Source organism: Mus musculus, chromosome 4 (genome assembly GCF_000001635.26).
Source record: "Mus musculus strain C57BL/6J chromosome 4, GRCm38.p6 C57BL/6J".
In the NCBI taxonomy this organism is placed as follows: Eukaryota; Metazoa; Chordata; class Mammalia; order Rodentia; family Muridae; genus Mus; species Mus musculus.
Genome location: NC_000070.6, coordinates 138,371,752 through 138,443,007, shown reverse-complemented (window position 1 = coordinate 138,443,007; position 71,256 = coordinate 138,371,752). Strand labels below are relative to the sequence as shown.

General features: G+C 48.6%; 2 protein-coding genes and 1 pseudogene across 3 annotated transcripts; 1 reads left to right on the top strand and 2 right to left on the bottom strand.

Annotated features, from left to right (window-relative positions):
* Positions 1–742: 742 nt before the first annotated feature.
* Mul1 (mitochondrial ubiquitin ligase activator of NFKB 1) lies at positions 743–8,348 on the bottom strand. 2 transcript variants are annotated; one of them, XM_006539134.4, is made up of 5 exons: positions 8,129–8,348; positions 6,609–6,828; positions 5,293–5,380; positions 4,646–4,766; positions 763–4,057 (listed from the first exon to the last, which is right to left on the bottom strand). In XM_006539134.4, the coding sequence occupies exons 2-5, from the start codon at positions 6,711–6,713 to the stop codon at positions 3,328–3,330; spliced, it is 1,044 nt and encodes a 347-aa protein (XP_006539197.1). In that variant the 5' UTR covers positions 6,714–6,828; positions 8,129–8,348; the 3' UTR covers positions 763–3,327. The 2 variants fall into 2 exon arrangements, with proteins under 2 accessions (NP_080965.2, XP_006539197.1); NM_026689.3 differs by lacking the exon at positions 6,609–6,828 and having other exon boundaries at positions 743–4,057; positions 8,129–8,336.
* Positions 16,966–17,280, bottom strand: Rpl38-ps1 (ribosomal protein L38, pseudogene 1; annotated as a pseudogene).
* On the top strand, positions 46,550–48,916 carry Fam43b (family with sequence similarity 43, member B). The gene has a single exon (NM_001081672.2). It carries the CDS (start codon positions 47,001–47,003, stop codon positions 47,991–47,993), a length of 993 nt encoding a protein of 330 aa, NP_001075141.1. The 5' UTR covers positions 46,550–47,000; the 3' UTR covers positions 47,994–48,916.
* Positions 48,917–71,256: the final 22,340 nt, after the last annotated feature.

The following is a 71,256-nucleotide window of genomic DNA, read 5'->3' as shown; positions in this document are numbered from 1 at the left end:
GGTCACTGTGGGGGTGGGGGGTAGGGAGTGGTAAGCTGGTTATTCAAATGCCCACACCTCTCTCCCGCTCCCTGGACATGTGACACGCTCTGCTGTTACCACACAGGATAAAGATTCTCAGGGAGTGCCATGCTTCTGGACTCCCCAATCTCTACAATTACTAGAAATCCACCTCTGTTCTTCATGGATTACCCAGCCTCAAATTTCTTGCTGTAAGAACAGAAAACAGACTACGAAAAATGTCCTTCTGTGGTGGCCAATGAACCAAAGAACTGCATCTCCTGTCCCTGCCAGTCCTTGACAAACAGTGGCTTGCAATGAAACACGCTCCCTTTCAGGACAGAGCTGCGAGTTGCTCATTCTACATCTGCAGGCACAAAATGTATAATGTTTGATGGATGGACAAACGCCCTTCTGTTGACACTGAACTCCATGGGCTGCCCTCCTGCCCTGCAGGGTTCCCCAGCACCAGGGACATGGATGGCCCAGGCGGCCTTTCTGTGACTTTGGATCAAGCTGCTCTTTCCTGGTTTTGTTGGCGGTTTAGGTGTCCCACTAGACTTCTGAATGAATCGGGATTCTAAAGCCCACCGTCCAGCCCGTCCACCACCGGGATGTGCCGGGAGGGGCTGACTGGTGGGAGGAGTGCTGACTGCCTGGTAAAAATGCTTATGATAATAGAGAGGGCTCTTTCACTCCATGGGTTCTGCGCCTGCGAGTGTATCCAGCCACAACCAAAAGTACTCATGAAAGAAACCCAACTGAGCAGGTACACATTTATTTTCCTACTCCCCAAACAGCAGTCACCTTCGCACGCAGGCACCCGGGACCTACCCTGCATTAGAATAATCTAGAGATGACTTTGTGTGTACAGGAAGACACGTGAGCAACTCTGCAGACTCTAGGTTACTGTTCGTAAGTGCTGAGGCATCTATAGATCAGTCTCCATGAAGGTCCTGGAACCCAGGACCATGGACACAAGGCAGGACTGCGTGTAGTCAACTTCTTTTACTGGTTTCCCAGGTCTCAAGTGCTCCCAGCAAAGGCTTTATAGTTAGGCTGAGTTCAAGTACTAGAAATAAACTAGGGGAACCAATACCAACTTGGGGGGGGGCGGGGCTGAAGTCTTAGTGTATATGGTGCCTGCACAGGTATTGAAGCCTTAATGTGTATGGTGCCTGCACAGGTGTCAAAGTCTTAGTGTGTACAGCACCTGCACTGCACAGGTATTCCAAGCCGACAGCAGTTGTTCAGAACGACTCCCACCCAGCCCTGTCAGCTGGGGACTGAAGGGGCTGAGAATGACGGGTACTCACGACACCCAGCCCCACTGACAGCTCCCTTCCTAGCTCTGATCCCCCTAAGCACCTCCAACCCATTCCCGGCCCCACGTATTGGTTTAGGTTGTTGGGGCCTCCATGAAGCCTCAGTCTTCCTGGAAGTGAGACTTGTAAAGCAGAAGGAAGCAGCTGCTAGGCTCAAGCAGGGACCTACCCTACCACAGGGACACGGCCACTTCTGATGCCTGGGAGACTCTTCTGCTCCTGTCTCCCATGGTGGGAGGCACCTGCAGAGTGCACTGGGTGGGACAAATAAGCCCGTTCTCCTATCCCCTTTGATGAGATTTGTTCCTGATCCTGGCAGAGGTGGGCTCCCAAATCACTACCTAAGCCCCACCGGGCCCCTGCAGCTGCCTTACAGAAAGGCCGGGGGGGGGGGGGGGCTTCTGACTGTGCTGAGTGACTCCCTTGGCAAATGCAGAGCTTTTCTTTTCCAGGTTTTTAGTTTTGTGTGCATTCATGTTTTACCTGCACATGTCTGCACAGCATGCAGTCTGGTAGGGCGTGGCAAGCCCAGGAACTAGAGCTCGCTCGATGGCTGGGAGCCCAGGCTGAGGGCTGGTCCTTTCCACCGAGCCACCACTCCAGCCCCAGCTGTTCTGAGATAGGGTTTCACTATGTAGCCTGGGCTAGCCCCAAACTCACAAGACTGGCTTGCCACCAGGCCCAGCTTATGATAGAAACAGGGACAATATCGGGCACAGAGCACCGAATATTAATATCCTCTTGACCCACGCCATCTCAGCTTCTCCAGTGTTCCAAACAAGACACATTTTGTCAGACAACTACATCAGCAAGGCCAGGTGGCACCCGAGGACAGCTATCCAGGGAAGTCCTCAGGGCGCACTACATCCCACTGTGGGCCTGGTGAGGATGGGGCTTCGACAACCATGAACCGGACTCAAGAGGAAAGCAGAGGTCTCCAAGATCCATCTTCATCCTGTGGTGGGGGAGCTTTAACTCCTACCCAGGGACGCCTCAGCCACTTCACTTTAGTGAAGCAAGCACCATGCACACACGTGCTGCGGTCTGTCTAATCTGTGCGGCTCACCCGGACACGGCACGCACTTGTGTCAGGCAGCGCCGGGAAGAAGCCCTTCTCCTCACACAGGAGGCCAAGGAAGAAAAGTGCTGTTTGGATGACCTGACAGACTCTAATTTCTCTTGTACTCACAAGTCGGGGATGGGTGAGGGAGAGGGGGCTGCTGGGGACAGTGAGGTGGGTGCCCACCAGCTACCTTTCTTTGGCAAAAGCAAGCAAAGAAGCTACAAGGCTAGAGGCCAGGACGGCAGCCACCTTCACTCTCTGTGGAAAGCCAGAGCAGCCTGGGAAGCCAGACAGAAAGAGGCCCCATCCTCAGCTCTGGTGCCCTCCCTGTGTCAAAGGAAAACACCCAGGCTGCCTGCCAACCTAGAAAAGCCTCCTGTCCTCCTGCTGACCTGTGCCCCACTCGTGCAGATGGCTGACCTCACTTCCTGTCGTCTTCACACATGTGCAAACATTACTAAGTAAGTAAGGGAAATAGAGGGAGAGGGAGGGAGAGAGGGAGGGAGAGGGAGGGAGGGGGGAGAGGGAGGGAGAGGGAGAGGGAGAGAGGGAGAGAGAGAGAAGTCTGCCCACCTGAGCAGAAGCAAAAGGAGGAGTCTGGGCATTTCCCAAGAGGCCATACTGTAAGGCCCTCAGAGCTCAGCCTTCTTCCCAAGCCCCCTCCCATCCCCACCCCTACCCCCAGGGAGCAAGAGTCGGAGAGGACTGGCCTTGGAGCCTGGACAATGAGCTGGTCTTATTCAGTCATACACATGGATCTAGCTCCCAAGAAGGGGCCCTCACCACGGCCCACACCAGGTCCAGGTTCAAAAGCCACATCCAGCTGTTGGAGCTGTGAGGCTCGCCAGTGCCCCTCCATCATATGTGAAGGTACAGCCACCCCACCAAAGGCCTCAGACAGACCCTGACAAAGGTCACTTGCAGTGTGACCACAGACCCCTAGCTGTTATACAAGGGTATCACCCTGGTGATCTCCCGCCGACAGATCGGGCACCTCTTGGGCTCTGGCAAGGCAAGGTAACACTGGCGGCAGGAACACACATGCCCGCACTCGAGGAAGACACAGGACTTGAAGTTGCTCAGACACACAACACAGGCGCTCTTCAGACTCTCCCTGTCCTCAGGCGAGGCTTGACTCAGCAGCTGGGCCTCGTGTTCAAGGAACTCTTCCTGGAGCTGCTGCTGGCGCAGGCGCTCCTGCCGATGAAGGTACTGCTTCCTCAGGATGAAGAAGAGGGTGGCACAGGTAGCAAAGCCGAACACCAGGACCAGAATCTTCCAGAGCCGGACACTAGACTCCTGCCTGTGCAGCAGGCTGTCAAAGTCCTGGCTGCTCAGGTAGTACTGCATGCCCTGCTTGGGGGGCTGCAGGCGGACAGCGTTGTTGTCCAGGACCAGTTCACCGATCCCCGTGAGGGTGGCTCCCACCTTCAGCATCTCCTCTGTCTCCTGGATGCCTTTGGGCCTCTCGCCACTGATGTAGTGGCCGATGGCATCGGTGAAGGACTGCACAGAGGGGTGGAACTTCTCGTACACGGTCTCTAGGCCCAGATCCACTGAATCCAGGGGCTTCAGCACTCGCACGGACACAGCCACGCCGTCCTCGTGGGGCACGAGGTCAAAGGGCACAGTGTTAGTCCTCTGGTGAATGATCTTGGAATAGTCATTCCTAAAAAATGCAAGGATTGAAGATGAACAAGAGAGGAGCAGGCACTGACTCCCAAAATGGGGTCACCTACATGCGGGCACACATACAGAATCCACAGTGAGTTCTAAGGAACTGAGGCCACATCGAGGAAGGGCCGCTTTAAATTACGCTCAAGTCTCAGTGGACACTGGGGAGCAACAGAGGTCACCTTTAGTGTCTACGCCCTTGAGTCACTGTCACAGAAGTGCCCAAGACAAAACCTGCTAGGAACAGACAGGAAAATGGCTCACTTCATGTGATGGCACACAAATATTTCAGCAAAATCCACGTGACTAAGTTCTATAACTTAACTGTGCTAAGAATCAACATATTCCAGGTCCCTTCTAAAAACCAGGTTCTATAATCAGGAAGTGGGCCTAGGAGCCTGTGCTGTAATGGCTGCCTCCTGGGCTCTAACGGAAGTGCACAGTGCACACAGCAGTACTAGGACATGGAGAGGCAGCTCTGAACTCGATCTGCAAGAAGCCAGACTCAGCAAGCCCAGACCTAGGCCCAAAACAGACCTTCTATACCACTACTTCACTGGTGTAGAAGCCAGAGGACACGCACCAAAGGTGGGTAGTTCGGTTCCACACCATCTTATGCTCCTGAAGCGACAGCCGCTGGATCACCCCCTTGCAGTTTTCCACGAACTGGCTGTTGAGTGTTTCTTTAACAGACCGCACAGCTCCTGCAGAGAAAGCAATTATGGCACCTCTGAAGGACGCTCTGGCCGCTCTTTAAGGTCTCCCATGTGTTGAGCTTCACTAATTAGTCAACACAACAACATCCGTGTCACTGCAAATCACGCTTAGAGAGCACACTGCAAAGGGCCTGACGTAAGTCCTTCACATGAGCCACATCACTGGGCCCTAAACTACCTTATACCACACTGAGTCTCTCTAAAACAATCCCAAGTCCACAGTGCTTTGGTCACCTTGCCCCAACACCATCAAAAGGCTCTTAGGAGGGCGGGCAGGTTAAGTGCCCGAACCCTGGAAAACCTACCTACAAGAAGGTGGAAAGAGAGCCAACCCCCCCAAGTTGTCCTTTGACCTCCACCAGTGTGGAGTGGCACCTTCACCCTGCCCTCCCCCACACAAGATAAAATAAACAAGTATGTTAAAAAGGGAGAGTGTTTCTGTCAGCCAGGATGGTCCTTATGGGCTCCTGGAATGAGGCAGCTGCTGCCACACACACTAAACAAGCAAACACACCTTCGATGACAGCATAAGGCACACACTTCCCCGGTGCTTCTGAAAGAATGCCCTTTAAATCTTCACCCAGATGAATCTTCTTAGCTCCCTAGATGCAAAATAAATAGATAGATATTCAGTTGGCCTCTGAATACTGACACACTCTATAGACTTAAGGTGTCGTGGGCTGAGGGATGAGGAGGCCGACAGGAGGGCAATCAGGAGGCTCTGCTTCTGAAGTCTGGCCCGGAAACTTGAACATGGTTAGGCCAGGGGCACTGGGCTCCCCTTCCCCAAGGCTGGAGGTGTCACCATCTGCTTTCCAGTTCAACACAAAACTCCTGTCACATAAGTACTTTTACATGCGTATCTAAAAGGTGCTAGCTGCTTGGCACACTGTAGAAGGAACCTCAGCAGAGACCGGGCTAGCTCAAGCAGCAGCATATCCCTGACGATTCTGAACAACTTCACTCATCTGAGTCTGCTTCCAAACTGTAAAGGGAGGGAGAAGACGATCTCATGGAATTTTCTGAGTGGGATAAATGAACTCTGAGGTATGGGAAAACACAGTCCAGAGCGGACACATGGAAGTTGTGATGGTTTGTCTATGCTTGGGCCAGGGAGTGGCACTATTAGAAGTGGCCTTGTTGGAGTAGGTGTGTCACTAAGGGTGTGGGTTTAATTTAATGCCCTAGTCCTAGCTGCCTGGAAGCCAGCATTCTTCTAGCAGCCTTCAGATGAAGATGGAGAACTCTCAGCTCCTCCTGCACCATGCCTGCCTGGATGCAGCCATGTTCCTGCCTTGATGATAATGGGTTGAACCTCTGAACCTGTAAGCCAGCCCCAGTTAAATGCTGTCTTTTATAAGAGTTGCCTTGGTCATGGTGTCTGTTCCCAGCAGTAAAACCCTACGACAGAAGCCATGCAATAATCAAACATTCGTGTCACCAGGAAAAACACGGGAGTAAGTACAAACTCAGCTCTGTAAGCTGTGACCTGACCAACAGGTGCAAGCGGACACTAGGGCTCCCACAGCTTTTTCCAGGAAGGGTTATTTCATCCTTTTAGGGACTAAGTCTCAAGTACCACAGGCTGGCCTAGGACGTATCGTTCATCTGCAGGTGTCCTTCACTTGTTTTGTTGTTGTTTGTTCTGGGTTTTTTGTTTGTCTTTTTGTGCTTGGTTTTCTGGGTTGTTTGTTTGTTTGGTTGGTTGGTTGGTGTCCCTTGAACTCAGAGACCCACCTGCCTCTGCCTCGTTACACTGGGAACTTCTGATCCAATCCTTTTCACTGCAGAACTCCACGGTTTTGTTTCTGAGCCCTTACTGAAACCAACCTGGTGATAAGACTTGGGCTCCAAAGTCCATCTTCCATACAACTGCCAGAACAAGTCTTTGGCTGATGGACTGTGAAATTCCAGCCAGCATAACACCACCACCATGCGCTGGGCAGCTACTGCTCGTCACACGCTGAGGTAAGAACCGAGAGATGAAGATGATCCCCCCGCCCTTTCAAGGTTCGTCAGCTTGACAGGTGCCACAGAGCAAGGCGGTCAACTAAGAAAGGAGGACAAAAAGTGTCGTGTTGCTGGAGTTCCAGGCAGAGCTGTGCCACGGTACCCATAAGAGCCAGCCTCAGCCACCAGTCCTCAACAAGCCAACTACAAAAGCTAAATTAACAGCGACAAGCCAGTGAGGGCGAAGACCCCTGGGGGCTCCGCTCCACCCCAGCTTTATCTCTGGGTCCTAACACAAAAGCAAGGGCCTTTCACATCTTTACCTTATTACTTTTTATTATATGGGTGGTTTTGCCTGCATGCATGTCTGTGTATCACATACATGCCTGGTACCCAATAGAGGCCAAAAGATCACCTGGGACTGGAGACAAAAATAAAACAGAGACGGAAATGTGCCGTCTGAGCTGTTAAGTGCAACCCTCAAATGAGAATGTAGTTTTAAAGTAACTATAATATACAAAGAAATGACTGTAGAAACCTGGAGCGGAGCGGTTAAATAGATGAGCCTTTAAGTTCTCTGTTCTCCAAATGAGCCTCTAAGTTTGCTGTTCTTCACGTTGGAATCACCCCTGCCTTACATATCTTCACATCCTCCATCTCCGACCCAAGTATCACCTTGTTTAAAATGGCGACGCCCCCCTGTCAATGGCCATAATCTAGAATCACTTGGAAAGAGTGTCTCAACAAGGAACTGTCTATATTGAGTCAGCCTGTGTAGGCATAGCTGTTTAGACACTGTCCTGATAGCTCTAACTGAAGGGGGGAAACTCGCTGTTGTGTTGTGACTGACACCATTCTCTAGGTCTGGGCTCTGGACTGTTTAATAGTTGTTTCTCTCGACTCAGACGTGATTTGCAGCTGACTCAAGTTCCTGGCCTGGACTTCCCCGCGATGATGAATGGTAACCTGAAACTACAAACGAAATAACCCTTCTCCCTCTCCTAAGCTGCTTTCTGTCAGATATTTTACTATAGCAAAAGGAACGGAACTCTCCGTTTCCCTATCTTTCCGCTTTTCTCTGCCCTACTCCAACCCGATTCTCGCCCTATCACACGATCCAATTACGTGTAGGCGTGTGGTTGACCTAGAATGCACTGTGCACCAGGACAATGGCCTGTTTTTCTCACTACCTGGTGCCCAGCAGGTTTTCGAGAAACAGTTTTACAGCACTGCAATAACGTCCAGTGACACTGAGGGTCACTGGGGGGGGGCAGCCTCGCTGCAGCAGGTGCCCGGGATCCCCTCTGGCTGCGCGTCGTCTGGGGCCCTGTGGCTCCCCGGTGCGCCCCGGCGCGAGCTGCCAGTGAGACCGGGCTGCCCACCCCACCCCCCGCACTGACCTTGAGTTCCTGCGCGACCTGGGCCTTCTGCCGGTATATGGAGTACAGTACGGCGGTGACCATCGAACTGGTGCCCAGCAGGATGACCTGGCCGAGCGACGGTCGCGAACCGCTCTCCATGGCGACCCCAAGCCGCACCAGCCGCCTCGAAATCACCTGCGACCCCTACGCAGCCGCGCAGCCCTTCCCGGAACCCGTCGCCCGTCGATGACGTAAAAACCGGAAGTGGAGGACGGGGGTGGAGCAAAGACGTTGCCTAGGTGGTTGCGACGTTACTGCGGCCTCCTGGGAAACCGGTGGGGCTGGCTGTGGTCACGTGGGAGCTCTCCCTCCGGGTTTCTAGACGTTCTTGCTCCGTTATTGTTAAATGACATCTAATTTATCCTATGAGAGCGTGCCTTGGTGCACCTATAGAGGGCAGGACTCGATCTGAGCGTCCCGGTTTCTCCTACTTTATGGGTCCTTGGGATGGAACTCAAGTTCTTAGCCATGGTGGCAAAGCACCTTTACTCACTGGTCTGTTTCTCCAGCCCTTGCTGGATTATTTGATGTCGCCGCCGTCAGATGGGGAGCTGAGTAAAACGCGTGTTCAGCACCAAGAAGTGTTAGGCTTTAAGCTATCGGAGAACCTTGAAACCTGGCTTTTAAAGATGAAGAAACTAGCCCGGCGTGGTGACGCACACCTTTAATCCCAGCACTTGGGAGGCAGAGGCAGGCGGATTTCTGAGTTCGAGGCCAGCCTGGTCTACAAAGTAAGTTCCAGGACAATACAGAGAAACCCTGTCTCGAAAAACCAAAAAAGAAGAAGAAGGAGGAAGAGGAAGAAGAAGAAGAGAAGAAAGAAGAAGAAAAAAGAAACTGGGGCCAGAGGGGATGGAGAACATGGTCGGAGCCATACTGCAAAGGAGAGCTGGAGAAAAATTAGTCCAGCTTCAAAGCCCTCAACCACTACACCAGTTGAATTGATTCTACACCAGTTGAATCGCGAAAATAGCTCTTAATCTACTGCCACGCCACCCCCAAAACAGCATACTGCTTATTTAATAATAACAGCAAATATTTTTATTGAGTGACTATTATATGCCTTGTACTGTAGTTCGTATTTCTTAGGCCTGGCCTGTGTTTCACTCCACTATCTAGGGACCAAACCCAGGGTTTCAAGTGTTCTTCCACTTAGCTCCGTCCCAGTCACTCCAGACCAGCATTTGATGCATTCAACCACTGCCACAGTAGAGTTTCAGGAGAGGAAACTGAGGCTTCGGTTAAGAAATACACACAGTCCAGCACTCAGGAAGCAGAGGAAGGCAGACCTCTGAGTTCAAGGCCAGCCTGGTCTACAGAACGAGTTCTAGTACAGTTGGGACTACACAGAGAAGCCTTGTCTCAAAAAAACAAGTGGTGGGGAGAATATAAATACACTCAGACCTTTAACTAAAAATGATAATGGGCTTCAACCCAGGTGACCTTTGGAGAACTCGTCCAACTCCTCTCAGACATCAGAGTCGCCGCAAGTCTTAGCCAGCACATCTGCCTGCAAAGCCTGGGTTCTCCTTGCAGTGTCCTATAGGTTATCCTTTAAATTCCTCAAAATAGACCTAATGATATTCATTGGAGTGCTTTTTAAATAACAAAAGAATAAAAATGATCTAATTCCAATAGTCAGTTGGTTGAATAAAATTTGAAACGTTTGTTGAGGCAGGAAAAACGTTGGGACAGGAAAAAGAAGCACGTTTCTCAGCAATTTGGTCAAAGGCTCTTGCCAGAGAAGAATTCCAGCATAAGGGTGCTAAGACAGCTAGCCGGTAAAGCTCTGCGCTTGCTGTCCAACCTGAGTTCAGTCCCTGGGACCCACGGGATGGAAGGAGAACCGACTGTCAAACACGGTCCTCTGATCTCCGCTCACAGGCTATGGCGTGTATATTGCCAACATGTGCACAACAAATAAATAAATGTAAAATATAATTCCAGCAAAATTAATAATTGCCCAAGGCCTTCCTCCCTTCCCAGCAGTAAACCTGCGATTTTCTAGGAATTTCACCAGAAACCTCATTTGCGGAAAACCTGCAATGTACCAGCTCCCTTCTGCAACCCTAGGGTTCTAAATCGGAATTCTATCCAAGGCAACTGCAATCTCACATATCAAATGACAGGGAGGGGCTTCTTAGCAACTGCTTGAGATGTAGCATGAGAGCCACCTAATGGGTCTAGCTAATGGTAAGCCAGTCAATTGCCATGTTCCCCTGGGGAACCTATTCCCACACTTGGGTGTGTCTTCTCAATGCTTCCTCTAACCCTCAAGATATCTATAATAAAAATCTCCAACTCTGTCTCATTATACTGACTGGCCCTGGAACACTTTTTTTTTTTTCGTTGAAGCCAGGAATCCATTTGATCTGAGTTGAAGTCCCTAAAAGTCTAGGGAAACTCTGCTGTGGGTGACAGTGGGGAGCTGTGTCTCTGTCCCCAGATCCCTGATATCTATGAGTTGAAAAATGAGAAGGCAGACTGCAAATGTGTCTGAATAGGATTCTATTTTTGGTTTCCTTTGCTGTTGTTGAGACAAGATCTCACTGTGTAGTGCTCACTAGCTTAGGACTCACTGTCCTCAAACTCAGAGATTCTCTACCTCTGCCTGCAGAGTAATGGGGTTAAAGATACACTCCTCCATGCCCAACAACCCTATTTACTTTTAAAAGAATGGAGAAGAATACTGCTTTTATGTTCCTTTTGTTTTTGAGTCAGAAGCTCAGATAGTACAGACCAGCCTTCACCTCAATAAGTAGCCAGTGATGACTTTTGAACTCCTAATCTTCTTGCTTGAAGGGCTTTTCAAGTGCAAGAATTACAACCCTGTGTCACTCCTAGCTTAGAAGAGAATGTTTTTGGGTCTCTAGAATGATTCACAAAAGGCTGATCATATTTAGGGTTTTTCTTTTTTTTCTTCCATAGAAGGAAACTGGTTCCTGGAGAATGTTGGCCTCAGCTTCATGATCTTTTGGGAGGTTACGATCCAAAACCTTTTGAGTTGAGGAAGGACATGATCCAACCTGTTTAGTAATCGAAAATCCTTTATCCTTGGATCACTGCAAGGGAAAGAACAAAAGCGTGGTCCCAAGACTGAAATCTAGGCAGCGTCTCCACTGCTGATTGGTTGGGGTCCTCGGGTACTGAGCCAAGCATCCTTTCTTTACCCTTCAGGCCCTTGTAGGGCTTTCTTGGGAGCGTGTTAAAAAGCCCATCGCTCTCAAAAGGGACATGCTGGTTGAAAATAACCCTGCCTCTTTCTTTCTTTTCCTCTGCCAAAGGCTGAATTCCTTCGTGAGTGCTGCTGAGAATATCAGACAGGCTGAAGTTTACACCATGTGGGTCTCGTTAGGCATGAGAGTTGGACAATTTCCGCTGTGCCAGATGTCCCCGGGGAACCATTTTCAGCTGGGGATGGCTGTCCTCACTGAGTCACAGTGAAGAATGATCTCTGACTTGGAGACCCTGCGTTGGGCTCCTAAAGCAGGAATGAGTTAGAGGAGGTGACCTAGGACAACATCACAGACTGACAGAACATTGCCTAAGACCCAAGTTCACAGTTCTCCTCAGAGAAGCAAAAGTGGCCTTCTGGTCACTGGGTAAATGCCCTGAAGGCATTCACTGGGGTCTAGGAATCAAGTAGATTCAGAGCTGGCAAGTTAGCACCTGCAGGGACATGGCCAGGTTAGTACCAAAGGGAACAGGAAATAGAAAAGGTAACAAGGGACTGAAGAGATGGCTGAGCGGTTAAGAGCACTGGCTGCTCTTCTAGAGGACAGGGGTTCAATTCCCAGCACCCATCAACCGTCTCTAACTCCAATTCCAGAATTTCTGACACTCTCACACAGACATACTTGCAGGCAAAACATCAATGAACATAAAAAATAAAAATAAATTATTTATTTAGAAAAGAAAAATGATAGCCAGGCGGTGGTGGCACATGCCTTTAATCCCAGCACTTGGGAGGCAGAGGCAGGCGGATTTCTGAGTTCGAGGCCAGCCTGGTCTACAAAGTGAGTTCCAGGACAGCCAGGGCTACTACACAGAGAAACCCTGTCTCAAACAAACAAACAAACAAACAAACAAAAAACACACAAAAACAAATAAACAAAAAAAGAAGAATGATGAGATCAATATCCCTCCACTTGGGAAGACAGCTGACATAATTATCAAAAATTGTCTGATATACTCAGCATATTTTTCGTGGTATTGGGTTCAAACCTTGTATGTGCTAGGCAAGCACCTCCAACTGAGTTGTGCCCCAAGCCTGATAATATTTTTTAAAATATTTTAATTAAAATATTTTTATTTTAATAAAAAATAAAAAATTACTAATTTGTGGGGTGTGGTGGTACACACCTTTAATCCCAGCACTTGGGAGGCAGAGGCAGGCAGCTCTCTGTGAGATCAAGGCCAGCAGGTCCAGGAGAGCCAAGGTTGTTATGAAGAGAAACCCTGCTCTGAAAACAAACAAAAATTATTAATTTATTATTAGTAGTAGCAATAGTAGTATAAGAGGGGCATCGGCATGCCCTGGTGCATGTGTGGAGGTCATGGGAGTCAGTTCTCTCCTCCTAGTGGGTTCTGGGATAGAACTCAGACCAGCAGGCTTAGATATCAGGAGCTTCACCCACTGAGCCACCTCACACCACCATGTCCAAAGCATAGTTTTAATGAGCACGTATCCCTCCCAGTATTCTCTCCCAGTACAGAGAGGGGGTTCAGAGGGCACAAGAGTGACATTTTTCTTTTAACAATCAATTAAAAAAAACTCAGAGTTCATAAAATGGAATGTGCTATGAAACGGATTTATTTTTTATGGATCCCTGTATGTTAGCTACACCATTTGTGTGCAATGCCTGTGGAGGCCAGAAGAGGGCATCGGGTACCCTGGAACTGGAGTTCCACATAGTGGTGGACCTAACATGAGCAGTAAGTGCTCTTAAGAGATGAGCCATGGCTCCAGCTCCCACATAGATTTCTTTCCTAAAGAATAAAAAAGAACAAAAGCTTAAAGGAGCAGTAAACTAACATGCTATGGGCAGCTAGGGTCAGTTAACCATGGGATCAGAGCTCAGCTTTGATGGAAATGTGTGGAGGAACAATTAAGTGAAAGCAAAGCAAACAGCGAGAAGATTCCAGGGCAGGGTCATTGCAGTGCAAGCCCCGAAAGGAAGCAGTCACTACTTACAAGCTGCAGAGTTGGTACACGGCCTACCAATGACAGCACTGCCATAGAGCTCACAGGACTCAGGCTTTGGGGCTTCCTAAAAGAAGAGACATCCACGGAGGAACACCTAGAGCCCACATCAGCATCCTTCTTAAACACTAATTACCACCAGGTGAAGCATCCGTTGAAATCTTTCCCTTATGTTTGTCTTGTTTGTTTTGTATGGTGGATGTTACCCACACTACCCACCAACTCCTCCTCTAGTGATCTTCCTGCCCACTGAGTAACTGGAGCTATAGGCTCATGTCACCATTCCTGGCTTCTTTTGTCTGTATCGTCGTCGTTGTTGTTACTTTTGATTTGTTTGTGGTGCTGGGAATTGAACCCAGGGCCTTGTGCATGCTAAGCAAGCACCCTACCACTGAGCCATACCCCCAACCCTGGTTTCTGGTTACCAAGAGTTCTTCATATATTCTTGATAGCAGCCCTTGATGAGATCACATATTTGACTTGCTGACATTTCCTCCTGTCTCCAGCTTGACTTCTCCTTTGGAGAACAGAAGTTGCGAGGATTTATAAAGTCCAGCAGAACCGGTTTCCCTTTAGGGGTCCTGCTTTTATTGGCTCATCTACAAAATCATTGCCTGTGGGTTAAAGGAGTGGTCTGGGAGACAAAGGTGTTTGCTCTGCAAACACAAGGACCTGAGTTCAAATCCCCAGCAGCTACATAAAAAGCCAGGTGAAGAGTGGGGAACCCTGGGATCTCTCTGGCTAGTAAACTTCTGGGGAGAGTGAGAGGCCTTGTCTCAAAGCAGTAAGGCAGGGAGTAGAAGGCACTCAGTGTCCTGCTTTGGCCTCCATGTGGAAGCTCACAGGTGTGTATGCTCACACAGTCACCTGCATATACCATACATACACACATACACCGCACACACACACACACACACACACACACACACACACACACACACACACACACATACACCACATATACTACACTACACACATACACACACATACAGCACACACTCTCTTACACTATATGCAACACACACATACCACACACATACACCACATACACACACACACCACATATACACTACACACATACACAGACATACCACACACATACAGCACATGTATAGCACACACACAAACACACATACATGCAACACACACCACATACAGACATACCATACACACACACCACATACATATAGTGCACACACACTCTTACACTTTCACATTACATGCAACACACACACATACTGTTGTGTTGTATAAAAATAAAGAAAGAAGGAATATGTCTGGTGGAGGTGTAGTCATGTGGGGGGAGGGACGCCTCTTTGGGCCCCTGCTGAGGCATCCCTTCCCCCTGAGGGACCAGCCACACCATGGTATAGTGTAGAATAGAGTTTATTCAGGGCAAGGGAAGGGGAGTTGAGAGGGTAGGAGAGACAGAGAAAGGGAGAGAGGGAGAGGGAGAGGGAGAGGGAGAGGGAGAGGGAGAGGGAGAGGGAGAGGGAGAGGGAGAGGGAGGAGGAGTAGATGCTGGCCATGAGCACATGGGGGTGGGCAATGAGGAGATTGGAAGGGACCAGAGGACAGAGCAAGAGCAAAAAGGCAAGAGCAAGAGAGGAAAGGGACAGGCAGCCCCTTTTGTAGTGAGTCAGGTACACCTGGCTGTTGCCAGGTAACTGTGGGGTGGAGCCTAGACAAAGTGCTAACACATGCAACACACACACACAACACATATACATTCACATGCAACAAACACACACAGAGTACACACACACACACTTTTGTCTACATTAAAATCACAAAAATGGCCAGGCATGAAAACAGACTCTGGAGTCCCAGAGTAGGGAGGTAAGGACAAGGCTTGGGAGATGGGAGGTCAGTCCTGGATTACAAAGCAAGACCATCTCACACTGAAGCAAGCTGGATGTGGTGATGTGTGTCTTTAATCCTAGCACTGGAGAGGCAGAGGCAGGTGGACGTCCGGTGAGTTGAGGTCAGCCCAGTTAACACCGGGAGTTCCTGACCAGCCAGGGCTACATAGTAAGACCTTGTCTCAAAACCAATAGGCAACTCACACACATTTCCTCTATGTTTTCTCAAAGGTTGTGCAAGTTTAGGGTGTGGTTAGCTTTGGCAGCTGGATCTGGCATGGTTTCCCATGAAGCAGTGCGTGCTATCATCATCACCCCAGCAAAGCAACGAGGGCTATGTTAATCCCCAGCTCACAAATACAGGCACCAAGGCTCAGCCAGGAGACATCACTTAGGGCTTATCCACCGTACATGCTTCAGTAGAATGTAGTGTTATGTATCTTTCTGAGACAGAGTCTCATGTGTTCTAGATTCACTCGGAAATTACTGTGCAGTGGAGAATCGCCCTGAGCCCCCGATTCCCCTTGCCTCTACCTCATGGTGTGAGGGACTGTGTCCAGTTTATGCGGTGCCGGGGAGCTAACCCAGGGTTTCACACCTGTGAGGCAGACACTCTGCCAACTGAGCTACATCCCACTCAGTTAATATCGTTGGCCTCCGAAACAACCCGGCAACTGAGTCATTTCCATCTGTGAACCATATCGCTTGTATTCAAATGTTTATCACCACAGCCCATCTGGAGAGCTGGTGTCGAAGACAAAATTCCTGGATTCAAATCGAGGCTCGGGTCAGTCCGTCACTAGGGAAAATGCAAATGATTTGTTTGCATAAACTCACCCTCTAAAAGCCTTTCAGTCATTTTACGTCACGGGGAATGGCCAATGGTTGTTGCAGTTGATAGTTTCAGCCACGTGGGGGCACCAGGAGCATGGGATACAGAAGATTGGTGCCCATGAGGGAGACAGGCTCTAGGGAAGTGAGGAAGGAAAGGAAAAAAAGACTTTGGTTTTGTATTGGTTGGTTGCGTGGTAGGTTGGTTGGTTTGGTTTGGTTTGGTTTGGTTTGGTTTGGTTTGGTTTGGTTTGGTTTGGTTTGGTTTGGTTTGGTTTGGTTCGGTTCGGTTTGGTTCGGTTTGGTTCGGTTCGGTTTGAGGCAGGGTCCCATGTGTCCTAAGCTTGCTTCAACCTCATCACTACGAAGCCAAGGATGTGCCATGATGACTTCACCGAACATGACTTCAGTCTCCTGCGACTCCTGCCTCCCCTTCTCAAGTGCTGGGATCAGAGATGTGCATCATCAGGGCCGCTTCCCGGTTTCCATAATGCTGGGGAATCAAACGCCAGCCTATTGCAAGATGGTGAGCACTCTATCAACTGGGCCACAACCTCAGCCCGGACAAGGGAAATTTCAGGAAGGCACTGACTGAATTATGGTCCCTCGAGAGCCCAGGAAAGGCTCAAGCTCACTGCTCACCAGCAGGCTCTGTGGCAGTATCTTTAAAAGACCTTTACCCCTACCCTCGCCCGGGAACCACAGGAGCCATGTAGCCAACAGGAAGACATCTACAACCTGTTGGTAAGGAAGGGTGGCTCACTCAAGTCAGGCGTGGGAGTCAGGTGCCTGAGAGCTAGGTCAGCCATGCCATCTCTGGCCAGGCCTGTCATCTACCTGAACCTAACAGGTGGCGGTGGCGGTGGTGGCAGTGGTGGTGGTGTGGCTTTCTTTTTTTTTTTTTTTTTTTTTTTTTTTTGACTTTTCAGGGTTTTTAATAGTCACACGCAGAGGGCTGGTTCATTTCAGATCCTTCACTGCCAAACCCGGGGGTAGGGACTGCTTCAACTTCTCTGCCTTTTCCTTGTCTGTGATAACCAGGGTGTAAAGGTACCTGCTGCAGCGAACCTTGAACTTCACATTATCCTTGTTTTTCTTGATCTTGACAGACTTGGCATCCTTCCGCCGGGCTGTCAGCAGAAAGTCCTTGATCTCCTCAATTTTACAAGGCATGGCGACGCGGGCTCGGCTCTGGCGTCCGCACAGCGACGAGAACCGAAGAGAAACAGGGAAAGCGTGGCTTTCTTTAGTTTGGCTGGTTAGTGAAAGAAGATCTCTTGTAGCCCTAGATGGGTTTTGAACTCACACTTCAGGTCAGGATGACCTTGAATTTCTTGTCCTCTCACCTCATCTTCCAAGCTCTAGGATCACGGGGCTGCTACACTATACTCAGCTAAGCCTCAGTCAGTCAGTCAGTCAGTCTGTCTGTCTGTCTGTCTGTCTGTCTCTCTCTAAGTTTTTATTGATTCTTTGTGAATTTCACATCCTGCACCCCAACCCCACTCACCTCCCCATCCCTCCATATTTGCCCTCTGCCCTTGCAACCTGGCCTCAAAAGAACACAAACAAAACAAAACAACAGCTACAAAAATAACTCACTTTGGGAGCTGCCGTGTGTCACCATGTGTCACACAGTACACCCTTTTGCCCAAACAGCTTTTTTTGCAAATGTTCATTGCAGTGAATCATTGGTCTAGTTTGAGGCCTTTGGCTTCTGCTACTGGCTCCTCACTGGGACTCCTCTCTGATATTTGCCCAGGCGAGGTGCAGGGCCTGCTTTCCCAAATGCAACCGCTGGTACAGTGCAAGGCCAACTCGCCTGCTCTTATGCCCTCGGAGCCAGCTTTCCCATGCTGCCCAGGTGCCAACCTGCAGAGCCCTCAGATGTCAGCAAGGCCGTAGGCAGCAGTGCAGACCAGAGATGTCTGCATAGGCTTTGATAGTAACATGGGCCACGGACGACATCAAGACAGGCCCTCACTGCTGCAAGGCCATGGACCCACACATGGCCTTTAATGGCAGCCCCAGGCCTGGATCTCACCACAGCCTCAGGTGGCATTCCAGGCTTCTCACATCAGTTCCTCACTACTGTCAAATCTCCAGTTCTACTTTTCTTCATTGTGCACACATCCTTTGGTTTTTCTTTCTCTTCCATCTCTCCACCACTTACTTTCTCATCTTAGTGACACCTGAGGCCTCTGGGTGTCTTCCTCAGGTGTCACCGCAGGTGAGATCCACCCTGCCTGTGCCTGTGGTATCAAAGCCTCAGTCTCTTATCTGTCAAATGAAAATGGAGGTAGCTGCCTCCTTCCGTGGCTTCCTTAAGATGGATAGCCATTTCAATATTATGAGCCCCACGTCTCCCAGCTAGAGGAAGGGGAAAGTCCCACCTTCTCCACTACATATCTAAGCTCAGACAAAACAAACTTGCAGACAGGACACAACTGTCTATTCAACTGAAACCTTGATGGACAAGCCTGACTCCATCTTAAGGTGAGAAGCTATCTGAGTACAAGGTCAAATTAATGAGCTGGAGAGATGGCTCGGCAGTTAAAAGCACTGGATGTTCTTCCAGAGGACCTGAGTTCAATTCCCAGCACCCACATGTCAGCTCACAACTGTCTGTAGCTCCAGTTCCAGGAATCCAACAGCCTTACACAGACACAAGCGTAAGCAAAACACCAATGTTCATAAAAGAAAAACAAGGTCAAAATGAATTCATTCCTGTCTGACTATGTCTTGACCCATTTTCTAGAATTTGGCATGTTCTATACCACTGTCTCTGACCCGCCAGGTCCCAAATAATGACACAGAGACTTATATTTATTTATGAAAGTTTAGGCCTTAGCTTAGGCGATTTCCCAACTAGCTCCTGTAACTTATTTAACACATTTATTGTAATTCACACTCATCACGAGGCCTCTTACCTCTCATTCCATCCTGGTATGCCTGACTCCTCCACATCTGGCTGGAGACTTCTCTCCCAGAGTCCCTATCTATGCCCAGACGTCCTGCCTTCAACTTCCTGTGTAGCTATAGACTGTCAGCTCTTTATGAAAGCCAATCAGAGAATGCCTTAGGCAGGTGCGGAAGAACAGAGGCACACCATCACACTGTGTACAAAAATCTTACCCCAACACTATACCCTAACCTCTGCCCTGATGAGATGTTCTGCAAGTTCCTATATAACCAAAAATCTTTGGGAACCCCCTACTCTTGCTGTTTTTGAACCATATAAACCCTACTTTTTCCTATATGCAATGGTATTCTCTCAAGTCCTGCTTTAGAGAGATAGCCCTGTGTGACAAAAAAACAAAGCTTGCTTAATTTAACATGTTGCACTGGTGGGTGTCTTAGTTAGGGTTTTACTGCTGTGAACAGACACCATGACCAAGGCAACTCTTCTTAAAGGACAACATTTAATTGGGGCTGGCTTACAGGTTCAGAGGTTCAGTCCATTATCATCAAGGCAGGAAGCAAGACTGTATAGGCAGATGTGGTGCTGGAGGAGCTGAGAGTTCTGCCTCTAGTTCCAAAGACAGCTAAGAGAAGAATGGCTTCCATGCAGCCAGGACAAGGGTCTTAAAGCCCACCCCCACAGTGACACACTTCCTCTAGCAAGGCACACCTCCTAATAGTGCCACTCCTTGGGCCAAGCGTATTCAAACCACCACAGTGGTCTTTACTCTCAGGATTAACAAATGCTCAGACGATTTAGGCTCTTGGCCAATAGATGAGCTTAGAGGATGTTTTCAGCCTGAGATTACAAATAGAGAGAGAGTTTATGTTAGCCAAGAATCCATTCTGTACAAAGTCATGGAAACTCAAGGTCAAGGCTAAGGGGAGACCAGTGAAAAGCCAAGGATGAAAGTCTAAGCAGCCGCCCACTGCCCCATTCACATAAACACCTCCTTAAGTCGGCTCCCTAAGACTCTCATCCCACTGTTATACTTGACCCAACTCGGTAAAGGTAAATGGAGACAGACGGCTCAGAGGTTAAAGAGCTTACTGCTCTTTTAAAAGACCTGAATCCTGCTCCCAGCACTTATATCAGGCCTTAAACTCCAGCTTGAGGGCTGTACTAATGTGCACACGTGTTCACACATGTGTACATAATTAAAATGAAATAACTAGTTATGATGGCGAATCTTGGTTATCAGCTTGCTTTATGTGTAAAGAGGGGACCTCAGCTGGGAGACTGCTCCATCAGATCGGACTGAGGTCATACCCATGATGCACTTTGCTAATTAATAATTGATGTAGAGGATCCAGCTCACTGCAGTGGTGTAGCCACTCCAGGGCATGTAAGCCTCAGCTGCGTGCCAGATAGTGATGTCGCACGCCTTTAATGCCAGCACTTGGGAGGAAGAGGCAGGTGGACCTCTGTGAGTTTGGGACCAGCCTGGTCTACAGAGTGACTTCCAGGACAGCAGGGCTACACAGAGAAACCCTGTCTCAAAAAAAAAAAAAAAAAAAAAAAAGCAGAACAAACAAGGAAACAAAGCAGCCAGTATGCATAATATGCAGCATTCCTCTATGGCTTCTACTTCAGTTCCTGCCTTCTGGACCCTGCCTTGAACTCCTGTCCTGATTTCCCTCGGTACTGGACACAACCTACAAGCTGAAATAAACCCTCTCCTCCCCAGGTTGCTTTTGGCCAGCATTTTAGCCCAATAATGAGAAGCAAATTAGGATCAACAGGGAAACCCAGGCTGAGTGTAAGTGGGAAAGGCAGTATCAGGGCTGACCTCAGTGTAGGGCAATATTCTGATTGCACCATTCAGGCTAACGGTTTGCACTGTGGTCCAGGGGCAGAGGGAAGGGTCTGACTAATAATTAGTCTGAAACATCCAAGTCACACCTTTTACCTACTGAAGCATCACATATATAATGGCTATTAGCCTTGAGCCAGTGAAATGGTTCAGCTGGCAAAGGTGCTTGCTGCTAAGCTGTGGGAATCCCCCACAACTCTCGGGGCCAAGGAATGGTAGAAACACACATCAAACCCTGAAAGCCCAACTTCTAAAACAAAAGACAACCACCTACCCCCTAATGTACAATTAATGATAGCTCTAACTACCCTAAACATATTTAACATCTACAAAAACTCCAAACACCCTCCTATCTCCCTGCATTGGCGCACACCAAAATTAACCCCCCATCCTAGTACGATGGCGTGTTTCTTTAGAAGGAATTTGGAAGGGAACAGATCCTCTCCTTACAAGCAGGAGGGATTTCACTTGTGTTTTCCCACAGGACCAGCCTAAGCCTATCTGGGTTCCTGCAAGAAACATCGGACACCACCCCACCAACCAGGAAGATGGCCGCCTCTGGCTGGCAGATCAAGGATAGAGGAGAAAGAGGCAGAAGAACGTGAAGACCCACTTGAGGATGGTGGAATACAGCCTAAGATGGAGGCTCCAGCCCAGGTGAGACACAGCACAGGCTCATGCTGAGGTTTAGCCTTCCAGGCATCCAGACGGGAGGCATGCGGGAATAGCCGGTGGGGCATTTAGCTCAGGGTGATTGTCCTGAGCGCTGAGGAAATGAGGAACCTTCTGCAGGAGACTGGGGCTGCAGCGCTAGCGCCTCCCCCCACGGCGGTTCTTGATGAGAGAGACAGCCCTTGCTTATCCAAACTGTTTATTCATGATGAAAAAGGTACATAGAGACTCAGGGTGGACCAGAGATTAAACACCTTTTGCAGGAGGGAATGTTGGGGAAGGGGAGTCTATTGGCTGAACCCTCAGAGCCAGCTTATCTAGATACCTCATTAACATGGAGAACTTGGGGCTCTATGCTATGTGACCAGTTGTCAGAGTCTTCACATGGGGTGTCCTGGCTACGTGCTCCAGGACAAGAACCAGGTCAGGACAAATTCAAACACCTACCCTTCTCAATTATGAGAACTGTCAGGATTTCTTAATCTTAATGCTCGACCTTGCCAGTTTCTGTCTGGTGGCGAGGTTCCACTTGGCCCTCACTTAGCCTCATAACCTGAGTTTGGTCCCCAGGAACCACACAGTAGAAAGCTGTCCTCTGACTCCCACATTAGTACCATGACCAAGAGTCCGCATGCACAAACGCATAACATAAATAAATGATGGTAAACAAGTTTTTAAATGAGGTTCTTGGGGCTGGGGAGGTTGCTTGGTCAGTAAAATTCCACATGAAGACCAGGGGTCATTCGGACACATAGAAAGCACACCTATAACCCCCATTTTGGGGAGGGAGGAGACAGGGAGGTCCCTGGAGCTCAATGACCAGCTGATCTAGCCTAATATATGAGATCCCAGTTGAGAGAGAGAGACAGAGACAGAGAGAGAGACAGAGAGACAGAGACAGACAGACAGACAGACAGGGAGAAAGGGGCAAAGCAGATATGATCATACACACCTTTAATCCCAGTCCTCGGGAGGCAGCAGCAGGAAGATCTCTGTAAGTCTGAAGCCAGCCTAATTTACAAAGCAAGTTCCAGGCTAATATAGTGAGACCCCACCAGAGGGTGTCAGAGGATGAAGGGAAGAAGGGAGGGAGGGAGGGAGGGAGGGAGGGAAGAAGGGAGGGAGGGAGGGCTATTCTTGATTCCTTACTGAATTTCACACACCCTGCCAATCCTAAGGATAGAATCAAGAATACGAAGCCTCTTCCCTGAGCCATGTCGCCTTGGTTATTGCTCCCAAAGGGACCCGGCCTCGGCTACCAGCACCCACGCTGGCTCTCCCCACCCTGTCCTTGTTTAGCTGTCTCCAGAGCACCAATGACCATGCAAGCTGTAGATCCAAATGATGATAACGAGTGGTTATCCCTGGTGATGTGAGTGCATCGAGACCACCAGATCGTACTTTTTGTCCCCCTGTCACATCCTCAACTCTTGACTCCCGCCTGGCACATAGTAGGTGCTCAGTGTGCACTTGGTGACTGGATGAACTGAAGAGCAACCTACCCAGCAGGCAAGTGGCATGACAATCCTGTAGATGAGGATGCTGGGGCTCAGAGAGGACCCCATGGCTGGGAAATGGTGGCTCCGGAATCCATACACATCACCAAAGGCAGGCGCCACCCCTCAGGGTCCCTCTAACTGGATCCACAGCCTGTCTTTGGTGGGGAAGGCCACACTTCTTCAGGGAAACATGGGCAGGGGTGTAAAAGGCAAATGGGAGGCTCTGAGGTCTGGGAGGAAGAGGGGAAGTCACCGCTGTTCCTGATTCAAAGGTGACACTGCTAATGAGTGCAGCTGGAGATGGGAAACACCTGATTAAGCGCAGATACTGATCCCAAGACACAGCCTGACTTCAGCAACAGCGCAGCAGAAGAAGCCTCCGTCCCCGATGCATTGGAGAGACTTCATGGAGACTCTTTTCCAACTGCAGGGGATGAATACGGTTTGGTCCACCTTTTCCTCGAAAGAAACTAGACCGAGGCTGAATTCTTTGGTTCGGTTCCCGCCGCCTGCCAGCAGCTTCTCCCCAGTTAATCACCCCCTTCCTTCCCGAGATACTCGGATCCCGCCCCACTCTTTCAGCCTTCAGTGCAACCTACTCGTTTGTTTATCATCTGCTAAGACTCCGGGCTGGAGAGCATGGAGCTCACCCTGAAGCAAATCGTGTCTACTCTGCTCCTGAGGCCCGAGTGCAGGCACATAGTAGGCACTCAGTATTATGTTTATACACATGGAGCAAGGATGTGATAAACAGGAAGACTGGTGAATGGTGATGGCTACATTTGTTAGAGCTTTGGCCCACAGGCGCTTATGTCTGCCTATCAATTTGTCTATGCCCATGTGTGTCTCTGCTGGATCTCTGCAAACATCCAGAGATCTGAGCAGTATCAGAGGTGAGAGGGGTGGGGAACAGATTCCTACCTTGGGGGAAGGGTATGGAGCTCTGACATGTGAACTTGAGAGTTCCTTTTGCACTGGGGTCCAGCCTTGAACCTCATTATTTCTAAAATACCCCTGTCGTACCTGTTCTAGAAGGAATCCTGACTGCCCACCTCACCCTTCTCTCCCCTGCCGAACTCACAGGCAGAAAGACTGCAAGGCATACTCTCTCCTCCTCCCCCCCCCGCCCCCCAAATGCAGAATGGCAGTTGCTATGAGCACCAGCATCCACATGGTACTTGACATCCATGGTTTTAGAAGTTCAGTTGCTATGGCAACAAATACCATGTTTTCCAGACTGAACACACACACATCTCTGGTTCAAATCTGAGGGAAAGGAGGCTCTTTCTAGACATCTCCTGGAGTGGAGGGGCGGGACCGTGCCTTCCGCTGAGAATTCAATACACATCAAGGAATTAAACCAAAGCTCACTGAGTAGTACGTGAACCAAGCTATTCCCAAAGCCAGTCCAGGCTGAAGGGCAGCCCAAAGCCCTCTGGGAAGCTACTCTGTGCACTGTGGACTCCGCCCAGCATACAGCAGGTGGCAGGTGCTTCAAGCGACCAGCTGCTGTGTCTGGGGCTGGTGTATAAAGAGCTCAGCCCGAGAGCTAGATGCTCATTCCAAACCCATATTCACTGCACAGCTAGTGTGGACCACCCGAAGGCATAGATAAGGGGGACAGACAAAACCTATACTCTGCCATCAAGAACACGGCTGAGCCAGGCAGTGGTGACACAAGCCTTTCTTTAATCCCAAGCACTCAGGAAGAAAAGGCAGAGAGAGTTCTAGGAGAGCCAGAACTACATAGAAAGACCTTGTCCCTAGGGAACTGGATCCTACCCTCACCTCAGGTTAGGGAGATAACTTAGGAAAGAACCAGCCCACAAGCATGACTACCTGAGTTCAGATCCCCAGCACCCATGCGAAAGCCAGCTATGTTGGTATGCATCTATATATGCATCCAGGGAGTGGCACTATTAGGAGGTGTGGCCTTGTTGGAGTGGGTGTGGCCTCGTTGGAGGAAGTGTATCACTGTGAGAGTGGGCTTTGAAGCTCTGCCCAGTGCAGAAGTGACAGTCTGCTCCTTGGCTTCCTTTATAAAGATGAAGATGTAGAACTCTCAGCTCCCCCCGGCACCATACCTGCCTGGATGCTGCCATGTTCCCACTTTGATGATAATGAACCGAACCTCTGAAATCTGTAAGTCAGACCCAACTAAATGTTGTCCTTTATAAGAGTTGCCTTGGTCACGATGCCTGTTCACAGCAGTAAATCCCTAACTAGGGCAAGCACTGAGAAGGTAGGGAGAAGTGGAAAGTGGAACCCCGGAACACAGCAGTCAGTGAGCATCAGGCACAGTGAGAGACTCTGTCTCAAGAAGTAAGGTAGAGCCGGGTGGTGGTGGCGCATGCCTTTAATCCCAGCACTTGGGAGGCAGAGGCAGGCGGATTTCTGAGTTCAAGGCCAGTCTGGTCTTCAAAGTGAGTTCCAGGACAGCCAGGGCTATACAGAGAAACCCTGTCTCAAAAAAAAAAAAAACTAACTAACTAACTAACTAACTAACTAACTAACTAAATAAATAAATAAATAAATAAATAAATAAATAAAGTAAGGTAGAAAAACTAAGGAAGACACTTGCTATTAGTCTCTGCAGGCACCACACACACACATACAGTCTATACACACACACACACACAGACAGACAGACACACACACAAATAACAAGATGATACATCTTTTTTAAAAGAACACAACTGTGCAGAGCCAGGTATGGTATTACATACCAGTAGTTTCTATCAGAAGGCTAAAACAGGAGGATTACAGAAAATGTGAGACAGCCTGGGCTACAGGGTGAGACCTGGGTCAAGTGGGGGAGGGGTGGCAGGGACAGGGGGTGGACCGACAAAGAAGCAAGGAGGGAGAAGGTCATAAGCATGGCCACCTGAGGAGTTGTCCGCTAACTAAGGTCAAAGCCTACCACTGTCCAGATAGCTCAGGGCAAAATGGCAGTCTCCATTTGTCAGCAAAGCCTCCTCTTTTCAGCCAAGGGAGACCCCAGACCCCACATCCTCTACCTGTGAGATGTCACGTAACCTTGGTTAGACTACAGGTTCAGCTTCCTTTCTTCCCGTTAACAACTTCTTCAGCTATCACCTGAGATTTCTGGACTGCCTCCCCATGCGAACGAGGTATCTGAGGGCTTTAGTCTTCAGCCAATGGCCTTTGCCCACCCTCTTAGCCCTACTGCTATCTCCAAAACTATATACACTTTGATTTAAAGTAAAACTGATTGTCTCCCCAAAGCTGGTCTCAGTGTTAGGTTCCAGGAATCGAAGAAGAAGAATACCCCAGATTCACACAGCATGCAAAAGCAGAGAGCATTTATTCAGCTGGCTTCCCAGCATGCAGGAGTCTACCCACTTGGGAATGGAGACCTCTAGTGGACTTGCACGCCCTGGCTTTTATTGTCATGGAAATTCCAGGGAGGGGCGTGTGCCCTTTTACCTTGGTTAGCTCTATCTCTAGGGGTCTGACTGATTCTACAATTGGCTAGGCTCTGCAGACTTCCCAGGGGGTCGCTTATCTAGCGACCTATCTTACTTCAGGCCAGAGGACAAGGTGTCCTTGGATGGATTGGTTGCCCTGAAGTTGTGGTTGGCTGACCACAGGTTCCTAGATCCAGGTTCTCATTTCTAGAAAACAGAAACCATGGCCTACTTTCCCAAACTGCCACTTTGCAGCCTGTCCTGGAGTCAGTCTGGCTCTGGCTAACTCCTCTCTTCAGTATGTTATTACCATTCACACTCACAGAGCTTGTTATAAAGACAACAGGATGCACCCACAGCCAGTGTGGGTGTGTGGTAGACTGTTAGTATCTGCTATGGAGACAACAAGACACACCCACTCGGCCGGGGTGGGGTGTGCACGGAGAGAGAGCTGCAGCCCAGCTGGCACAGGGTGGCAGAGGGTGCTGGTCTAAGCCAGGTGGTCTACAAGCTACTCTGAAAAGGTGGCATTTGGACAAAAATGTGAAGGAGGGATGAGAGAGAGCCCTGGGTGTTTGAAAACTGTCCCTGGATGAGAAGACAGGCAGTTTGGAGACCATAGAGGGAGAAGTATCCGGCACTGGGAGTTAGCTGGTGACAAGCAGTCTATGGAAAGGTTACAGCGGGCTTAGCTGCCATCTCTGTAGAATTTGGTTAGACCTGGGACAGGAGAGGACCTAGCTTCCCAAAGAGTCCCTCTGTTGAGGACCAGCAGAGTGGTGGTGGAATTCCTGGGTTAATCCATTCAACCAGTGACAGTAGTAGGGCCAGTGGGGGATGGGGAGAGAGATTCCAGAAGCAGGGCTGATGCAGATTGGCTTAGATAGCTAAGACTGAAGAGAAACAGAGGACTCTGGGCTGAGGATGGAATTCTTGGCCTAAGCAACAGTGAACCATCACTGCGGCTTAATTTTGAGTTTCCGTGCCCTCCAAGTGGAAGATGGAAATGCACTTGGAATTGAGAGAAGAGATCGGGGTTAGCTTATAAGATTCTATGTGAGACACCCCTTTCCTGCCCCAGCGTCTTGAGAAGCAAGAAGGTAAGAATCCAGCAGAGACGCTTGGTAAGGAGCGATCCACGAAGAGACAAGGACACCAGGAAGGACTGTGGAGAGTGTCTGCGGGAACGATCGGTAAACAGCATCAATGGACGAAGGCTGAAAATTGACCACTGTATTTATCTGCCCAGCAGCTGATTGTCCGTGACCTTGAGACGCACTGAAGTGAGAGCCAAAGCCGGATATTAGTGGATCCAAGGAAATGGAAGAGAACAGACCACAGATTTTTTTTTTTCCTGCAAAGAAAAACAGAGAAATAAGGCTTTGTACTGGAAAGGGGTGGGAGGTGGGGACAGAAAACGGTGTAGATCTGCTCCGGTTTATGAAGGTAGAAATAAGAGCAGGTTTATATGCTAATGGCAGAATGATCCAAAGGGAGGGAAGGGAGCCACAGATAACCAGGGGGAAGCCTAGGAGTGATGAGCAGAGAAGCAAGGCAGGACTGCTCCAAGCAGAATTTGAGCCGAGGGAGGAAGGGAAGGGAGGGAGGGAGGGCGGCCCCAGCCAAGCACAGATGCTGGTGGGCGCAGCTGAGCCTGAGGAAGCATGCTTCCTTCCTACTGCCCTAGTTTTCTCTGGGAAGGAGGAAACAAGGCAGCAGAGAGTAAGGACAGAAAGGCAGTGCAGGGGAGGGGAGGGAGAGGAGGCGGCACATGCCAGCCGCTGGGAGCCAGGCAGCAGCAGAAACATCTACTAACTAAGGGTGGGATTGTATCTGTGCTGGGGTCACTTGCCATGATCCGGAAGGAACTGAACGTGCCTTGGTTTCTCCTGCTCACCGGGCATGGACGGATGTTCAGCTGGGTTTAGGAGAGCTTTGGTAGTCTGCTTAGGTCAGTAAGAGAAACAGAGAGGGGCAGAGTGTTTGAGAGGCTGATGAGAGATAGGAGAGCCCCTCACAGCTGTCTACTGGCCAGTGATTGGAATCTCTGAACATGTCAGGTTACAGTGGCAAAGGGCGTGAGGCTCAGCATCAAAAAGAAAATGAAAGAAAGCAGGGAGGGAGAAGACTGTGGGACAGGCAGAATCAATCATTTTGCTTTACTTGGTTGAGCCCAGTGGGCACAGGGGTTCCCATCAGTGGAGGGGACCCCAGGAAGGCTGCAGCTCAGGCTGAGGACGTGGCTCGGGAGAAAAAGGGTTTGCCTTGCTTGCAAGCATGAAGGCCTGAGTTTGATCCCCAGAACCCACCTTAAAAAAGGTCAGGCAGTGAGGCCTGCTGAACAGCAAACCTAGCCTAATTGTGAGTTCCAAGCCAAGAGAGAGACCCTGTCTCAAACTAAACTAGGTAGGCTAGTTTAATCGCCTTTAATCCCAGCACCAGAGAGGCAGAGGCAGGCGGATCTTTGTGAGTTCGAGGCCAGCCTGGTCTACATGGCGAGTTTCAGGACAGCCAGGGCTAGGCAATGAGCACAATGAGAACTTGTCTGTAAAACAAAAACAAGAAGGAAGAGTAGAAGGAGGAGGAGGAGGAGGAGGAGGAGGAGGAGGAGGAGGAGGAGGAGAAGGAGAAGGAGAAGGAGAAGGAGAAGGAGAAGGAGAAGGAGAAGGAGAAGGAGAAGGAGAAGGAGAAGGAGAAGGAGAAGGAGAAGGAGAAGAAGAAGAAGAAGAAGAAGAAGAAGAAGAAGAAGAAGAAGAAGAAGAAGAAGAAGAAGAAGAAGAAGAAAGAATGGGGCTGGAGAGATGGCTCAGTGGTTAATAGCACCAATTGCTCTTCCAAAGGTCTTGAGTTCAAATCCCAGCAACCATATGGTGGCTCACAACCATCCGTAACGAGATCTGACTCCCTCTTCTGGAGTGTCTGAAGACAGCTACAGTATACTTACACATAATAAATAAATAAATAAATCTTAAAAAAAAAGATTTATCTGAAGAAGAGGAAGAAGAAGAAGAAGAAGAAGAAGAAGAAGAAGAAGAAGAAGAAGAAGAAGAAGAAGAAGAAGGATATAGCTACTATAGAATGACACCCAAGGTCATCTGTCCTCTACCCTCCGTACGCATGTTCTTGTAAACCTGCACACTGGTGACGTCACAATATGATGGTCCCAGGTTCCAGATTTCCCAGCTGGAAAAGGCAGGAAAATAGATGTTTCCAGAAGTTAACCCAGTGCACCAGCAGCTTCATGGTAGTTCAATAGGCCCCATTTTGAACTTCTGGTCTCCACAACTGCAAGATAGGTAAACTGCTGCTGGTTTAAGCCACTAAGTTTGTGGCCATTTGTGACAATAGCAATGGGACATGCATCCATGCAAGGGAGGGCCTGTTCACTGAGGAGGGGGGAAATAAGCCAAGAACACTAGAAGTCCAGTGTGGGCCTGCGAGATGGCTCTGAGGATAAAGGCACTTGCCATACAAACCTGGCAACCTGAACTCAACACCAGGGTCTAACAGAGGAGGGAGAAAGCTGTCCTTTGAATCACGATGAGAAACCAAAGGTCCTGCCTGAGCTGAGGAGCTGAGGTCAAAGAGAAGCTCTTATGCCACAGGGTGATTTAAGATGGTATTTTAAGGTGGCTACTATTCAAGGCTACAGGAGAAGGAGAGATGCGGTGGAGAAGAGGCCAGGCTCCTCAGGGGCATGGGAGGCTGGGATGCTACGTGACCACTTTGCGAGGTTGAAATGGTGAGTAACTATGATGTACAACTGGGGTTCTCAGAGGTAGTAGAAAAACCACTGCAGGGAGGAACAGTGGGGTGGGGGTGGGGTTGAGCCAGTGAAAGGGGAGGTTAAGTGGGGGATGAGGGTGGGAGTTGGAGCAACCAGGGGAATAGTATCTGACTCCTGCAGAGCTAATGGCTGGAGAATAAGGGACAAGAACCATTCAATAGAGACCCAACTGCAGAGAGCACTGGATGTCCTTCCTACCCAGCCTTCAAATACATCACCGCGATCAGCTGCCCAGGACGCCTGCCTCGGGGCAGGCTTCTCCCACTCCTGAGTGGAGCTTGCCCCAGGCAGTCAGCAGCATGCACAAGGATTCTTATAGGGCAGTGGGGTGAGGGTATGCACGTGAGTGTGTTGGTATACATGCACGTAAATATGCGTGAGTATGGAGGTCAGGACAGCTTCGGGCATCACTCAGATTCTTTTGGGTTTTGTTTTGGGTATTTTTGGTTTTTGAGACAGAGTTTCTCTGTGTATCCCTGGCTGCCCTGGAACTCACACTGTAGACCAGGCTGACCTCGAACTCAGAGATCAGCCTGCCTCCGCCTCCCAGGTGCTGGGACTGAAGGCATGTGTCTCCACACCTGGGCATTCATTGATTTTCCTTGTTATGTATGTGTGCTTGGTGGGGGAAGGGAAATAGAACATAACCAGTGTACATACTGAGGGCAGGGAGCTGAGCAATCTTGACAGCCCCCATTTTCCAACTTCACTCTGACCTCTCAGCTCATCTGGCTTCCATATCATGAGGACATTCAAGAGCTCCCTGACAAGAAACAAGGTGGTGGTGATGGTGGTGGTGGTGGGGGGGGGTTTGTCTTGGTTTTGGTGTTTGAGACATGGTCTCTTTCAGGCCAGACTGGCCTTGACCTGCCTTTGTGGTAGAGGATGGCCTTGAACTCCTGCTCTTCCTGTCTCCACCTCCCCAAAGATCAAGTTACAAGTGTATATAATCCTTGCGCCTACTTTATTCAGTATTGGTGATCAAACTCAGGTTACTGTACCAGACTAGCACTCCACACAGACAAGCTGCCTCCCAGCACACACACAGGCACCCACGCACGTGCACACACAGGCACACACACACTCTCCTTGCCTCTCCCTTGGCAACACCTCTCAGTTTCACATGAATTCCTTCTTCAGACCGGGTGGGAATCTTCTACCTTTCTAACCTCAGCACACTTCCCACTGAATGCCGAAGTCATCATCTGTACACTTTCTTTCATGCCGTATGTCTCACTTTCTTTCATGCCTGTCTGTCTCCAACATTCATCCCTTTCCCAAAGAAGATGACGGAGCCTTCTTCCGAGGAGGGGTTCCCAGGGTCTTTGTCTCCTCAGCACCAGCACGCTTCCCACTTAATGTCTGGCACGCGGAGAGTGCATCCTGCCTGAGTGAATGGAGAGTGGCCAGATGAGCTTTAGATGAGAGATTTGTACCAGCATCAGTTTTGGTGTAAGGAGGGGGTAGGGTTGGGTGGGGTTTGGGGAGGGTGACTCCAGAGGCAGCCTCTCCACCCTGTCTGAGATCCCATCTGCTTTGGCTCAGGGCCTCCCGGGTGCAGGTGTCTGCATTCCTGAGATGGGTCTGTAACCAAATCCCGGCGGCTGTTGACACTGGCTCTGTCCTTTGCTATGCAAACATGATTTTGCTTTGAACTGGCCTGGAGTTTGATGGATGGGCCAAGGGCTTATCTCCTGGGTACAGGTGCACTGCAGGTAACGCTTCATCCATCACTTCTGCCCCGCCTTTACATTCATCCCACTGGGCACCTGAGCATCTCATGAATCTTAAAGGCTCCTTTACGGTTGTCACACTCCGCCTCCTCCCCTTTTCTTAGCCTCCCCGAGACAAGATCTCTTGTAGCTAAGCTGACCTCAGACTGCCTATGTAGTCAAAGGTGACCTTGAATTTCTGATTCTCCTGCCCCGACCCCCTGCAGTGTTAGGATTATAAATGTGAACAATGTCATTCTGGGTTTATATGGTGCTGGGGATCAAACTCTAAATTTCATGACTCTGTATGTGTGTGTGTTATACATTTCCATGTGGGTAGGCATGCATATAATTGCACATATATATACCTGCATGTGGAGAGCAATGACCAATGTTCATCTCCATTGCTTTTCTCCATTTTGCCAGGTGAGACTCAAGACAAAGCCTCACTATGTAGCTCCAACTGCAACTCACTATGTAGACAGACCAGGCTGGCCTTGAACTCACAGAGATCCGCCTGCCTCTGACTCCTCAGTGCTGGGATTAAGGTATGGGCCACTATGCCCTGTTTCACCCTAAGTTTGGAGGCAGGGTTTCTCACTGGCCTAGAGCTGATTGATTCACAAAGTTGGCTGGCTAGTGAGTTCCCCAGCTCTGAGGTTACAAATGTTTGCCACATGTACAGGTGCTGGGATCTAAACTCAAGACCTCAAGTCGACTCGGCAGGGACCTTACCATCTCCCCTCTCCTTTTATTGTCTTAGTCATAAATACACATGAACAATTTTGTCAAAGGTTAAAAGCATGTCACACCCAGATTCAGTTATGGCTACCTCTGTGATAATGTGAAAATTACTAACCCTCTCTAAGTCGCATCTCCGTCTATACATGGTGATCTAAATGAGAATAGGTTCATGTATCGAATGCTGGCTCTAGAGCTGGTGAAAGGTTTGGGGAAGGATTAGGAGGTGTGGCCTTGTTGGAGGAAGTATGTCACTGGGGGTGGGTTTTCAGATTTCAAAAGCCCATGACATTCCAAGTTAGTATCCCCCACCCCATCCCACCCCGCACCACCACCTCTCCCCCCATCCCCCCCTCCCTGCCTCCTGATAAGGATGTAAGTCCTCAGCTCCAGTACCCTGCCTGCCTGTCTGCCTGCTGTTATACTACTCCCTGAAGTATAACATGGACTCATCCTCTGACACTGTCAGCCCCAATAAATGAATGCTTTCTTCTTCTTCTTCTTCTTCTTCTTCTTCTTCTTCTTCTTCTTCTTCTTCTTCTTCTTCTTCTTCTTCTTCTTCTTCTTCTTCTTCTTCTTCTTCTTCTTCTTCTTCTCCTTCTCCTCCTCCTCCTCCTCCTTCTTCTTCTTCTTCCTCTTCATCTTCCCCCTCCTCTTCCTCCTCTTCTTCCTCCTCATCTTCTGCTTCCTCCTCTTCTTTGTCTTTCCCTTTTTCCTCCTCCCTCCTCTTCCTCCTTCTCTTTTTCTTTGTGTTTTTTTAAGAACAGGATTTTCCTGGTAGCCCTGGCTATTGTAGAACTCACTTTGTAGGCCAGGCTGGCCTCCAATTCACAAAGATCTGCCTGCCTCTGTCTCCCAGGTGCTGAGATTAAAGGCATGTGCAATGCCTATCTAAAGGCTTGCTTATATAAATTGCCTTGCTCATGAATATTGCCATGGAAATAGAAAAGTAACCAAATCCCTAAAGCCACATGATATGAGCATATAATGCTTGATTGGTGCCTTGCAACAGGAATTGTGAGGACTGGCTGTAACAAAAATGAAGGGTTTGCTACAATCTGATACGTATTTTTAAAGAAGCGTGGATTTACAGGTGGGTATAACTCATGCGTAGAATCTCAGCACTTAAGAGGCTAAAGCAAGAAGGTTGCCAGGTGTTCAAGTCCAGTACAGGAAGGAGAATAAGTTCCAGGTCTTCCTGAGATATACTGTCAGCTTTGCCTCAAAACACACAAACCAACAAAAGGAAGGCTTATTGTTAGAAATGAATACAGCTTCAAAGAAAGTCAAACAATGATAGTCTGGAATAGGTCTGTGGCAGAATTTAGGACATCTGTGAACATAGGTCATCTGTGCAAACCTAGATTCTTCAGAAGAATGTTTATGGCCAGGGAGAGGGCTCAGTGGGCAAGGCATTTGCTGTGCAAACATGTGGACCTGAATTTGAATCCCAGCTGAGCCATAACCCCATTGCCTCTCCAGGTGCAGTGGTGCACGGCTCTCCAGGTGCAGTGGTGCACGGCTCTCCAGGTGCAGTGGTACATGGCTCTCCAGGTGCAGTAGTGCACGGCTCTCCAGGTGCAGTGGTGCACGGCTCTCCAGGTGCAGTGGTGCATGCCTATAATCATGGCGTTGGGTGCTCTCAGGTGGGCAGGCAGACTCTGGACCACTCACTCACCAACTGAGCCTACCCAATAGAAGAACTCCAGGTTCAGTGAGAGATCCTATCTCAAAAAGAAAGACGGAGAGCAACCAAGGAAGACAGCCATTCTCAACCCCTAGGTTCTAAATCAGCATGCACACACGTGCACACACATATGTGCACACATAAACATATACCACATGCATCTACATAAGCGTGTGTGCCCATATACACAGACACGTGCGTGCACGCGCACACACACACACACACACACACATTCATCCCAGGAATAGAAGAATGTACCTGTAATCTCAACATCCCAACACCTAAGAACTGAGGCAGGAGGACTGTGGTTATACAGGGAGACCTTTATCTCAAAAGAAATAAACAGACCAGCAGAAAGAACATGCGTGTGCATGTATATGTATAAACCCAGCACCAAAAGGCACATCTCTCCCCTACAACTGCTATAAATCTCCTTTGTAAACTACAGGCCACCCTGACTCTGAGGCTCAAATCACTTAAAAACCACCTGGATATTCAGAAAAGTGTACTTTAAAAGCATTGAACACACGCCAAGGTCTCTAAATAAAACAGTTCCCAGCCTTCAGCAGGAGCATTGTACCGACTGCTATCTGCCTTTTTCAGACAGGAAAGGCAAGCCACTCAAGGTCACCAAATGAGTCACTGTCGGAAGTGAGGTGGTTTGGTTTTGATTCCCCGCCCCCATAAAAGTGTATGTACTGTCCTTTAAGAATAATGGACTGAGCCGGGCGTGGTGGCGCATGCCTTTAATCCCAGCACTCGGGAGGCAGAGGCAGGTGGATCACTGAGTTCGAGGCCAGCCTGGTCTACAAAGTGAGTTCCAGGACAGCCAGGGCTATACAGAGAAACCCTGTCTCGAAAAACCAAAAAAAAAAAAAAAAAAAAAAAGAATAATGGACTGACCTGCCATCAACCAGGAGTTTGTTTTCAGTTGCTTCTCTTGCTGTGAAGAAAGGACCCGAGTCGCACAGCAGGAAGATGGCTCCTGTGCAGCTTTCAGCCACCTTTTGGGGACCTACTGTGTGTCGGGCATGGTCCATGGTGTGCTTGAGGACCTACAATGTGCCAGGTACTGTCCAGAGCATTTTAAAGACCATCCTGTGTGTCACACTGTCTAGGGAAGTCTTGAGAACCTAAGTCTCTGAGCTAAGCATGGTGGCACATGCTTGTAACCCCAGCACTCAGGAGACTGAGTCAAGAGAGTCTGTACATTCAAGGGCAGCATTGGCTACATATTAAGTTTCAGTTATAGTCTGGGCTATAGAATGAGGCCCAGGGAAAGGGGGATCTACAATGTGCCAGCCACTGTCTAGGACACTGTAGAGTAAGCAGTGCCTAAGATAGGCGTCCCTGCTCTCACAGTTCAAAAGAGCTTAATTATGGAGGGGGTCATGTAACTGAATCACTCCGTAAGTGATTAGGTAAGTGTAATTCTGATCCACACTGTGGAGACAGCCTTGAGGAGCAAGACCAGAGAGACTCAAGAACAATCAAGAAACCACTGCCCCAAAACACTGGCTTGAAAAAAAAATCCTAGACTACAAGAGTCTGTGCAAAGGACCAGAGGCAAGAAAGTGTTCACTCTTAAAAGACCTGGAAGGAGTTATCACGGCATGGCTGAGGCAAAGAGGTGTTGGTGGAAGAGAGTCACAGGGAGACAGGGGAGGGGAGGGGTCATTCAGAGCTTTGCAGGTTAAGGGTTAGAGGTATGACTAGTTAAATGCCCCTGCTGAGAGACAGGGTATCTCAAAGCTTGAAATAGAAACATCATTTATTTATTTATGATCTCACAGTTTCTGCAGGTCAACCAATCAGGAGCAGATTCACTGCAGGGTTCTGACTCAGGCTCTCTGGAGGCTGTCGTCCCCTGGTCACTCGATGGTGCCAAGAGGGCCCATTACCAAGTCTTGCAGAGGTAAACAGGTGCCGGCCAAGAGTGGGATGCCTCCATCCCTGGCCTCTCCCACTTCACAAGGCTGCTACGGAGCCCATGTGACATGACAGCTGATTCCCGCCACGGTGACCCTAGAGAAACAGGCCGCAATGACCCTCGATCTGGCTGCAGAAACCAGTGTCACTTTGTTCAGCACCTCACCCGTTACTTAGTCATCCCTCTCCAGGAGGGGAGGGGGCTCCACCCAAAATGAATACTTGGAAGCGAGGCACCCTGAGAGCCATCTTGGAGGCCAGACACAGCAGGTATCTTCTCAAGTCTGCGTGCTCAGACCAGCAGTCCAGTTTTAAATTCAGCACTCACTCGATAAAAAATTATCCTATGGGAGCTGTAGAGATGGCTCAGTGGTTAGGCACACTGGCTGCTCTTCTAGAGGAGCAGGGTTCAATTCCCAGCAACCACAGGGCAGCTTACACCTGTCTGGGGCTCTAGTTCCAGGGGATCTGACACCCTTATCCAGACATATATGCAGGGAAAACACTAATACACATGAAATAAAAATAGATAAATCATTTTTTAAATTCCTGTGAAGGCAGAATTCCAAACCGTGTGTGTGTGTGTGTGTGTGTGTGTGTGTGTGTGTGTGTGTGTGTGAGGTATTTAGCTTTCTTATTTGTCAGAAGAAACATGACTGAATGCATAAATAAATACATTTGAATTAATGGGTGGCTATGAACCTACTCATTCATTCATTCATTCATTCATTCATTTTGAAGATTCTCAAGAGCCCAGGCTGGCTGTGAATTTACTCTGTAGCAGATGATCTTAAACTCTTGATCTTCCTGCCTCTATATTCTAAGCACTGGGATTGCAGGTATATGCGACCACACCCTGGCTGTGTGTGTTGGGGGAGGAAGCCAGGGCTTTGTGCATGCCAGACAAGCACTCTACCAACTGAGCTACAAACCCCTGCCTGGATGCTGGATGTGATGTGGGTTGTTTTGTTCTGTGAAAAGATTTTGAGGCCAGAGCAAGAAGAAAAAAAAGTCTCTGAAGACAGCTACAGTATACTTACATATAATAAATAAATACATCTTTAAAAAAAAAAAGATCTCTTTTGGCTTAGCCTGGAACTTGCTCTGTAGACCAAATTGGTCTTGAATTTATAGTGATCCCCCTGCCTCTGCTTTCCCCAGTGCCTGAGATTACAGGTGTCAGCCACAATGCCTGAGTTTCAGAGCACATGTACAGTCCCAAGACGAATAATAATGAGACCCTGTAAGCATGAACCCCAAGACGTAAAAAAAAAAAATCTAATATTTTTTTCTTTGAGATCTTGCTATGTAACCCAGGATGGCCTCTAACTCCAGGCTGCCTCATCCTCCTGAGTAAGATGCATTACAGACAGGATGCCACCACACCCAGCCACTACATGAACCCTGAGGACAATTATGAGGCATCAGAAAACCACTAAGAACCCTGAGAACGAGGAATCAGAAAAGCACTAAGGAAAGCTAACTGCCTCTTCCTACCAAGCCTCGAGCCACAGCAATAAAGAAAGAAAAGAGGCAGACCCTGTGGAGGAGGAAAGAAATGGTGGCCTCAGGGTGGGATTCAAGACATTTAGGACAAAGGAAGGATTGGGACCAACCTCATAGCTCAGCAGAGCAAGAAAAGATCCAAGGAGGCAGCCCTGGAAATCCCAGGAATTCCAACCAGCCCACGTGCCTGGTGGTGGTAAAAAATAGGATCCACCTACAGCCAGCAGGGGGCGCTCCAAATACCCACCCCAACCTGGTGCCTCTAACTTGGAGACTCTAGTCCAACCCTGAGCTGGACCATTCAGGACTGACCCAAAGGACCTCCAGACTGCAGAGCCCAGACACAGTGTAGAGGGGAGCAGGACCTTATGGCCCAATCAACACCTTCAGGCTCATCCACCTCTTCCTTAAGGTAGCACTCAAGGGACACTGACCAGCTCTGAAGAACTCAATACATTTTCTCTCTGCTTCTAGTTTCTAGTCAGCTCTCCCATCTCTTGGATAGGACTGAACTACAGCGGTCACTAGGCATTTTAGGGGGGAAAATGTAGATGTTTGATTTATCTTTAAATATACAGGAATAAAGAAGAGAAGCCCAGGAAGATCAATGCAAGAAACAGAAGATTAAAAATAAAAGACAGCTAAAATTAGAAGTTATAAAGAAAAAAATTGTGAACTAATACATTCAGCAAGGTTGAAAAATCAACATGCAAAAATCAGTTGGGTTTCTCTACACCAACAATGAGCAATCTGAAATGGAAATTAAAGTAATTTCATTTACATAGCACCCCCCCCCCCAATAGCTTAGGGATATGACCAAGGAAGCAAAAGACTTGTGCACTGAAAAGAGAAAATCTTGGTGAGTAGGGGCTGGGGAGATGGCTCGGTCCATAAAGTGTCTGTTGGACAAGCATGCAGGTAAAGGCTGGGTGTGGTCTACAACTCTAGATTTAGAAGGGAAGAGACAGGCAGGTCCCCTGAACACACTGGCCAGCCAGACTAGCCAATTAGTGTGCTCTAGGCTCATAAAAGACCCTGTCTCAAAAGTCAGATGGCAGTGGATAATGGAAGACACCAACTTAACCTCTGGCCTCAAAACATCTGCACTTGAATACACACACACACACACACACACACACACACACACACACACACACACACAAATGTTGAAAAAAGTAATGATATAAATAAATGGAAAGACACCCCATGTTCATGAATTACAGACAGTATTCTCAAGATGGCAACACTGTAGAACAGTGAGTGGTTCTCAACCTGTGGATCGGGACCCCTTTGGGTTCACAAATTGGATATCCTGATTATCAAATATTTACATCACAGCCCATCACAGCAGCAAAATTATAGTTATGAAATAGCAACAAAAACATTTTATGGGTGGGGGAGTCACCCCAACACAAGGAGGGGTTGAAGCATTGGGAAGGTTGAGAACCACTGAGCAATCTATAGATTAAATGGAATCTCTATCAAAATGCCAATGGAGGACAAACGGCAGAGGGGAAGTGGAGGGCAGTGGTGGCACACACCTGTAATCCCAGCATTCGGAAGGCAGAGGCAGGGGGACCTCTGTGAGCTGGAAGCCAGCCTGGTCTACAGAGTGAGTTCCAAGTTAGCGTGCGGGGTTCAGGAAACAGTTTGTGGGAACTGGTTTTCTTTTCTACCCGGTCTCAAAAGCAAGACAAAACAACAACAACAAAACCAAAAACAAAAGAAAGAGAGAGAAGATAATGGTTTTTTTAAAAAGATTTATTTATTCATTATATGTCTTAAGTACACTGTAGCTGTCTTCAGACACTCCAGAAGAGGGTGTCAGATCTTGTTATGGATGGTTGTAAGCCACCATGTGGTTGCTGGGATTTGAACTCTGGACCTTCAGAAGAGCAGTCAGTGCTCTTAACCACTGAGCCATCTCTACAGCCCCAAGATAATGTTTTCAGTTTTCAAAATTTACTACAATGGGCTGGAGAAATGGCTCAGTGGTTAAGAGCATTGGCTACTCTTACAGAGGACTTGGGTTCAGTTCCCAACACACACATGGGGCTCACAATTATCTGTAACCCCAGTTCCAGAGAATCCAACGCCCTCTCTGACCTCCAGAAACGCCAGGTACATATGTGGTACATAAATGGACCAAATATATATATATATATACATACATATATATGTATACCTATATATATATAGTTTTTTTTAACTAACTACAAAGCTACAGAAATCAAAATAGCACAGTACCAACTTAAAAAGCAAACATGGAACACTCTCTCACACCACATACCAGAACTAACTCAAGGTCAAAGGTCTAAGTGTAAGAATTAAAACTACAAAATTATCAGAACTTTAGAGTATTCTGAGACTGTATATGGTAATAGTTTTTAATACAACTCCCAAAGCACAGACAGCCAAAGTAAAAAATAGACACATTCAAATTAAACAAACAAAAAAATCACGTAGGGTGTAGTGACAAATACCTTCAAAGTCACCACTAGAGGCTAAGGTGAGGGGGTCCTGAGTTATTAGATATCCTGGGCTACATAATAAGACCTTGTATCAACAAAGCATTAATATGGACCTGTGAGTTGGCTCAGGGGGTGATAGTGCTTGCCTCCAAGCCTAATGGCCTGAATTCAACCCCAGAACAGCTGGGTAGGAAAGGAAAACCAAGTCCCACAAACTGTTTCCTGAACCCTGCACACTAACTATGGAGCGCAGGTGCCTCACTCCAAGATAAATGTGATTTTAGAAACAATTAATTTAAACAAACTTATTTGTTTATATTAATTAATTAAAATATAAAATTAATTAAACTATCATTTATTTATTAAAATATTTTTTAAAAAATTAATCAAAATATATTATATATGTATAAAATAATTAAAAAACAAATTTAATTAATAAAAAATTTCAAATGTATGTGTATCATGCAGAGGCAGGCGGATTTCTGAGTTCGAGGCCAGCCTGGTCTACAAAGTGAGTTCCAGGACAGCCAGGGCTATACAGAGAAACCCTGTCTCGAAAAACCAAAAAAAAAAAAAAAAGTATGTGCATCAAAGGACACAAATGTCCCAGTAAGGAGACAGCTATAGTGAGCTACCTGGACACCCATCAGGATAGCTACAACAAACAAACAAACAAACAAATAAAAAAAACCAGAAGCCAGGCAGTGGAGGCTCACACCCTTAATCCCAGTGCTCAGGAGACAGAGGCAGGCAGATCTTTGAATTTGAGGGCCAGCCTGGTCTACAGAGTGAATTCCTGTCTAGCAAGAATTATATGATGAGACCCTGTGTCCAAAAGTTAAAAAAAAAAAAAAGTTTTACTAAAGCAAGGAGACAAGACATAAGGGACAGGGTAATCGGGGAATGAGAGATTCAGAAAATATGATCCAAAAGATTAAAAAGAAAAAAAGGGGGAAGTCCCCAGGACCTACCCAGAACAGTGAGGTCTCATCACCACAGCTGTCCAGGTGTATGAAGCTACCAATCCAGATGGGACCCCAGAGAGGGTGCCTCCAGCTGCGCTTCACAGAAATGCAACCTTAGAAACATCACCTGTGTGTTCAACCAGGCCAGGAGAAGCCTGAGGGTTCTGTTCATGAATTGAAATTAGTGACAAGTGCATACACAAGTCTGCTTTAAAAGTGAGGCAGCTAACTAACTTCTTTTAAAAAACACGGAAAGTTGTCCAACAAAGGGAGAGGGTATCATTGCACACTTTAGGGCTCCACTTTGAACATTATTTATCTAATACCCATTAAACATTAACTACTGCTACACCCAAGACAACAAAATGTCCTAAGTAGTATAGGATAGGGGCTGAAGAGATAGCTCTTATAGCAACTTCTAGGACCTTACTTTCATCCCTAGAACCAACATAAAAGAGCCAGGTGCTGTGTCATTTGTTGTACTCCAGGCAATAGGTTAGGGAAGGGAAGATGGAAGAATCCCTGAGGCTCACTGGCCGGCCAGCCTAGCATACTTGGTGAGCTCCAGCCTAGTAAGAGACCCTATCTCAAAAATAAACACAAGGGCTGGTGAGATGGCTCAGTGGGTAAGAGCACCTGACTGGTCTTCCGAAGGTCCGGAGTTCAAATCCCAGCAACCACATGGTGGCTCACAACCATCCGTAACAAGACCTGACTCCCTCTTCTGGAGTGTCTGAAGACAGCTACAGTGTACTTACATATAATAAATAAATAAATCTAAATAAATAAATAAATAAACACAAGCCAGCCATGGTGGCTTTAATTCTAGCACTTGGGAGGCAGAGGCAGGGAGATCTCTATGTGTTTCAGGTCAACCCAGTCTAATAGTGAGACCCTGTCTAAGTAAATTAATAAATAAGAAAAGAGAGAAATCTCCTGTAAAGGATTATCCTCTGGCCTCTACACACAAGCATACTCACCTGCGCACTGCACGCACACACATATTTGCACACATGTAGAGAGAGAGGTAAATGATTGTAGGGTGGGTCTGATACTAAGATCCTATTCCCCAATTGGTTCTTGAACTATCAGTAAAGCTGCCACGGGCCAATTGCTGGGAAGAAGGAATAGACAGGACTTCCCGGTTTCTGTGGGCAAAAGCAAGTGAACAAAGGAGAGAGAGGAAGGAAGAGTTCACCATGCTTCAGAGAGAAAAAAAAAAAGCCAACCAACCATGTGAGATCTCGGCCAGAGAGACCACAGGCTGCTTCTACAGGCAAGAGGTTGGGGTGTTGAGCTGTAACTAAGCCAACAATTGAACCAATAAGGGAAGTTAAAATGGAACAACATGTGTGTCTGTGTTTTTCATCCCAGAATTCTCTGAGTGGGGACGGGTAGCTTGCACCCATTTCCATAGTTAAGGTGGCTAGGTAGCAAAAGCAATAGGCAACAGATGACAAGAATCCTATCAAATCATGCGCTAAAATAGGCAGGTGGGAAATGATTTTAAAACAGTAGAGTCAAAATTAGAAATGTTATTTAGAAATGGAAGCTCCTGGGAATGACAGTACAAGCCTTTAATCCTAACTTTCAGGAGGCAGGTCGACCTCTGTGAGTTCAAGACCAGCCTGGTCTACACTGAGATCTCCAGGTCAGCCAGAGATACATAGAGACCTTGTCTTACTTTGTATTATTATGGCTATGATGTAACACCATGACCAAAAGCCAATTGGGAAGGAAAGGGTTTATTTGGCTTACCCTTCCACATCCACACTCCATCCCTGAAGGAAGTCAGGACAGGAACTCAAACAGGGCAGGAACCTGGAGTCAGGAGCTGATGGAGAGGCCATGGAGGGATCCTGCTTACTGGGTTGCTCAATCTGCTTTCTTAAAGAACCCAGGGCCACCAACCCTGGAATGGCCCCACCCACAATGGGCTGGACCCTCCCACATCAACTACTAATTAAGAAAGTGCTACAAACTTGCCTATGGCCTGAGTTCTGTCAACTGAGGCTCCCTCTTCTCCAATGATGCTACCTTGTGTCAAGCTGACATTAAATTAACTGGCGCAGACCTTGCCCAAAAGTAAGTAAGTAAGTAAGTAAGTAAGTAAATAAATAAATAAATAAAGGAAGCGTGGGCTGGAATGATGGCTTTATGAGTAAAGATGTTTGCTGAACAAGCATGAGGATCCGAGTTGAGATCTAAGAACCTATATTAAAAAAAAAAAACTGGGCAGAATAGCTGGGTGGTAATCTAAATAATTGTTTTAAAGATTTATTTACTTTATGTATATGAGTACACTGTAGCTGTCTTCAGACACACCAGAAGAGGGCATCCGATTCCATTACAGATGGTTGTGAGCCACCCTGTGGTTGCTGGGAATTGAAATCAGGACCTTCTGGAAAGCCCCGAGCTCTACTATCATTAATGGCTTTCCCTTGTATATGACTGACTATGAGGCTGCGTCTGAGGCAGCTGACTCTTCTAAATGAATGAATTCAGGGGAAGAACTGCAGGCCACTCAGGATCACTGAGCATTGTAAGGGGGTCTAAGGAGGAGCCTGGGGAGACAGGGACTCTAAGGAGAATCCAAGGGTGGGGGGGAGGGGGACTGGATGAGTTGCTAGCCACGTGCAAGAGGTTAGCAAGAATTAATAGAATAATTAGCAATGCCAAATGTTACAGAAAGACAGCTTAGTGGTCAAGAACACACACTGCTCTTTCATAAGACCCAGATCTAGTTCTCAACTTTGTCCTGTCCTTGGGTGGTCACAACCACCTGTCACTCAAACTCCAGGGGATCTGAGGTCCTCCTGGGGCCTCCAAGGGCAATGCACCCAAGGGCACGTTTCCATACATAAATACACATCATTAAAAAGAAAAGTTGGGGCTGGTGAGATGGCTCAGTGGGTAAGAGCAGTCAGTGCTCTGAAGGTCCTGAGTTCAAATCCCAACAACCACATGATGGCTCACAACCATACTTAATGAGATCTGACACCCTCTTCTGCAGTGTCTGAAGACAGCTACAGTGTACTTATGTAAAATAATAAATAAATCTTTGGGCCGGAGCAAGCAGAGACTGAGCGAGCAGAGCAAGCAGAGCAAGCAGGGTTAATTGGAGCAAGCAAAGGTCCTAAAATCCAACTCCCAACAACCACATGAAGGCTCACAACCATCTGTACAGCTACAGTGTACTCACGTACATAAAATAAAGAAATACATCTTAAAAAGAAAAAAAAGTATTTTTTTCTTTTCCTTCAAAGCATTGCATTTGCTGTGATTCCATATGGTCCCAGATGGGCAGGCACATCCTGGAATATTTTTTAAAGGCAGCAGGAACAGAAGCCACACCCATGGCACAAAGGAAGCCGAGCCCGGCTGGGAATGGAAGGGGCATTCTCCATGTGCAGCCTCTTCTTGCAATTCCTCCATCTTAAGGTCTCTGGCAGGCAGGAGCTGCCAGACAAAAGGCAGATGATATTTGGAGCATTCTTTCTTCTATTTTCTTATCTTGCTCCCACCTACACTCCCCCCCCCCCGAAACAGGGTCTCTCTATGTAGCCCTGGCTGGCTTAGGACTCACATAGATCTGCTTGCCTCTGCTTCCCAAGTGCTGAGATTAAAGACTTGTGTCTCTATAGTCGATTAACACAGCCTCACCCCCCACCCAAAAAAAAAAAAAAAAAACCCAAAACCAAAATAAGTGTTTTTCAGCCAGGAATGGTGCTGGCTACCTTAAATCCCAGTTTTTAGAGTTTTGTGTTCTGGGGCAGCTGGCTTTAGAAAGAGAACTCCAGGTCAGACAGGACTACATAGTAAGTCCTGCCTCAAGACAAAGCAATACAACAACAAGCTGTTGCTTATCAGTAATTCATGTCAATTAAGCCTTTTTTTAAAAAAAGATTCATTTATTTTATTTATACGAATACACTGTAGCTTTCTTCAGACACACCAGAAGAAGGCATCAGATCCCATTACAGATGGTTGTGAGTCACCATGTGGTTGCTGGGAATTGAACTCAGGACCTCTGGGAGAGCAGTCGGTGCTCTTCACCACTGAGCCATCACTCCAGCACCTTTTTTTTTTTTTTGGTTTTTCGAGACAAGGTCTCTCTGTGTAGCCCTGGCTGTCCTGGAACTCACTTTGTAGACCAGGCTGGCCTCGAACTCAGAAATCCTCCTGCCTCTGCCTCCCAAGTGCTGGGATTAAAGGTGTGTACCACCACGCCCAGCTCAGGACCCAACTTTTAACTCGTGTTGGCAATAGAGAGCCTTAAAGCCGTGGGACCTGGGGCCCACATAAGAACAGTCCAGGAAGTCTGGAAGCCTGAGGCTTAAACTCAGAGAACTAACTGTGTGTCCTGACATAGGGCTGGTTTTTGTTTGTTTGGTTGGTTTGGTTTTGGTTTGTTTTTTCAGGACTCTAGAGCCCCTCCCCAGAGGATGGAGACAAGTGCCTGGACTCTATGCAGAATGGCCAAAGGTTGGAGGGAAGAGAGAAGGCGAGGGCCAGCTCTGGGGTCACTAGGTTCTGAGTGACCCATCTCCTTCCAACCACATGAGCCTGAACTGCCTTGTCTGAAGGATTTGAGGAGATCGCGAATGCCAAGCACTTGGGAACTCCAAAGTCGGTCTCTGCAGATAGGACATTATCTGTCTAATCTTCAAAGAGCCAGAGGCTGCACTGTGACCAGAGGGAGAGCTTCCCTGCTGCAGTTCCCACAAGTCTCAGGTCTGCTCTGGAAACCCTTTCCCACCATCAAGAATCTTCTCCCCTATTCTGTCCTGACCACCAGCGGTTGCTGGTGTGGTGGTGTGACCGACCAGTCAGTCTCTCAGCTCAGGGGAAGCGGCCTAGTCCACGACCTTGGAGGAACCTGGGAGAAAGCTTCACTAAAAGACAGTACTTTTCCACTGCTCTGCTCTCGGCCACCTCAGCTGGCTTTATGCTGTGCACAGAAGAGGCAAAGGGCACCAAACCCCAGCAGGAACCCACCCCAAATCTCTGCTTTCAGAGAGGAGAGATGCGGGTAGGAACGCTCTGTGGGTGAGGGACAGCAGGCGGGAACCCTAGAAAGAGAAGGGGCTCTCCCTGGGAACTCGGAGTCCACCAGTGAAGCTGGAGAAATTTACATTCGTAAATCCCTCCGCAATATTTTAGGGGATTCCCGTTCCTTCGCTGCCCCTCTATTCTTCATCCTTCCAATGATAAAGCTTAAAACAGTTCCAACGCGCCTGTGCTGGGTCTTGGGAAGCGCGAGTCTGCGCGGAGGGGGCGGGGGAGAGGGAGGGGACAAGAGAGCTAGCGGTACCGCCCGGTGATGCAGGCAGCCAAGGGAGGTGGAGTCGCGACGCCTGAAGGAGTCCCCACCGCAGCGGTGCTCTTGGTCCACCTCATCCAGCAACCACCAGACCCTGCTCTAAAGACGTCCCTGCCACTGACTCGGCGGCAGGGACAGTGGCAATCGCCCCTATAGTCGGGCCTTGGGGACATTTATTGCTCCAAACCCTGTCCCTCCTTGCTTCCCAGACGGCTGGAGTCATTCCTGGGGGAAGCTGCTCCGAGCCGATCAAGCAGCCGCACGGGCATCTCAGCGGACAGCCTGGCTGGGCACCGGGCATCTGCGAAGCCAGCCCCGCCGGATACTGGGCATCTCTCACAAGGACTGTCTTCGGCCGCCGCCCAGCTTGTCGCAAGTCCTGGGCGGTGGGCTTCTGAGCGCCTTTGGCCTTTCCAGGACCCAAGTGAGCTTCCCCGCGCTCCCTGCCCTTTGGGCCGCCGCGATGCTGCCCTGGAGACGGAACAAATTCGTGCTAGTGGAGGACGAGGCCAAGCGCAAGGCGAAGAGCCTGAGCCCCGGGCTCGCCTACACGTCGCTGCTCTCCAGCTTCCTGCGCTCCTGCCCGGACCTGCTACCGGACTGGCCGCTGGAGCGTCTGGGCCGCGTGTTCCGCAGCCGGCGCCAGAAAGTGGAGCTTAACAAGGAGGACCCCACCTACACCGTGTGGTACCTGGGCAACGCCGTCACCCTGCATGCCAAGGGCGACGGCTGCACCGACGACGCTGTGGGCAGGATTTGGGCGCGCTGCGGGCCGGGAGGGGGCACGAAGATGAAACTGACCCTGGGTCCGCACGGCATCCGCATGCAGCCGAGCGAACGCAGCTCCGGGGCTTCGGGGGGCCGCAGACCGGCGCACGCCTACCTGCTGCCGCGCATCACCTACTGCGCGGCGGATGGGCGCCACCCGCGAGTCTTCACCTGGGTCTACCGCCACCAGGCACGCCACAAGGCCGTGGTGCTGCGCTGCCACGCTGTGTTGCTGGCGCGGGCGCACAAGGCGCGCTCCCTGGCCCGCCTGCTCCACCAGACTGCGCTGGCGGCCTTCAGCGACTTCAAGCGGCTGCAGCGCCAGAGCGATGCGCGCCACGTGCGCCAGCAGCATCTCCGTGCGGGGGGCGCCGCCGCCTCGGTACCCCGGGCTCCATTGCGCCGCCTGCTCAACGCCAAGTGCGCTTACCGGCCTCCGCCGGGCGAGCGCGGTCGCGGAGCTCCGCGGCTCAGCAGCATCCAGGAGGAGGATGAGGAGGAGGATGCGGAGGAGGAGGACACCCGGGATAGCGAGGAAGGAGCCCTGCAGCGCGAACGGCCCGAGGTGCTCAGCCTGGCCCGGGAGCTGAGGACGTGCAGCCTGCGGGGTGCCCCGGCACCTCCGCCACCAGCGCAGCCCCGCCGCTGGAAAGCCGGCTCCAGGGAGCGGGCGGGCCAGGCGCGCTGAGAGCGCAGGGCTAGGACTCGGGGCCCTAGACCCGGCCCAGGAGACTGACCTGGAGTTCAATTCGGTCCTGCCCGCTTCCGCCCCCCTGGTCCCTGGCCTGCAGCCCTCGCGGTCACTGTAATGGTCGCCTTGCTCCTCATCCTAGCTCAGGGTGAAGTAGGATATGCCCTTAATTTTTGGGGGGTGGAGAGGAGTCCATACGTCCCCACACTGGGAGTTTCCCTGGCCTACCACTGTGGAATTGCCCCCCAACGCTATATGCCAAGTCTCTGCCCACAGATGAACCAACCTGCTCTTGTCCCAAAACGGCCTCTTAGGAGAAAGGGAACCCCTGGGGGGGGGGTTGTACCCACGACCCAGTCTAGGTTAGGAGTAATGACCCTGCCCTTGGTCTCTTATTCCTTATGATAAGAACCACCCTTGAGAGATTTCAGATAAGGAAGTGTGGTGGTTGGTTGGGGAGAACTGAGGCCAGCCCCACGGAGGGCTCCCGTACACACAGGGACAATTACTACACCTCTAAAGGAGACTGAGATGGGCCTGTCTACATGCAAAAGACAGAGTGCGACAGGCAACAGCCCTGCTAGGCAGCTCTCCAAGCCTCTGCCTTGGCTGCCCTACAGGACTCTGCTCATCCCCTCTCTGCAGACAGAGAACTGGTCTACCCTAAGTACCCTGCATCCTGGACCAAGATGGAACCTCCAAAGGAGGTAAGGACCCATGTCCCAGACAAGCCAAGGCTTTCAGAACAAGCAGGTCCCGACCACAGCTGGACTCACATGCAGGCTGAGGGAGGAGGAGGTACTAACAAGGAGACCGGGGTGAGCCCTGCCCAGGTGTCTCCACAAGGCCATCAAAACCCAAAGATCTATGTCATCTACTGATCATTGTAAATAAAGTAAATCTGCTTTTTCAGGCCTGTCACCCCTCCTGTGTTGTGTTTGCCAGCCCTGCTGGGGGTGAGATTGTCATTACATAGCCCAAGGACAGGAGAAAGGCCCAGAAAATGCCCCCTTTAAGAGTCGGTAGCCACCTCCCATGATCCCCGGCTTGCAGCTTGTGGCTTGCTGGCTGGAAGCTTTCCCCGGAATGTCAGGGGAGGAGGCAGCAACATATGCTTTGTCTGAAAACGGCACCAGCCAACCCCTAGAGGAACAGCCCCTGTCTATCCCATCAGTCTGTCTGTCTCTGCCTCCCACGATGTCTGTACACCGGGCACTGGGATGCAAGTTTCTCTGGGGCATTTGAGTGTGGGGTGGGGGGAGTGTGTGCTGAGTTAGGGGCTTCGCTCTCTCTCTGTCTCTTTTATTTTTATTTATTTATTTTTTAATTTTTGGGTTTATTTTTGGAGACAGGGTTTTTCTGTGTAGCTCTGGTTGTCCTGGAACTCACTCTGTAAACCAGGCTGGCCTTGAACTCAGAAATCTGCTTGCCTCTGCCTCCCAAGTGCTGGGTTTAAAGGCGTGTGCCACCACTGCCCGGCTTAGGGGCTTCTCTTTAGCCAAGTGTGTGTCATAGCCTGCGATACAGACCATGGTCCCACCTGGTTCAGGGAGGAGAGGAAGCAGCCCAGATTTCTTTTGAAAGACTTGAGAGAGAAGTCCAGACCCTGGGACAGTGAGTTTTGTGCTCTTACATTTTCAGCCCTGGGTTGAGCTGGGAGCTGGTCTCAGAGCTAATCAACGCTAGTGATCAAAGTGACACGCTTTCTCTGAACAGGAGACAGCAGCCACTACACCAAGGCTGAACCCTCACAGGGTCAGAAGTCAGCTAGAGAAAGTCGGGGCTGGCTCTGCACACCAATGACTGATCAAGCAGTGATGTCCTGTCTGTGGTGTTCCCTGTACAACTTGTCAAGGCTTCTGCTGATGTGTTTTTCCCACATCAGACAGGAGAAGAGGTGACATGTCACACCTGGAGAGGATTGTGGGCTTCAGAGGAAGCCTCTAGGGTTGGTTAAGATAGCCTCACAGAAGCTGGGCAGTGGTGGCGCACACCTTTAATCCCAGCACTCGGGAGACAGAGGCAGGCAGATTTCTGAGTTCCAGGACAGCCAGAGCTATACAGAGAAACCCTGTCTCGAAAAAAAAAAAAAAAAAAAAAAGATAGCCTCACAGAGTAACAGGGATACTAGTATGCCCTTCTGAATACAAATGGTACAGCAGATATTCTGTTTAGGGCCTAAACGGGACCTACCGGTGGGTACCAGGGCTAGGCGCTGCGGAGCCTTCTTCTGAGCTGGGGTAGTCTCACCTGAAGTGCTTAGAATGTAGGGGGCAGGCAGTGGATGATAATTTATAGACTTGCTTCCAGTCTTTCACTTTTTTCTCCTTTGGCAACTACCCAACACAAAGTGCACACGCATACACACTAATATAGCATCCCCCTCCCCCCAAGCAATGCTCTCCAGAAAAGACCTGGGAATAATAGCACAATCCTTGCTGCAACCCCATCTCCAAAGTCTATGGAGGAAGGATGGCTGGAGCAACATCTGCCCTCCACTAGTAAAGAAGGAGGCAAAAATACCACAGGCTAGAAAAGTACCACAGGCTAGAAAAGTACCACAGGCTAGCGTGGCTCCAGCTGCCGCCTGGCCAGAGTCAGGTGTTTGGGGCTGCCCCAGATCCCTGGCACCCCTGTCCTCCAGGGGGAGGGTAGCCTGGTGTCCTCAGATCTCTTTAGATTCCTTACTTGTAACCTAGAATTGGGAGTGGGTTGGACCAACCTAGAACTCACTAAGTAGCCTAAAGTGACCTAGAACTGACCACAAGTCCTCATGCCTCAGCCTTCTAAGTGCTTGGATTATATAGTGATGTACACCTTCAATCCCAGCATCCAGGGAGTCAGAGCCAGCAGAGCTTGGCGGGTTCAAGGACAGCCTGGTCTACATAGCAATTCCAGAGCAGCCAAGGCTACATAGTGAGACCCTGTCTCAAAAACAGTGTGAGCCACCATACCCAGCTGGACTATTGGTTTTTATACGGTATATTTTTTTAAGTCTTCCATCTGTTCTAGACATCGTGGGGAACAAAGGGGTGGATTAATGGGGCGAGGGGCTTACCCATCCTGTTCTAACTACAAGAGGTAGGGGGGGCTCAAACATACTAAGGTAGTACTCGACCACTAAGTCCATATTTTGTTGTTTGTTTGTTTGTTTTTTACTTTTTGAGACAAGATTTCTGTGTAGCCCTGGCTATACTGGAATTCACTCTGTAGACCAGGCTGGCGTCAAACTCAGAAATCTGCCTGCCTCTGCCTCCCAAGTGCTGGGATTAAAGGCATGCGCCTCCACGTCCGGAGCCCATGTTTTGTACGATGTCAATGGTGTGAGTCTACAATTTTTAAAAACGGATTTATTTTGAGACAAAGTCTTACTGAGTTAGCCTTAGCTGTCCTGGAGATCTCACTATGGAGACCAGGCTAGCCTTGAACTTCCAGAGATCCTCATGCCCCTGCCTCCCGAGTGCTGGAATTCTTGCTTGTAGCACCATGCCTGGCAGATTTTTCTCTTCTTAAGTGATGGAATTTCCTCTGAATGTTCTAGCCTGAGGCTTGGGCCTGTTGGCTGACCCAGCCAGAGATGCATTATGGGAGCACTTTATGTATAGCAATAAAGAGTGGCAAGTGTTGCCCCTAGTGAGTCTGGCAACAAAACTCTCCTGGGAACTGTGGGGCCTAAATCTATCTCTCCTGATTGCTCCAGAGGGGCTGACCAGTGATCAATGTGACATGCCATGTTCATAGCTCAATACATAGTCAGCGGGCCAACCAGCCAGCCATCTTGGCTCCCAGGTGTGTGCTCACATAGTGCTCCCTGGTTTTCCATGTGTCACAGCTCACTCCTGCCTCTAGGCCTTTGCACTGTTGTTCATGCTGTGGGGAATGTTTTTCTCTCTGACCTCCTTTTTTCAATCCAATCCATCCTTCAAGGCCCAGCTCCACCTGTTGGCAAATTTCCTCAACCCGTGTCCACTAGTGGAGATCTCTGCCCTCAGACTCAACCCAGGGCTTGGTCTCTTCTTCCCCCATGATCCCTGAACTCCCATGAATGTCTCCTCACGTTCATCCTACTCATGAAACTTCATGTCTGCACATCCTTGCCCACAGTAGGGCAGAGAGTTGGTGGGGGCTCAGCGGTTATCTGCTGAGTGAACATATGAATGAGTGAGCCAGACGGAAGAGCCACCGTAGGCTAGGAAACCAAATGGGTGGAGGGGCAGTCCCTCTGCCAAGCTTCTGCCAGGAGATACGGACAGATATCCTCAGTTGCCCTGTTCAGCCAGACTCCCGTTCAGCCAGATGGTGCCTGGGGAGACCCACAACCTAAATAAAGCTGCTACCCACGGGTCTGCTCAGCTCTCCAAAGCCCCAGGTCAGGGTCCTCTCTCTGGGCTGGGCTCTCCCCACTCCCAGAGCTGACTTTCCCAGAGCAGAGCAGCCCCTGGTGATGGCTACTTGCCTTCCAGATTCACTGGCTGGGATTGGTACTTTGATGGGCAGAGGAATGAATGGCCACCTGGACATCTGCAGCCTCTAGTTTAGTCCACAGGGAGTCGACTTGAGCTCAGAGTGATTGAGACAAGCTAAATGCCAGTCTGGTGGACTTTGATAGCTGTGTGACTTCAGGCAGGTTCCGAAAGGTGTTTGGAGCCTCCATTTGCCATTTCCAGGTGAGCTGGCTTCTTGGATGGCTGGAGGATAATGTAATTTGTATACCGGAGTACCTCTCAGTTTGAGGAAGCTATTGTTGCTACCATTTTACCTGGAACTCTCCTAAGGCAAAACTCAAATGGGATCAGATGCCAAGTCTCTGATCAGAACACCAAGAGGTCAGATCCAATATCTTTAACATTTTTCATGTGTCTGTATGTGTGATGTTAGTGCACCTGAGCACACGCGTGCGTGCGTGCGTGCGTGCGTGTGTGTGTGTGTGTGTGTGTGTGTGTGTGTGTGTGTGTGTGTGTGTGTGTGTGTAATGCTGGTGACAGGAACTCTCTTCTTTCTCTCTCTCACCTTATTCTTTGAGGCAAGGTCTCTCAGTTGAATCCAGAATTTTCTAGACCAACTAACTAGTATTCCTATCCAGCTTGCCTTGGGGATCCTTGGTGTGGAGGTTTGAAAGAAAATAGCTACCATAGGCTTCTAGGGAGTGTCACTATTAGGAGGTATGACCTTGTTGGAGTAGGTGTGGCCTTGCTAGAGTGGAGAAAGTGTGTCACTGGGGACAGTCTTTGAGGTCTCAAGCTCAAGTCTCTTTCTGCTGCCCTTGGATTACGATGCAGAACTCTCAGTGCCTTCTCCATCACCACGTCTTCCTGGATGCTGCCCTGCTTCTTGCTATGATGATAATGGACTGAACCTCTGAACTATAAGCCAATCCCAATGAAATGTTTTCCTTTATAAGAGTTGTCATGGTCATGGTGTCTGTTCCCAGCAATAGAAGCTCTAACTAAGACACCACACCCTGTCTCTACCCTCTGAGGCTGTATATTATGTATGGTCTGGCACACACAAATGGCATTTACATGGGATCTGAACTCTGGTCCTCACACTTGCAGAGCTCTCCCCCATCTTGTTCATCTTAGCACCCAGCACAATGGCACATACATGCGAGCACTCAGAGATGAATGAATGAATGAATTAATTAATGGATGAATGAATGAATGAATGAATGAATGAATGAATGAATGAATGAATGAATGAATGAATATGTGCTCCAGGCAGCATATTGACACACAAACTTCCCAGTCTGGATGTCATGGTGTAACTGGCCTGACAGAAACAAAAATATTCTACAGACGCTAGTGTCCCTCAGTCTGACTGGAAGGTCTCTGAAACAATGGATTCCAAACCCGAATTCTCATCTCAGGAAAGAGAAGGGCAGCTTGTCAGCCCCCCTGACACGATGAGACGAAAGCCAAGGCCAGGAGGACTCTAACAGGTCACTCATGTCAGGCCACTTAGCTATGCAAGACTTCTGCCTTCTGTTGAAGCCATGCCCTCACTTCAGGGTCATGAAGGTGGACTTGTCGAGGGAGGGTCACTGCATCTCATCCTGGTTTGTTGTGAGTTTTGTGTTTTTTATTTTGTTGTTGTTGTTTTTCCAAGATAGGGTTTCACTGTGCATCCTTGGCTGTCCTAAAGCTTGGTCTTGGGACTCAGCGGTTAAGAGCACTGACTGCTCTTCCAGAGGTCCTGAGTTCAATTCTCAGAAACCACATGGTGGCTCACAACCATCTGTAATGGGATTGGATGCCCTCTTCTGGTGTGTCTGAAGATAGCTACAGGGTACTCATCTACAAACAGATAAATAAATAAATAAATAAATAAATAAATAAATAAATAAATAAATAAATAAATAAAACTTGGTCTGTAGACCAGGCTGGCCTTAAACTCACAGAGTGCTGCCTGCCTCAGTCTCACGAGTGCTGGGATTAAAGGCATGCACCACCACCACAGCCGCAGCCACCCGGCAAGAGGACATGCCTCCATAAGACTAGTGAACAGACAACTTGACTAATGGTTGATGTGGGAGGGGCCCAGCCCTCTGTGGGCTTCAGGCTCTGCCTTCAGGTCCCTGCCTTGAGTTCCTGTCCTGCATTCTGTCCACGATGGAGTGTGACCTGAGTTAGTTGTAAATGAAATTAACCCTTTCCTCCCTGAGTGGCTTTTCCGTCAGAGTGTTTACCACAGCCAATAGAAACCCTAAGACCTGCTGCCCCTGTTCCTAATGTAGGCGCACTGGATAAATCTTTTTTTTTTTCCTGCTTTGCTTTTCACTATCAACCTGACTTTTTAAAATTGGCTTATTGAGAACAAATGGCTGAATGGGCTTCCAGGAGCCCAGACCATGTGGTGGTTTGAATGAGAACGTCCTACATAGACTTAGGTGTTTGAATACACGAGCCCCGGTCCATGGTACCATTACGGTAGGTTTAGGAGGTAAGGCTTTATGGGTGGGGGGAGGGGATCTTTGTGTTGTCATAACCCTGTGCTATCCCCACCGCGTTGCCTGAGGTTCCGGTCACCATGCTTGCTGCTTGCTGCCGAGCTCCTTTGACATGAGAGACTTGTATCCGTCTCGAATTGTAAGCCAGATAAACCCTTTCTTCTCTCAGTGGCTTGAATGAGAACAGTTCCCACAGACTCATGTTTGAATACTTGGCCTCCAAGTGATAGAATTCTTCGGGAAGGGCTGAAGAGGTGTGGCCTTGTTAGAGGGGGTGTGTCACTGGGGGCAGGGCTTTGAGGTTTCAAAAGACTCATGGCATTCCCCATGTGCTCTCTGCCTTGGGCTTGGTGGTTCATGATGTGAGCTCTCAGGACTTCTCCAGCACCATGCCTGCCTTTGCCATGCTCCCCACCATGATGGTCTTGAACTCTAGCCCTCTGAAGCCATGAGTTCCAAATTAAACACTTTCTTTTTATAAGTTGCCTTGGTCATGGTATTTTATCACAGCAATTAGAAGGGGAAAAAAAGTAATATGGGCTATGACCTCCGCACTGAGTAATGGTTAATTTTGATTGACAACCTAACTAGATTAGGACAAACCTAGGGTAGCAGGGTGGTGGTGGCTCACACCTTTAATCTCAGCATTTGGGAAGCACAGGCAGGTGGATCTCTGAGTTTGAGGCCAGCCTGGCCTACAAAACTACAAGAATGAGTTTAGGACAGCCAGGGCAATGAAGAGTAACCGTGTCTCAAAAGCAAAGCAAAGCAAAGCAAAACACAACACAACAGAAAAGAAAAAAATGCAGAGGGTGTTAGGGACGTGCACCTCTGGGTGTTTGCTGTGGTGTTTACAGGGAAAGTTAGAGCCTTTGGATTGACTTGACCAGTGAATGCATTGGGTGGGCTATTAGGAGGGGGTAAAAGTCTTGAGGGGGGACCTAACTGAAGGAAAGAGGTCACTAGAGCTGTCTATCACTCTGACTCCTTCCTGTATTACCCTCTGCTCTCTGTTGCCTATACCACCATGATGTGAGCTAACACTCCACCACAGCACTCTCCACCATGACGGCCCGAATCCTACAAAATCCTCCCTCCATTTGGTTGTCTCTGTCACATTGATAAGAAAATTACCTAATACGCAGACTCTGGGGAGTTAGACAGAAGTGTCAGGGACAGGCAGGGATGATAACTTTCATCAAAGGGACCCTAGTTAGGAAGATGAGGCCGACACTGCTGTATGCTGGGAACCCTTGGGAAAGAAGACCAAGTGTTCTGGCTTTAACACGAAGTGATGGTAGATGTGGTGATTCGAATGGGAATGGCGTTGCCCCCCCCCATAGACTCATGTGTTTGAATGTTTGTCTCATAGGGTGTGGCACTATTGGGAGCTGTGGTCTTGTGGGAGAAAGTATGTCACCGTGGAGGTGGGCCCTGAGGTAGTATATGATCAAGCTATGCCCAGTGTGGAACACAGTCTCCTTTTGCTGCCTGTAAATCAAGATGTAGAACTCTCAGCTCCTTCACCAGCACCATGTCTGCCTGCCTGCGTCATGTTTCTCGCCATGACAATAATGGTCTAGACCTCTGAAACTGGAAGCCAGCCCCAATGAAGTGTTTTTCTTTATAAGAGTTGCTGTGGTCATGGTGTCTCTTCACAGCAACAGAAAGGTGACTAAGACAATAGATTCTTGTTTGACCTGCCCAGCTCCATCCTCTTCCTGTCTGTAGTAGAAGCTGCTTCCTCTTCTCACAAGCTAAAGTGTGCCCCCTCGTCTTGGGTGTAGTCACACAACTGCATTAGGTCACTAGACCAGTATGTGCACCTCTCGGACCTGGATCATGTACATAATGCTTACCTTATTCGCAGGCTTGCCTGCCGGGTGCCTTCACCCAGGGTATCCTTGGAAGCCATACGTTGAGCATGGCAGAGATTCAGCCAGCCCTGTGCCCACCACCACCAGAATGAGATTTTATCATGTACCATCACAGACATGGGTGAGACAGGATCTCAGTGAGTCACTATGTAGCCCTAGCTAGCCTGGAGCTTGCTATATGGACGAGGCTAGCCTCAAATTCAGAGAACCACCTGCTTCTGCCTCCGCAGTGCTAGGTCTAAAGGCGCGTGCCATATACCCATGGAGCCTTGTTTAACGTAGCCTGTAGTTGACCTTGACTTCAGGAGCACACCCTTCCCCCACCCTCAGCCCCTGTGGTTCCAGAATGCAGACTCTGCATGGGTTTCAGAGGTGGCTATGGCATCCAGTCCTGGCCAGTCAACACATCCACCTACCTAACCATTAATATTGGTTCAGAAAAGGGCAAGTGTGCTAATCATTTTTCGAATTGCCGTGACCAAATTCCTGACAAGAAATAACTTTGGGGCATAAGGGTTTATTTGTTTAACAATTTGAAAGAATTGAGTCCACTTGGGAGGGGGGGGCTCTGTGGGAATGGGAGCATGGTCTGTAAATTCTGTTTCTTTACATCTCAGTGGATCAGGAAGCAGAAACTGGACAGGAAATAGTATCAGGCTATAAACTTAAGCACCCCCCCTTGCTGTCCCCTGACCCACTTCCTCCAGTGAAGCTCTGATTCCTACAGGTTCCATAACCTCATGAAACAGAGCCACTCAGTTGGAGACCAAATGTTCAAACACGTGAACCTGTGGTGGACACTTCACATTCACACTGTAATGGTATTGGGGTCACATTCGGTACTCAGGGAGCTTAGTCCCTGGACTTTTGTTGGAACTGTTGGGGAAAGAGATGCTCACTTCCTGCTAGAGTTGTTGAGAGGGTGGAAGGGAGTGCCTTTGCTAAGAAGAGGGGAGATTGAGGAAGCAATACCAAGTCCCCTGGCAAACCTGGTTCTCACCAACCCCGTTCAAGTCCTGAGTACTCTGTCCTTAAGACAATAAGTTGCAATTCCCCCAACCCTACCCCTCCCAGATCAGTATGAGTTAGGCTTTCTGTCTCCTATGTCTAAGAGGGTCCAGCCCCACCTACCATTCCAGTTATCATCAAATGGCAATTTTGGAAAAGGGAGATTGTTAAAGGGTTTCAGGGCCTGTATGACACATGACTATAGGATACCCACGCAGCCATAGGATATAGAAGTCCCAGAGCTCTTTTCTTCCTGGGGGTACCTGCTCTTCCATCCCAGCTGCCCCTCTTCTACTTTCAAAGTCTCCTCTCTGTAGACAGGCTTCCTTTAATGCTGTATTGCTTACTGTCTTGTTACCATGACGACAACAAGTTCAGGAAAGAAGGGTTTATTCGGGCTTACAGTTTAAGAGTGCATTATGTCAGAGAAGCTACGGGAGAGGAAGAGATGGTGAGTGGTCACATTACATCAGAAGTCAGGGAGAGAGATTAATACCATCACTCAGCTAGCCACCTCTGCTTTATCCAGTCCCAGCCCATGGCATTGTATCGACCACAGTCTCTCCCCCCATGACCGACCCAGTCTAGAAACTCCCTCAGGGACATGCTCAGAGGTGTGAGACACACTCAGTGAGTCTAGAGCCTGCCAAGGTGACAACCAGTAGTGACTCCCATAGGTGTTCACAACTCCCGGTCTGTCGCCACCTCACCCATATCACTGCTCAGTGGCTCCCTTCTGGGGACAGTGACCCCAGCAGCCCTACTTTAGAGAATATCCAGACAGGCCACCCCATGAGATGGCCTACCAAAGGACTTTAAAACAGCTCTAAGACAAGACTGCTGAGCTAATCGTGGTGGCCCAGGCCGGTAATCCCGACACTCATCCACTGGAGGCAGGTAGATCAGAATTTCACAGATATCCACCTTGAAGCTACACAGTGACTTTGAGGCCAGACTTGGCTTCAGGAGACTCCGTCTCAAAAACTTAAGACATAAATAAATCAGAAGACGGCTGGGCAGTACCACTCCAGGCTGAAGGATTTTCTATCTGCTGCACAGAACTAACTGAATAGGAAATGAATCAGACCTGGGGAGGGGGTGGAGTCAGACCTGGGAAGGGTGGAGTCAGACCTGGGGAGGGGGTGGAGTCAGACCTGGGAAGAGGTGCAGTCAGACCTGGGAGGGAGTGGAGTCAGACCTGGGGTGAGGGTGGGGTCAGACCTTGGGAGGGGTGGGAAATAGAAGTAGCAGGGATTTCCTGGAGGAGAGGGATGGAAAACCTGGAAAAGGAAATCCTACTGTAAACCACGCCCTCCCGCACCCACCCCATCTCTTTTCTTCACAACAGGCTTGTGAAGGGAGTGGTGTATTTCTGCATCTGTCCGCAATGTGAGGAATGGCCCGAGCTGCCTCTGCAGTTGAAGGCAAGAAAGGACTCAGCAGGTGGGGTGGTCGCCTTCAGCCATAATCCTGCCTGTGATCTCCTGTCCCTAGGGACCCAATGGGATCCTCCAGCAGCCTTTGTCAACTAGGGGATCAAAAAGAACAGCCTCGGGCTGGTGAGATGGCTCAGCGGTTAGGAGCGTGGACTGCTCTTCCAAAGGTCCTGAGTTCAAATCCCAGAAACCACATGGTGGCTCACAACCATCCGTAATGAGATCTGATGCCACTCTTTTGGAGTGTCTGAAGACAGCTACAGTGTACAGAGTCCCTCTCTGTCTTACTCAGTCTCCAGACCACAGAAGACCCAGAGATCCCACCTACCACATCAGCCGAGGCCCTCATCCCATTGGCTGACCACCCAATTCTTCCCACTTAGGCGTAGATGGTGGTGAGTCCTGGGAAATCTGCCTTAAACAGTTCAGCCATGGGCACCACACCTAGGGAGCAGCCAAGGCCCCGGTAGAGGTTAAGTATCTGTCTGACAGGATGCAGCCCTAGATGTTAGACTCCTTAGAGATCTATTAAATATCATTAAGTTCCTCTCCCAAGATCATGAAAAAAGAGAAATAGCAAATATATAAGAAAAAGTGAGTGCCCTACCCCCAGCCAAGGCTGATGTCCCATTCTGCCATACCGCAACACGCACACGCCTACACAGTTGATATTACAGCCTGTCCCCGCTCTCCGCGCCACAACGCCCCCCCCCCAGCACACGATACAGGTTTTGCAGTTTATTTTCACAAAACAGTCGTTCTTTGACACATTATCCTGCAAACAGCTATGCCTGCACTTACCTCATGCTTGGCCCTGCAGCTTCCAGGATGCCAGTCTAACTCACTCTTTAAATAGCTCTTTAAATTCAACCTTTCCTGCTTAGTATGCTCAGAGCATCGCTATCTGAAAAGGTGTCTAAGAAGTGCCTGTTGCACGTAGATCATCAGAACTCATTTCTTGGGCTAGAGAGTTGCTTTAGCAGTTAAGAGGCCTGCTCTTCCAGAGGACCCAGGGTCAATTCCAAGCAGCAACCTGGTCCCCTGCACCCACCCATTACTACAGTTCCGGGGCCTCTGATGCCCTCTTCTGGCCTCCAAGGGCACTACACACAAATGATGCACAGACATGCAGGCAAAACATTCTTCATATGCGTAAGATTAAAAAAAACCAAGTCACGCACGGTGGTCCATACCTTTCATTCTAGCCTTCAGGAGGCAGAGACAGGCAGATCTCTGTAAGTTTGAAGCCAGCCTTGATTACATAGTGAGTTCCAGGCAGCTTAGGTAGGCATAGTGAGGTACTAACTCAAAATAAAAATAAGTTAATAAATAAAATCTTTTTAAAATTTTTCCAGGCCAACTTCAACTAGATAAGAAGCTCGAGTCCATCCGGTCTTACATGAGAACACATCTCAATAATAAAGAGAGAGAGAGAGAGAATAGAAATAGCTAGAGAAACTATCATAAATGTGAAATATAATAATTATGGGTAATGTTAGAAGAATACAAAGAAATAGCTTTCATTGTTTGTGTTTGTGTGTTTTTAATCATATGTAATATATACGAATATGTACACATAATATTATATATTATATATCCCATATTATAATATAATCTATAACATAATACACATATATATGTGAATATATATATACTATTTATAATTTGTGTCTATGTACAATTCTTGATCTACATGAATTCCTGGTGCTGGGGAATCTCTGACAGTAGTAGAGCAAGCCAGTCTTACTACCCAAGCCCTGGAACCAGGGGAGGAGGCTGCCTGCAAGAGGCTGCCTACTAGCTTTATGGAGTTGGTTCCCTCGTTCCAACTCCACAGAGGTTCTAGGGATCGAAGCTCAGGATACCAGATTTTTTTGAGACAAATGCGTGTGCCTGCCAAGCCATCTTACTGGCCCAGAAAAATGATCAATTTTTAAGTAATTTAAAGAAAAGATGTCCATTTAATTAAAAAAAAAGTAGAAAAAGACAAGATGAGAGTGAAGCGAAGCTAAAGAACAGGTCCCTGCCACAGACCCCCGTCTACCCAGCTCAGAGCCCTGATGCAGACCCCTCTCCACCCAGCTCAGAGCCCTGATGCAGACCCCTCTCCACCCAGCTCAGAGCCCTGATGCAGACCCCTCTCCACCCAGCTCAGAGCCCTGATGCAGACCCCCGTCCACCCAGCAGGTGCAGAGGCTCCCGTGCATCACTGTAATGAGGTTGGCTGTAGACGCATGGGAAAAGCTAAGAGGCAAAAGCTAAGAGGTGGGCTGATGCTGAGTTACCAGGAACACCTCTAGATTCCACTGCAGAACCAGCCAGCCAGGAGAGCTGCCACCACTGCCACCAACTCCAGAACCTCCCTGCTCTGAACAGCTGCCAGGACATGAATTCACCACGGTCCTTCCCAGCACTGAGAAGCCAGGACCGACCTGGCACCAGGGGACATCTCTCTGTAGCTGCCACAGAGGAACCAGATCACATCTGCCACAGTGCACCTCTCCCTGACTGACGCTCAAGTCCCTTTCTGAATCATCTGCTCTTCTGAACAGAAGCCACATTGAGGCAGAAGTCCTAGTTACCTGGGTACCTGGAAGGGCCTTCTCCAGCCCTTGAGTGTCTAGAACACAAGGAGCCATGATGGCGGGAGTGGGGGTGTAGGAGGGTGGGGAGGACGGGATGGAGCATGACGGGACTGAGCAGGATTGTCTGGTATCTGCTTGCAGCCCACTCATCACAACCTCCATTTCCACCCCACTATTTCTTCCTAGATCTCCATGAAAGCATCACAAAGTGGTGTCGCCAGAGCCAAGGTAACTGCGCGTCAATCTAATGAGAACCGCATTCATCTGTGGTGCACACCTTTAATCCTAGCCCTTGGGAAGCAGAGGCAGGCAGATATGTGAGTTAGAAGCCACTATGGCTTACATAGTGAGTTCCAGGACAGCCAGGAAACACCTCCTCATCAGAGAGAGAGAGAGAGAGAGAGAGAGAGAGAGAGAGAGAGAGAGAGAGAGAGAGAGAGAGAGAGAGAGAGAGAGAGAAGAGAGACTGTAACCAAGGTTAGCACTAGCAAGAAGAAATCTGAGCGTGACAAGTCAGGAAGCGTTGGCAGTGCTTGCCTTGCAGCAAACAACCTTCCCTCCACTCCCCCTCCGTGGCCTTGGCCTTCAGCACGCCACCTGCACAATCTGAGGTTTGCCATCCTGGATCGATCATCTGCACTCGACTCAGGAGGGAGCCGAGGCAGGCATGAGCCAGCCATGCTGAGGGGATGTCACCCCCTATTAATTTTTACAAGTAGCCAAGGAAGGTGATGGCACTCGGGGAGTTTCAGAGTGTCCAGAGGCAGGTTTTTCTGTGTTTTCATCTGGAAGAGTTGGTTGCTATGCCAACCTAGAACTCATCCCGGAGCTATCCCCCACCCCCTCCCTCTGCTCAACCAAGCATAAGGAATACGCAATTGCCAGGTCTGAGTCTCAACTTCCAGACCAGTGGCTCTTTGGGGGTACTCTGATGGAAATGTAGGGTTTATTTATTTATTTATTTATTTAGTCTACTAGGACCTCTAAAGAAGCAGAGGCCATGGTCTTGAGAAGGGGAGTGCCCCATTCCCATCTCTGTCCCTGTGATAAAATACCAGGCCAAGAAGCAAGTCAGCAGAGACAGGGGCTATTCAGCTCGCTATTCCCAGTTACAGTCCATCACTGTGGGAAAGTCTCGGCAGCAGGAACCGAAGCAGCTGGTCACGTCAGTCAAGAGTGGAGACATAAAGGCGTGAATGCTTGCTCCTCATCTCTTCTCTGTGCCTGTCCAGTCCAAGCCCCCAAACACAGAATATGCAGTCCACTGATGGATGGGTCTCCCCATCTCCACTACCCCAGTTAAGAAGAAATTCCTCATGTGCATGCCCACAGGACAACCTGAGCTAGACTATGTGCCACGGACTCACTTCTCCAGGGAGTCTAGGTTGTGGGAAATTGACAATGAAGGCCATCATCCTGGAGAACAAAGCTCTGTGTTCCCTGAGCGATGAATTATGGAAAAGCAATATCTCACTGCACTGGGTTCTGGCTGCAGCATACGCCAAATTCTTCATTCCGGATACATTTGTTTGTCTCTTAGCGCTGGCACGAACAAAGCCTCAGTAGCTCATGTCACTAACGCATAAAACAGGGGACTCTGGTGAGAATATGCAGCGGTATGACCAGCACATCACACGCTCACATTTTTGTTTTTGCTAGAAAAGTGGGGGAAGGAGCTTCCATTCAGAGGTGATGCTGTCTGGACCACCATGATGCGGGATATTTGTTAATCTCCCTGGGATCCCTGGCAGAGCCAGGATAAATGTCTGCTCCCACAGGCGATTAATCTGGGCAACTTCCACAAATGACAGTTTCCAGTGTGGCCAGCAGGCCACCAGATGGCAGTCTGGCCCTCTCAGGACCTGCTACCATGAAGGCTGAGTCACTGTTCTTGGCAGATGGGCGCTTAGCTATGGTGGGAAGACTAAGGTTAGACAATAACTGCAGGTCACCTCAGGAAGAGAGCCGCCATTTTATTCAGGCCATCTGCATACTCAGCTCAAAGACAACCTTCCTTGCTATTAGATGAAAGCTTATTAGATTCTGGACAATAAAACATGAACGAGGGTCCATCCTTCCTTTCATTCCCCCACGTTTCCTCCCTGCTCCTCAGAAAGGGTCTGTGAAGACTAACACTTCGGTAGCCATCTTAAGGATGATGTGCCATGGTGCACATTTGGGAAGTTAAAGGACAGTCTGTTGAGGAAGGCTGCTCTCGTTCACCCATGTGGGTTCCAGGGCTGGAACTCAGGACATTAAACTTGATACTAAGTGCCTTTACCCCCTGAGCCATCTCACCAACTCTAAGACAAATTTGAAAATGGAAGGCACAAAAATGTGGGACCCGAGTCCCTGAAGACAATGCTGGACGAGATGGAAAGAGAAATAAGATTGCATTTGATATGAACCAACCTGGGCATAAAGTGACCTTTAATCCTTGGACACTAGAGGCAGAGGCAGGAGGATTGTTGCAGGTTTGAGGCAAGCCTGAGTTACACAGAAGACCTTATAATAAATAACTAAATATATAAACAAACAAACAAAATAGCTGATCTGTGGTGGCACACACCTTTAATCCCAGCACTTGGGAGGCAGAGGCAGGCGGATTTCTGAGATCAAGGCTAGCCCGGTCTATGAAGTGAGTTCCAGGATAGCCAGGGTTACACAGAGAAACCCTGTCGCGAAAAACCAACCAACCAACCAAACAACCAAACAACCAAACAACCAAACAAAAACCAATATCCAAACCATTTATTTGGAGCTTTCTCAAAGGTAAGTCAAACCAATACTAACACTTAGAATAAATCATATATCAGAGAATAAATACAAAGTGTAGCAATAACTGGATACAAGGGTAATCTAGCCACAACATCCTCCATCTCATAGGTCACCAGGTGTGTCTTAGGGAGACACCATGATCAAGGCAACTCTTCTAAGAACAGCATTAAATTGGGGCTGACTTACAGGTTCAGAGGTTCAGTCCAGTATTGTCAAGGTGGAAGCATGGCAGCATCCAGGCAGCCATGGTGCTGGAGGAGCTGAGAGTTCTACACCTTGTTCCAAAGGCAAACAGAAGACTGACTCCCACATGGCTAAGGAGGGTCTCAAAGCCCACCCCCATAGTGGCCACACCTCCTAATAGTGCCAGGCCCTGGGTCAAGCATATTCAAACCACCACAAGGTAGGTTCAACTCCTCTGGCTTGCTAAGCTGGTGTTTCTTTCTTCCCTTGTGGCCCCGTGTTTGTTCTTCTCAAATCTGTGTGCTTGATTGAAGGGAATAACTGTTTATTACAATCAAGCAGCCCTTAGAGGGGAGTTCTTCACTCTGGGGTTTCGGGCAGTTCCACTCTGAGGTTTCCGGCAGCTCTACTCCAGAGTTTATAGTATCCTGGATCTACAGCATCCGTTCCAGGGTTTACTGGGATTCCACCCCAGGATTTACTTCTGCTCCACTCGCTTTGGTTATAATAGCTTCAAGACAAGCTCTCAAAATACTGCAGAAAAGTTAATGCTACCAGAAGTAGGCTGCCAGGCACAAGCCTGGAATCCAGATACTCAGGAGGCTGAGGCAGGAGGATTGTGAGTTTGACGTCTGCCTGGACTACAGACTGAGTTCAAGGGTAGCCTGATCAATTTAGTGAGACCCTGGCTCAGACATGACAACGAAAGAATGGTAGAACATTTGTCTAGCATGTACAATATAATATGATATGACAGATTCTTTTGTGTGTATCAGGATTTGCCTGCATGTGACTGTGCACCTTATTCATACCTACTGCCTATATAAGCCAGAAAAGTTTGATCACATGGAACTGGAGTTAGAGATGGTTGTGAACTCCATGTGGGTGCAGGGAATCGAACCTTGCTCCTCTGTGAGAGCAGCTGATGCTCCTAAACACGGAAGCATCTCTCCCTATCTGCCTTGTTTGTTTTGAAACAAGCTCTCATTGCATAACCCTGTCAGGCCTAGAACTCACTTTGTACATGAGGCGGGCCTAGAACTCAGAGCTCAGAGATCTGCCGGCCTCCTCCTCCCCAGTGCTGGGTGGGTTGTTTTTATTTTTAGGCAGTGATAATGCCACTTGGAGCAGAATCTGCTTTAAAAGGACCAAAAGTCTAAAAATAAGAACAAGCTTTGTTATCTTGGGGCCTACGGAATCTATGAATTTGGAAAGAAAATTTCACGAGCTGCTAATAAACATTTAACCTTACCATTTTATAAATGCGAGCAATAAATGAGGATAATTATCAGCTCCAGTGACTTTGACCCCAATATAAATTCTGTTTCCATATCACTTTATTACAGGTATTAACTTATTGACTGATAAATATTTTTTACTTTGACTGCTCCTTCAAGGTCACAATAACTAATAAGCCTATTTCTGGATTGTGCTATTTGGTGCATTAATTAGAATGTATGCATACTCGCTGGGGTATGGTGGTATAAGCCTTTCAGCCCAGCACTTCAGAGGCAGAGGTAAATGGATCTCTGTAAGTTCAGGGCCAGCTTGTCTACATAGTTTCTTCCAGGCCAGCCAGAATATATAATGAGACCCTGTTTAAAACAAATTATATACACTGATATCACAAATATTTTAATTATTCTAGTAATTATTTCAATACATTTCAGCATTTTCAAGATGTTTCCCTAGGTTTCACAAGACAACCAAAGGGGTAGGGCGTTATGAAGGCTGATGAGCCCTAAATAAAGACAGTTTTACACTATTAACATCAACATTGAGGGAGGCAGGAGTAGCAATTTTAATACTTTAAATTTTTGTTACATTTATTTATTTACTTGGAGGGGATGAGCACATAGCATGGTGTGCATGTGAAGATAAAAGGACAAATTATGAGAATTAATTTTCTCCTTCTACCACATGGGTCCTGAGAATCAAACTCAGATTATTCGATCAGCAAGCTCCTGGTTTCAACGAACCATCTCTTTCTTTCTTTCTTTCTTTCTTTCTTTCTTTCTTTCTTTCTTTCTTTCTCTTTCTTTCTTTCTTTCTTTCTTTCTTTCTTTCTTTCTTTCTTTCTTTCTTTCTTTCTTTCTTTCTTTCTTTCCTCCTTCCTTCCTTTCTTTTTCTTTTTTTAGGATAACAAATAGAGAAATACATATTTTTAAAAGAAAAAAATTAATAAGATATAATAATCACTAAATAATGCCCCTTATAGCAGCAAAAGATGTAAAGCAACATTAAAATATGTATGAATTAAAGCTGTAGTCAGGGCCAGGAGTGGCGGCAGCGGCGCACGCCTTTAATCCCAGCACTGGGGAGGCAGAGGCAGGTGGATTTCTGAGTTCCAGGCCAGCCTGGTCTACAGAGTGAGTTCCAGGACAGCCAGAGCTATACAGAGAAACCCTGTCTCGAAACACACACACACACACACACACACACACACACACACACACACACACACACACACACACACACACAAAACCAAAAAGCTGTAGTCAGAGTTTAGCAAACCTTTCCCAGAACCTGACGGATCAGTTAGGCACAAATATGACTCTCTCCTGTGTGTGTGTGTGTGTGTGTGTGTGCGCGCGCGTGTGTGTGCATTTGTGTGTTTGTTTGCGTTGTGCATGTATTAAATAAGGTCTCACTGTGTAGCCATAGCTGGCCTTAAAGTCACTGTGTAGACCAGGCCAGTCTTGAACTTCCAAGTACCAGGAACAAAAAAAAGTCCCCTTCAACTGGTTAACTGAGCTGACTCAGGAGGAATAGAAACTTCTAATAGCCCAATAAACCACCCCACCCCCCGAAGTTCTCACCATGTAGTCAATTTACCTCAGCCTCTCACCTGCTAGTATTGCAAACTTGCACTACACCGATTGGCTCTATTCCTACATTTTTTTAAAAGATGAGTACACTGTAGCTGTTTTTAGGCGCACCAGCAGAGGGCATTGGATCTCACTACAGATGGTTGTGAGGCACCATGGGGTTGCTGGGAATTGAACTCAGGACCTCTGAAAGAGCATTCAGTGCTCTTAACTGCTGAGCCATCTCTCCAGCACTCCAGCTAGCCCTTGTTTTATTGTTATATTTAGACAGAGTCTCACATGTACCCCAGGCTGGCCTGGACTTGGCTCACTATGTAGATCAGGCTGGTCTTGAACTCACAGAGATCTGCTTGCCTCTGCCTCCTTAGTGCCAGGCTCCCAGTGATGGGACATTTACCCGGTTTCTTTCTCTGTGCTGTTCTGATGGACATGTCAGTCACATCCCATTCATTTCTGTGGAAACTGACTAAGGAAGTTGACCAAGGGCTTCCTGCACACTGCGCTATGTACTTTCCTAACATCTCTGGCTGATTTCCCATAAATTACTGTATGTCCCATTAAAAATCTGCTGTTTCCTTTTTTCTGTTTTAGTTTACAGCCTTCAGTAGTATTTGTCTACAAAGTACTGTACGGAGTCCAGATTGAGTTTCATATGGCCATGTCTGAAGGTTCCAAGCTTTTGAAAGGCTCCTATTTTATTGTTTGAAGCAGTGTCTCTATGGCCCAGGGCAGCTTCAAACTATCAGTAATCCTCCTGCCTCAGCTTCCCAGGCATGAGCCATCACTCTGGCTTGCTCTGTGGAATGCCTGCCTCAGGCTTTGTCTGCTTTTCTATTACAATGTCTGTCCTCTCCTTGAGTCTAGGGGTCTTTAGATATATATCAGAGATCCTCCTCCTCCAGGAAGCGTTAGGGCCCTGATAGTCTGGCCTACTCTCAGTGTAGACTGCTTTTACTCCTCTGACAAGAGGGTGCTGAAGGGAAGAGTCACAGTAATGTCTAGGACTGCCTACAAAAGCTGGGAGCGATCATGGCATGGCTAAAGGATGCCAGGAGACTCTGATGGCATCTTCTGCTACACCCACCTTGTCTGCCACAAACACCCTTGCCCCCATCATTTAAGACTCCTCCTGGGCTCTGTCATCTAGAAAGCTTTCCCAGCCTACCCAGCCCACCCCTCCCTCTAGACTATTAGGTCTTCAGCATTGCCACAGGCCCCAGGTCCTAATTGTGTGTTACAGTCTTTTGCACCTGTTGATTTTCTGTCTCCCTCACTGGAATGCACCTCTCGTCATCAGGTGGTGGCCGGAGCAGGGCCCAGCACACAGCCATCATTAAAACACTTGTGAAGTTGTAACACTTGTTGAATCCTTGCTGCCACTAGGCGCTGTCCTAAGAGGTAGCTCGGCTGGTTTGGTTCTGACCATCCTCAGGCTGGACGGATGGCTCAGTGGTTAGAACGCGTTCTGCTCTTTCTGAGTTTGCTTCCTGGGAACTCATATCCAGCGGCTCACAACCTCCAATTCCAGAGAATCTGACACCCTCTTCTGGTTTCTGTATATCACACCCACAGAGACACAAACACATAAAAAATATTGGGGGGGTGCAGGAATCTTTCCAAAACAAAACAATAATCCCAGGAATTAGTATATATATCATTCAGGGCTATGAGATTGACAGAGCCGAAAACTCAAAACAGGCCTAAGCTAGAAGGGCTTCACTAAGGGGCAAGTATGCCTTCAGGCCTGGCTAGACAGTGTCTTCCCTCTCCCTCTCTTAGCCTTGCATCTTTATGGTGGCTTCACTTTGCAAGCAAGCTCTCTGGACCACTGGAGGCAGGCTATCAGCAGTAGTTACAGCCTCAACGGGAAACACATTCCCACCAACTCGGCAGAACGAGGGGGCTTCCGATTGGCTCGTGTTGCCAGTACCCGCTGACAATGATTGGCAGCCCACCAGGGGTTCTCCCCTGAAAGAAGCAAAATAAAAGATTCAGGCAGTCTCTCCTAGCAGAGTTGTAACCCTGTGGATCCTATCTCATCAGTGGGGACACCACCGTTATCCTAACTTTCTGAAGGCAGAAGGACGCAGAGCTTACGTGCCTCTGCACCCAGAAGGAAAGAATTATCTGACTGTCTGATCCACAGACCTACTCCCTGGCCCGTCCACTGCCCGCTGCATCAGAATCTCTGAAGTTCTGGGGGAACTGAGAGCTGTAGCAAACAAGAACAGTGTTCTGCCTCCCCTTCTGTTGCTGTGATAAAACACTGACCAAAGACGACTTGGGGAGAAAGGGTTGATTTGGCTTCCATGTCACAGTTCAACACTGAGGGAAGGTCAGGGCAGGAACTCAAGCAGAAGCTTAAAGCAATGGTGCTGGCTGGCTTGCCTAGAGGCTCATGCTTAGCTAGCTTTCTTATACAGCTCAGAATCACAGGCCTAGGGAATGGTGCTGCCCACGGTGAGCTGGATCTTCCTATATATTAATTAGCAACCAAGGCACTCGCCACAGACATGCCCACAGGCCAATGTGATCTAGGTAATCGCTCCATTGGGATTCCCTTCTCCTGGGACTCTAAGTTGTATTGACAGCTAAAGCTAACCAGGTTTTACAACAGTCAGCAGATGTCACATGGACAAAGACAGATAAACTCTCAGGCTTCCCGCCACGGCCCATGACCCACTGAACAGATGTCTTTCCTTCCCTCCTCACTCTTCCAACAACATCTGCTCTGTGTCCTTTCCTCATTGATTCATAGCAAGTGTCTTCCTGGAGAGACCAGAGGGATCATAAAAGACCAGACACACCATCCCAGCAGGGTGGCAGCATAAGTTCTCCAAGAACACACTGACCGAACTGGTGAAATGGCTCAGCAGTTAAAAGCACTGACTGCTCTTCCAAAGGTCCTGAGTTTGAATCCCAGCAACCACATGGTGGCTCACAACCATCTGTTATGAGATCTGATGCCCCCTTCTAGTATGTCTAAAGACAGCTACCATGTACTTACATATAATAATAAATAAATTTTAAAAAACCACCTACTGCTTCATATCTTACACTAGGAAGAAACCTCCTAAGGTCACCACCCTTGGGCCACTGTGATGGCTCAGTAGGTGAAAGGTGCTTGCTGCTAAGCCTGATGACTTGAGTTCAATCCCCAGGACCTATATGGTGGAAGGAGAGAACCAGCCCCCACAAGCTTCACACACGCACTGTGGCACACAGTTTTTACACACACACAGAACCAACCAGTCAATTAATCAACAAGTGTTAAAAAGTGAGATTCGAGCTCATCTTGGGTTAGGTGAGACCTGGCTACCAGCCTAGCCAAAAACCAGTGAGTTCCAGGTTCAGTGAGAGACCCTGCTCAAATGAGTATGGTGGGAGAGGGACAGAGGAAGACATCCAATGTCCTCCTCTAGGATGAGTGCATGAGCACACCACACACCCACACACACACACCACATACATACACAATACCACACACCACGTACACACACACCACACACACACCAATCATACACACATACACATACCACAACACTCACACCACATACATACACCACACACATACATATACACACTACATATATATACACCACATACACACACACCACCA

Excerpts from the sequence above, each read along its gene's own strand:
- Mul1 (NM_026689.3), bottom strand. The coding sequence starts at position 8,248 with ATGGAGAGCGGTTCGCGACCGTCGCTCGGCCAGGTCATCCTGCTGGGC. Across the intron at positions 5,381-8,128 it reads AGGTCGCGCAGGAACTCAAG|GGAGCTAAGAAGATTCATCT; the intron begins GTCAGTGCGGGG and ends TTTTGCATCTAG. Across the intron at positions 4,767-5,292 it reads GCCTTATGCTGTCATCGAAG|GAGCTGTGCGGTCTGTTAAA; the intron begins GTGTGTTTGCTT and ends CTTTCTCTGCAG.
- Fam43b (NM_001081672.2), top strand. The coding sequence starts at position 47,001 with ATGCTGCCCTGGAGACGGAACAAATTCGTGCTAGTGGAGGACGAGGCC.